Raw genomic sequence first — 70,588 nt, 5'->3', positions numbered from 1 at the left:
ACATTTCTTCCCTCCGGATAAAAAGCAAGTTACCAAAATCAGGGATGTTAGAACCACAAAACAATAATGAACAGTTAAAATCCAGGCCCCTCTTCTGCCATAGCTATTTTCCCTGTAATCCTGAGGATTTAAAATTGTTAGCAGGCCTGACTTACTGCATTTTTAACAAAGGAGAAAAGGTGGCTGACCAAAATTATACACCGTAAATACAGTGCTAAGTAATAACTTTCTCATCCACCAGCATTAAGATAATTAGTGCCCATATTGGGTCTAAGGGAAGCAGGTGCATATGTTATGCTTATGCTTGGTGAAGGCTATAATAGAGTGAATAAACTCTATTAATTTAACAGTTCAAAGCCCAACCCTGCAAACTTAAGCTGGCAGAGTGATTATTACAGGGCATGGTTCCAATGATTTCAAGAAGTAAGATCTAGTATACTGAAGAAGAGCAGCAAAAGTAACTTCAGGTTAAAATCCTACTTTCTACTGCCATTCACCACTGTCCCATCTGCTGAGTGGTACACAGGGTTTAAGATTTCATGATGCATTTGTTCATTGACTAGCAGAGCAATTAGTGACAGAAACCCTTGAGTATTCCCTCCCACCCTGCTTCATTCACAGCATGTTTCCCAGGTAAGTTCACCAAGTAAAGATGGAAAATAAACAGGAAACTCGCACTGCCCATTCAGCTTGCAGAGATCTCACTAAGACTTTGCTATGGTCAACCTGAGTCCTGGGTCCTAGACATGGGCACTTGTCAGAAAACAAGTCCTTCTTCCACAACATGTGGACAACAGCAGAACTAATGGACCATAGCCTCAGCTGGTGCCAATCAATCAGCATAGCTCTGCTGAAATCAGTGGAGCTCTGGTGATTTATACTGGCCAAAAACCAGGCCTTAAGTAGTTCTGCTTGATGGTGGAAGAAGCCTCTGAGGAAGGCTGACTTCAGCTCCTATACTCACAGTCCCTATTTTGATCCAGGGTCAGAGGGACAGAAAGTCAGTTAATCAGCTTCATGCCGAGGCAGACATATCTGCACAGAGATGAGTGAAAACCTCTGGTTCTGTGGTGCAGACGCAGACAAACACGCACAGAGCTGTCGTCAGCTTCCCCTACACGCGGCCACGGAAGTTGGTCATCCTGCCCACTGTGTATAAAGCACTCCTGCGGTAACCATGGAAACGGCAGCTGCATAACAACAGCTGAGTGGGAGAGTGCCTTCTTTATCAGCTGTGCTGAAGGAAAGAGACTTTGCAAACGATCCCACCTGGCGTGGGCGCGTTATTGCTGTGTATCGTACAGACTGGCTCTCTCACCTTTATATATCCCCATCTCAGACAGAGTTATCCCTTTCTTACCTACAGAGGGGAAGCCTGGCCAGAAGGATTTCCCTAGAACCCTCTGGGCTGCTGATAAACTCTAAAGATCTTACCTTCGGTGCAATACTTGTGTATCATACTGAATACTTGCATATCATGCCAGTCTAATAGCATGGCACTGACTCTCCCAAAGGGTCTTCTGAGTCCTCACTCTTCTGTGCCATTTGGACTAATTTATGTGTACGATTGCACACGCAAGCACTCCCCTACATCATGTGCAGGCTTAGATGCCAATTCATATGTTTAGTAACAGTACTTACACAGGCTAACTGAGGTCCCAGTTGCACACTTAGGCTAGGTATAGACATTCAAAAAGTGCAATATAGAATTGATCTAAAGGCACAGATAGAAGGGAATTGTAACTCATGATGCTTCGCAGGAAGCGCCATGAGTTACAAGCCCTTGGATCCAACAGAAGTTTGCTGTTGGGTCCCAGAAGTGGGGGAATCCAGCTGCTGTTTAGAGTGGCTGCAAGCCTGCAGCCACTCTCTCCTAGCAATGCCTCTCCCAGCCCTGATGCTGTTTTCAGGACGGGAGAGGGAAAAGGGAGTGGAGGGAACTCACTCTAGGGGTTTCCCAGCTGGTGCTGGAGGGTGGAGTGGGTGGACTGGAGGCCCCCAACCTCAAGCAGGGCTCCCATCCACTTTCTGCACCCTCCAGTGCCAGCTAAAAAAACCCCAGACTGAACTCCCTCTGCTGTCTTTCCACCCCTAATATATAAATTTCTTTGCATCTTTGGCTATTTTTTATGCTTCAGAATCCTTTGATTTTCATTCTACTGCAGAAAGGGCCAAATTGCAGTCTTCACATGCAGAACTTGAATGGAGCAAACTTCCTTTGACACCGTTTACCCTGGGAATCTTGAAGACAGCCTCTGTGTCCGTGGGACAGTTGTGTGAGGTGGATATCCTACGCTGCATCTTCTCCATCATGGACATATATATAAGAAAATAATTAATTCAACCCTAAGTTTTATTAATTTTCTGTGGTTTCCAACTCCCATCCTTGCCCCAGCTCAAGCAGTGCCCACAGGAGGTCCCTGGTGAAAGATTCAGAGTTGAAGGGGAAGAGTGGGAGATAAAATCACAAAAGCTCTGGCCTCATGGTATGTGTGTGTGCAGGGGGGGGGGGGGGAGTGGGAATCCCCAGACTTGAGACCTCCTTTCCTCTCTGTCTCTCACATGCACAGAGCAACATACTATTTCAGGTAAGCCTAGTGGCTATAAATGCTGCTCTTCAGCTCTGATAAGAAGGAAGGAATCTCTCTCTACCTCTGATACAGGACTGTGCTCCTAGCCTTCCTGCTGAACTTGTGGGGTATAATTTCCCATCTTTTTTTTTCCAGGCTCCTTTAAACTAAAGTTCTCATTTTAAAACACAGCACTCCCCTTCTGAGTTCAGCATTGCGGTTCTGACCCTTGCAAGGCTCAGCCTTAAGTATAATATTACAGTTAATGCAGTTTTTCCTGTTAGCAGTTCTGCCAGCCTTCTTTGCTGTGCTAACTCCTGGGTCTGACTATGAACTGCTCCAGATGGACTCCAAAACCAGCTCTTCCCAGAAGCAGTTGTTATGGCATAAAGGAGCCGCATCCCACTTGTGGCTCATGGACAGTGTTAGAAAATAACAGCTGTTTCTCAGGAAGCAGTGAAATGCCTGTGCTGACATGCTGGGACTGCTTTCTACCCAAGAACACTATCTTCTGCTGGCCCATTCTTCAAACTAACCTGAATGAATGAGACAGATTCATTAAGCATGCATTTTGGCTTTTATTCCAAAGCAACCTCAGTTCAAGGAGTGAAGTGATACTTGGAATTTGCAAACTGTAATCTGAATTCAGATTACAGAGGAAGAACTTGAGCAAAGTCCTTTAAATACATACCTCCAAGGTTACTCCAGCTAGACAGTTTCACAATATAGTTACTATACAGCTGCTCCATGAGAAGCCACTGAGTGGACTGCTGTGCTTTAGTAACATAGTCTCATTAGTACCCAAAGAAAACACAGTAGTGCTGGGTCTAGAACAGAAGACAGTCTGGTCCATTGTCTAGATTTCACTTAACAGAGGTTTATCAAACACAGGTCACAGAGCCTCCATGCTACCACTGGGGACACAGTCCCGTTTCTGATAATCAGTGTTGTGCAATGCCCCATATTTCACCCAAAAGCAGGAGTCAAAACCTCCCCATAGGAGGGGTAGCTGAGAAAGTGGTGTCACACAGCCAACAGGACACGGCCAGGGAGTGTAAAGGCAGGGACAGATGGTAGCAGCCTAAAGGCCAAATCAACCAGAAATTGTTGCTCATTGAGCAGCTTGCTGGTTACACAGAAGATTGAATTGTCAGGCTGGGGTTTTTGTTCTGCAGCTAAATACAGAGGCCACAATTTTCTATTCATTGCTAAAGTGCAGGTAGTAACAGACTGTCAGCCCTGGGGCTTAAGGCCTGAGTTTATCCATCTAAGGAGGTTCAGCATGGGAAGCAGCAGTGCAAACTTCCTCGATCAATGCCCACAGCGGAGAGTAGCTCTAGGGCTGACAAAGGTCTTCAGATGAGGGATTGTTTTCAGTTTATTTGACCTTCTGAGCATAGGCCCCAACCAGGTCCTAGCAGGTCTAAACAAAGGTCCTAGCAGACCAAGATAGCTTAAGGGCACCATCATTAATCAAGCTCTGAGCATCTCTGATTTCCAGGATGTTGATACTGCTTTCCCAGCAACATCAGGTGGAGTTTGGCCAGCTGAGCAGAAGAGTGGGCAGAAGTGGCTGAGGATGGATGCTGTAAGGCAGTTTCCATGTCCCTGGATTCTAGAGAGTTTCTTGCAGGCCCTGGGCCACAACAAAACTTCCCAAGAGCCTCCTGCTTAATGTCAATACACTGCCAGGGTGCAAAACCTGTTTTCCCTGACGCTGCAGGAAAGGACACGCTACCACATCAGTCACACCCACGCCTGGCATGTTTTCCAGATGCTGACCTGGATTTGTCAATAATAAGACAAAGAAAGGGAGGAGAAACCCAAGCTGCAGAGGCTTGGTGAGGGTAAGACCTATTCTGGTCTCAAAGCACCAGTTCCACTTACGCTCTCCCCATTGGGACTGATGGGCCTTTTTAGCAGCAGCCATTCGGGAACATGGTCTGTGGGGCACCTGCTGGCGACCAGCAGAGCAGGCTGGTCACCCAGTGTGCATGTTTCCAGCTACTCAAACAGACATTCAGACTCCTTCTTGCCCAGAAGGGTTTGGGAGCCTGTAAAAGTTGGAGACAAATAACAGCAAGCTGATGGCTATTATGAAAGGAAGGCACAGGCTCTGGCCTCGGGGAAATTACAGTGGGAAGGAGGCTGGAAGCCAGAAGAGCAGGGACCAGAGAAGGAATACATATGCCCTTAAGATTACAGGAACCAGGGAAGAAGGAGAAGATGATCTGGTACAGGGGAGAAAGGAAAGAGAGAATGAGCCAAAAGGGAAACGTGCAGGGACAATGGAGAAGGGGTCAGACAGCAGAATGGCACATGCAGGGAATGGGGAAGGAGATGAAATGATGAACACGTGCAGAGAGTGAGGTTATGTGCCCCTCACCGCCAAATAAATACATGCTTTGCATTAACAAGTGTCCTGGAAAAACACCTCTCTCCTAGCCCTGCTTCTCTACATGAGCTATTACTATTACTGCCATTATCGCTGGGCTATTCTGGAATCGAGAACGGGCAGGGAGGGGAAGAGTTCTGGTTCACTGCAAGTGGGAAAGGAGATGGGGCTTTCATGACACCCTCTCTGTTAAGATGTGGCCCATGATACAAAGGGACTTGAGCTGGACACGGAAGCTGTGCTTACATCAGTATTTGCCTAGTGTTGGACCAGCATTTCCCCTTATGCTTTTAGCTGCTGAACTGGCCCATTACATAGATTCCCCAAGGGCTCACAGCTTACTAAATGTTTAGACATCACCTTCCACAAGGTTAGAGTCTGAAAGAAGCCAGAGGCTCCGTTGTGTGAGCAGCCTACTATATAGAGCCCCAGTATCACCACAGTAGGTCAGGGGAGCAGTGTCACTGCTGCAGAGGGAGGAATCCAAGGAAGATCAAGGAAACTGTAATTATCTGTAAATTTACTGGAAAGCCTCCAAAGGAAGAAGCCAGGTGATCCCAGGCAGATCATGGAAATTAGACTTAGATATAACTGACCAATTTATTTTCCAAACAGTCATGGTCTAATTCTAGCTATGGTTCAATCATTTCTCCCCCTTATATTCCCACAGTTGGGAAATCAGAACTGGCAAGCATAAAGGAGTCAAACACCAAGCAATAGCAGCACCAGAAGTGGTAGGGAGGTAAGCCATGAGACAGGAGTTTGCATCTACAAAAGGTAGAAACAGGAGTAACAAGGACTGGTTCCCTGTTCCAATGCTGTGTGAACTCAATCCATCCCTGCTTCTGATGTTTCCTTCTTTTGCTGATGCTGCAAGATGGCTTGGCAACATGGGAAAAAAGTGTCACACTGAGACCAACATCACAGTGGCTTTCCTGTGAATCAGTGATGCAGGATTTACAAGACCCAGGAGAATCAGGATGCAGGCACAGCACCACTCCAACCCTGCTGCATGAGGGTTTGGTAGCAAGTCTGCTCAGGTAAAGTTAGTTCTGTTCCCTGCTCCAGGTGATAGGAGGGGCAAAGGCCTGCACTGGAGCCACAAGAAAATGTGGGAGCATTGTATTCATCCGTGACACTCCTTGTAAGCCTTGATTAAAAGATATGCCCTCTACAGGGTGGAAAGAGTAAATAGTGGGGCTGGAGCCATGCTCCCAACACCGTGGGACATGTTGTCTGGCTGCTGTGCCCTCCAAACTGATTGTACCTAGGACAGCATTTCCCAACCCATGGGTCACGACCCAGTTTAGGAGAATATATGAAAGGGTTGTGAACAAACTTTAAAAATCAATCAACAAACTTTAAAAATGGGTTCTCCTTTAAAAGAGAAGAACATGGGAAACTGTGGCTTTTCCTTTGCAGGCTGGCAGACTTTCAGCCTGCAAGGGGCTGCTTGCAGCTCCCCCTGCCCCACATACACGCCTCCCTGTCCCACACACCCACCCCCTGGGGGTGGGGGTTGGCGGGTCGGGAGTGAGGGGCACTGGGTCGAAACTGGCCATCGATGTTTACAAATGGGTCCCGGTACAAAAAAGGTTGAGAACCACTGCATAGGGGACATTTGACTCCGTGTGCTCCCAGAACTGTGGTGGTGCAAGGCAGCTTCTGGAGCTTTGCCTCATAGGAAGCACAGCACAGAGCCCAGCCCAAGAGTAATATAATGTAGTTGTGTATGGCTATTCCTTCCCTGGGGGATCCATAGCTTTGAAGGGCTGTAAAAAGCCCCTCTCCCTTCACTGCACATGCACAAAACTGCAACCTAAATAAAACAAATGGATACATCCCCCCTCCCCTCCCCATGTCTTTACATCAAATGGCATTAGAGATATTCTGAGCCAGTGTCAGACAGGGAACTTCCTCCTCTCCTCACTATACACCCTCCTGATTCCCCACCACCCAAATCGCTTGCCATGTGCCAGTGACTCAATACCTCCTTCCCTTCCCTCTGCCCTCTGTTTCCTTGTTTGCCTTGTTTTGTGCTTTGAAAGTCTGGTCTCCTCAGTCTTGCCCCTCCCAATAAGATGTACCTGACCTACATTTGCTATGTGGCCACTCTCCAAGGAGAGAGAGAGAAATACCCAGGGGGGAAAAATCATAAAGCAAAACAGCAGCTCATAAAGCAGCCCCACCTGAACTCAAGTTCATGGTCACCAGGAGCACTTCTGCTGCTGGAGACGCCTCTGCTGCCTTGTGCTTCTGAGAAATAAATGTCCCAACAGCCTTCCACATCCAGCAAGGCTTGTGTGGGCTGGGAACTGACCTAGAAAAATAAAGTGATTATGTGAAAATATGGCCATTAATAAATGCCTTCCACCTATTTTTCTTCAAGAGATTGCTCCATCCAAACACCTGTGAGGGCTTAGGAACCACTCTGTTTTCTTTCCATACATTTTCCCATTTGCTATTGAATACTAATAGCCAGAGAGGCTGAGTAGGCCACACAGATTCCTTTAAGCTTGTTTACCAAGGCAGAGATTTCACATGTCTTTGCTCCCTTTCCCTCGACAGGGAATGACAAATGCTTTGCTGAGTGGGCTGTGCTTTAGCAGCATTGTGTGTCTGAACTGCAGTACAACAGGGGCATCCCAGTCATGACTAGTGCTTATTGCATGAAGTAGGATCAGCCTCTGCATAGAACTAATTTTTCTCTAGGGCTAACTACAGACAGTCAAATAGCCCGAGGCTGTATCGATTCAATCTGCGCAGGTTAGTTTAAATGGCATAGAGTGAACCAATAAGCAAGTGAACAGACATTCACTTTTGATTCCAGAAATGCAGCCACATGCCTGCAGTGGCCCAGGCTAGAAACTGGAGGGTGTGGGGGTGGGGGGTGCTAGAGTATGCCTCCCTGCTCAGCTGGAGCAGACAGCCTGATTCTGAAGGAGATCTGGGACAGAAATTCAATAAACTGATTTATCCTAAATCAGTTAAGTCTGATACTACATCCATCCAGCTTTATTTTAAACTGGTTTTGGCCATTTTGATAGCAGTTTATGTGCACTGAACTTCTGTTGTGTTACACATTTGAACCATTTTCCAATCACTTGTACTGGTGCATGTGTAATTTCTCCCAGTAACATAAGCAGGCCAGAGGACTCTATTGCCCTTCTGCTTAGCCTCTGATTTGTTAAGTCTTTTGTTAAGCCTTTAAAAAACACGGAGTCTCTTTTGGCCTTTCCAGTCTTGTCAGAGTCTCCAGGTCACCTCTTATTCCAAGGATTCAGTTTACCAAGTTCTTCTGAGTCACACAGCTCTGAGCTCCTACTTCCTCTAGGGAGTATTTCCCCCAGTGAACTTTCTGAACAGGACTCCAAATTCCTTCCCTCGGTAGGGAAGCTCCACAACCCTCTTACTGGGGATATAATGCAATTTCGACAAGCTCCCTCTGCAATCCTCTCCAGGCTCATTACCCTCTGTCCTTACCCCAGAAACAGGTATAAGAAATTGCCTTATTACCTGAACTCTTCCAGCCTGTTAGGGAAATCACCTCATTTTCTCAGCTGAGTGTGACCCAAGCCACCCAATCCCCAGCAGACAAGGAGCAGATAGATGTAGTGGATTGCTGCAAGCAAGCCTGAGCCCAAGTCCTCTTAAAGGAACCAACAGCCTGTGACAGCATGATGCAAACCGAGAACAAAAAACAGTCTCTGCTATGGTGAGAGGCATTTCTTGAAGACCCTGCACAATGGAGGGTGTCTATTACAGTGGTTCCTAGCCAGAGATATCAGGCTGCTTATGTTGAACAGTCATTGGATAAAATGCATGAATAGTCTCTTGGAGCAGGACTTCCTACTTCTAGACAAGGGGTTCTCATCACTAGGCTGCCAGGATCATGTTCTCCCTTGTGCTCTTGCTCTTTGGCCCAGTGAATCCTTAATTCTATGGCACAGTTTCTTGCCCTCCCAACTGTGAAGTTCACCCTTGTCTTTCATAAAAGGGCCCCTGTCATCATCAGTCAATCAATGCAAAGTAACACACACCAGTCTTTATCTGGCAGGGCTAAGTAGTTGTTGAATCTCTGTCCTTCTGTGTTCAACTGAAACCCTATCATTCTGAATTCAGTTGTGTATGTGCCAATGTGGACATAGCAGTCTGACAACTGGTAAAGGCCTGACTTTCTATAAGATGAGTGTTGCTGCCAGCTCTGCTACATCTCTATCTTAGCCATCAGAACTCTCTTATGGTTTATCAGATAAGAACCCCACTACTCCCTGTGCCCTTGCTCTGTGCCCCCATTTACTTTAAGCTTACTAATGCCCCATCCTGAGATCTGTACATCCCCAGTTGGGAAACCAATCCTAGCTCATTGGCTGAAAGCTCTGCAGCAGGGAAAGAGGAAGCATTGGTTAGGCATAACAAACGGGCAAGTCACCTTAAAGCATCTATACCTTGGTCTACTCAATGGTTCAAACCACTTTACTTCCTCAGTGTAAAGTAGCTCAACAGGAGGCCCTACAGCACAGGCCTTTCCAGTACAAATATGCACTTAATTTTTCTCTACTTTAGCAGTGCTTATAAACCCCAAGCCTAATTCTCCCCTCTCTTGAACTCCTTTGTTGTCATTTACTGCCATACAAAGTGGGAATCAATTGCTACTAAACCAGGCTTCTGCTACTAAATGCAGAATACATAAGGAAAGGACAGATTTAATTTTATTAGTACATGTTGAGAGTCCTGAACCAAAAGATGACAAAACCATAAGGGAAATACAGAGTGCCTGGGCGAGGGACTAACATAAGAGGGATGGGGGTGAGGAGGGGAATGCAACTAGGTTACAGAAAATGCAGTTAGCCAACTAAGCCCAGAGGTGGGAGGAGGGAGTGGGGGAAGGGGAGGGAGGGGGGTTGCGATGCTGAGAGAGAAAGAAGATAGATGCACACAAACCCGTACAATGGTCCACAATGGTGGAGGGGGTACGTTGAAGAAGTTACTCAGTCTATAGAGTCTTATTGTGGGGATCCTCTTTGGGTGGAGTGGAGTGGTTTATCATTGAAGATTCCTCTCGGATTCCATCAGGTGCAGAGGGGGATTCAGGTGATCCCCTCTGGGTCTGGTCCAGTGACAGTCAGTCTGGTGGGGTTGGTGTACCAGCAATGTCCCGTGATGTGCTCAACATAGATGCCACAGGACCAATGGATTGTGTCAGACACCATGAGGCAGCGCATCAGCTTGGCATAGTGGCGGAAGACACAGCAGGCCTGCAGGATGCTCTCGATGCTGGGGGTCCCAGGCTCTGAACGTTCCCATGATGAGTGCGTCAACCGTCACGTCATAGCCACAGCCCCTCAGGATGTTGGCCAGTGGGGTGTACTTTTCCTGTTTACTTAGTGTATGTTAAGGGTCATCAAGAAAAATGACAAAGCCATAAGGGAAATGCAAAGCACCCGAGTGAAGAACTAATATAGGAGGGATGTGGGTGAGGAAGGGAACGCCATTAGGTTACGTAAGTACAATGTTCGCCAACTAAGCCCAGGGGTGGGAGAAGTGGAGGGAGGGGGGGTTGCGATACACACTAGGGGTGTATGAAACAGGCCTATTTGATTCGGATTCGGCCCAAATTGGGGACAGTAATTCAATTTGTTGGATTTCGATCTATTTCCTAGTTCGATTCAGCCAAATCTGAATCTGAAGATTCGATGCTGATTTGGAGAATCAGTGATTCAGCCATAAACACAGCTTTAAATGTTTTTTCTACATACCTCCAGGTATGAGGCGTGGCTCATGAATGCTGCGATGCTGGGGTGGATGGAGAGTCCCACAGGAGTGCAGGCAGGCCCCCCCACATGCTTGGTGTGGACTCCCTCCTGCACCCCCCCCAGATCAGCAATCAGCCATGGGGGGACCCTGGGTACCCCCCCAGACCCAGGAAGCAGCAGTCGTCAAGCTGGGGGGTAAGGGGATCCCCCTGCACACTCCGCAGTGGACCTGGAAGTAGACCAGAACTGCTTCTGGTCCACTTCCAGATCCACCGCCGAGCACACTGGGGACCCCCACCGCGCTTCCGTGGGATGCTTCATCTGCCCCAGCATCTCAGTGTTCACGAGCTGCCTAGTACCTTGAGGTAGGGAAAAAATACTTAAATCTGTGTCTAGGTCCAAATCATCGAATCTCTCTGAATCTCTCTGAATGGATTTGGAGGGTTCTGATTTGATTTAGAGAAATTAAAGGGTCTCCTGATTTGATTTGGAGATTTGGCCACCAAATCAGGCTGAATCTTCACCAGATCGAATCAGAAACCAAAACTTTGCATAGCCCTAGTACACACAAACCCATACCATGGTCTGTGACGGTGGAGGGGCTGGGCTGAATGAAGGAGTTGCTCAGTCCATAAAGTCTGATTGCAGGGGGTCCTCTTTGGGTGGAGCAGAGTGGTGCATCATTGAAGATTCCTCTTGGAGTCCATCAGGTGGTCCCTCCTGGGTCCAGTCCAGTGGCGGTCAGTCTGGTGGGGTCGATGTACTGGTGCTGGCCCATGATGTGCTCAATGTAGGTGTCGTGGGACCAGAGGATGGTGTTTGACACCATGAGGTGGTGCATCAGCTGCACGTAGCAGTGGGACACACAGCAGGCATGCAGGATGTTCTCATTGCTAGGGTCCCAGGCTCCAAGAGTTTCTACCATGAGTGCGTCCACCATCACGTCGTAGCCATGGCTCCTCAAGATGTTGGCCAGTGGGGTGTACATCTCCCGCTTGTGAGCCCAGGCATTGGTGAAGGCTTGTCACTGGTTCTCAAAGGGGATGGTGATGTCCATGAACACAACTCTCTTGGCCTCTTCGTGGGTGATGACGATGTTGGGGTGCATCTGGTTCTCGCAGCCCGGGACAGTGTGGTTGATGGAGATCTCCCCTACTGTGCCCAGGATGGCCTTCACCAGGCAGTTCTGGACAGTGTTGTGATGGAGCTGCTAGGCTCTGATGTGTGGCTGGCAGCTGCACAGCATGTGGAGGAGGGTCTCTGTCTCATAGCCACATCATTGGCACCTCTTGTCCCGGTGGCCATAGCACTTGAGCTTAGCCATAAGGCCAAGAAGTGATACTAAATACACAAGGAAAGAAAGCACTGGGAATCAAGCCCTCTAGGCCAGGTAGAGACATTTCACTTTTCCCAGAATAAGTTATTGGAAACTGGTCTATATTCATAACAGAACAGAAGTTTGGCACACACAGACTAGTTTAAAATTGGTAGAACCTGGTCTAAGATTTGCGCCTCCACTCCCACCAAAGGGCAAATGCGTGTTCTGTTCACTACCAGTCTGAACTATGCCACCTGCAGAAAACTGAGTAATTTAGATGGATTCTGCTCCAGGCTTTTCGAATGCCTGTACTTAGCCCTGGTGTCTGAAAACAGTGATGCTGTTCCATGCCAGGCGCATATAAAACTCTGTAATGTAACCCATCTGGGTGGCTTCTTGGCATTAAGGACTAATCCCTGAATCTGTGGATCTAACACTAGGAATGGACATTGCATTTGTCCCTGTGTTTGTCTTGGAATAGAGATGTCCTAGGATAACCAGGTACATTCATCACCCTTTTAAGTAGTGTTTAGTGAGTGGCTGAATGCATTGTCACTCCTCTGCCATTGATTCAATGGTGCAACCCCAGGATAACCATCCAGATGTACTTCACGATGTTCTGGAATAAACTGTTAGTCTTATCTTGTGACCTTTTCTAGGATTTATCCCAGGACAATGGGCATGGATGTCTGAATGATCACACTTTGTCCCAGGATAAAATGGTTTCTCTCAGGACAAATGTAACTTCTGTGTGTAGCCAAAAGTCAGGACACTACTCCCTGAGCTAAAAGGCTGGTCTCTGTTAGCAAAAAGACTGTTGCTGACTTGTAATACCTCTTTGTGGTCCAGCCTTGAGAAAGGGAACAAGGAGTCTCATTGTGCAAGCATGGATTCCTTATGTTTAAAAGTCATCTTTCAAAATTGGTCAACACCAGGAAGTGATCTCAGTCTGGGAACAACCCCTCCATCCCTGCAACCATTTTCTAGTGAAGTTGGGTCTTGTCCCCAGCTGCCAGTATAGACTGGTTTGCAGGAACTGCGTTTTAAAGTATTTCCTAACATTTGCTCCTTCCCTCTTCCCAGGGCAGGCAGGCGTGGTCTCAAAATAACTTGTTTTCAATCCAGGGAAAACTACCACCTAAGAAAGAACATTAATAAACTGCCTGCAGTCTCTACCCAGATGAGGGAGTTACCTGAATATGACGCCTTGTTCCACAAATCCCAAACAGGCACCAGAGCTGAATCCCCCCCTTTGTTTTGGCTCTGCCAGACAGACAACCCCTATCTCTCATATGACAAGATAGCTCCTCCAGGAAGACAGTGCCCCTAGTACCACTGACTCAGGGGGAAGTGCAGCACATATAGAGTCATCAAAACCATTTCTTGCAGTAGTTAGGTATCTGCCAACTACAGTTCAGGCCCATCCCTGCTTAATCTGTTGGAGCTGGCAGCGACTACTGTGGCAGCAGAACAGTAGACAAGAGCAGGCAGCCTGCAGCAGTACAGTACCTCTTAGCACCTCCTCCTCCTGTGGAGGGGGACAAGGTTAATGGGGGTCCACTTCAGAGGAGGCCACGATGTCCCTGGAGCCCCCTCAGCCCTTGCCAACCTGGCTTTCTTTGGGCAATCGCCCCTTCACTCGCCTGCCATGCCTGGATCTTATTATCTTTTAGAAAAAGGTAGGCTTCCTAGGCCTGATTTCAGACTCCTGAGCTCAGGTGTCTCCACTCTCAGCCTCAAGAGCTAATTAGGTAGCTCTGACAACTCCAGGAGTAAGTAGCATTTTTGTGCAGAGTGCCACAGTCATCTGCAATCTTGACTTTTAAGATGTTGGTTTGCCAGGGGTGGATGGGGTTGGGTGGGGGGGAAGGCCTTCAAGGAGTCTAATCTTTGTTGGGACAGCACAGCCCCAGCCTCTTCTCCGCGGTCTGCCCCAAGGTGCATGTACACCCATTGCCAGCAACAAGCCAGGCTGAGGCTCCATAGACCTCGGTACAGCCTCACAGCTGCCTGCCATAGCCAGCCCAGGCTCTGAGCAGGCTCCTGCTACTCACTACAGAGCCCAGGTTGCTCACAGCAGGTGGCAGGGAAGCTGCAAGCAGCTACACCAGGGTCTGTGAAGCCCCATCCTGGCTCGCTGCTGGCTGTGGGTGCACATACACACCTCCAGGCAGACGGCAGGGAAGGGGCCAGGGCTGCACTGCTACAACAAGGACTGGGCCACTTATGGCTCCCCCACCATCTGTCCTGAGGTGTATATGCCAAGCAAAATGCCTTCACGTGCCATACTTTGGCACAGGTGCTGGGGGTTGCCTACCCCTTCCTTATACCATACCCATGCCTCACAGATGTTAACAATTAATAGCAATTGGTAGGGACTTGGCCCCAGCCCAACAGCAGGCTACCCCAAACCTCTGTACCCTTGTTGAGGATCTCAGCCTTGCTTGCCTCAGCCTTTTGTCTCTTGCTGGTTCCCTTAGCCTAGGCCAACTGTGCCCAACCTGGCTTCTGGGTTCCAGCTTGTGATTGCCTAATTCCAGCCTTATGTTTGTCCTGTCCTGGGCAATACACTTGCTGAGTCTGCTTTGGCTCCTGGTCCTCCCAGCCCTTGTCTCTGTCCTTTTCATGAACATGGCTCCACTCTTCTTGGGCACTGGGCCCCCTGGCCCTAGCCCAGTTCTTGCCCAAGCTAGGCTTCAGACCTTTTATCTGGGCTTTAAACTTCCCCTGGGCCTAAGCCTATGTGGCATGCCCTGAATCAAGGCCCCTAGCTGGGCTTTAAACACTGGCATGTCTCTGGCACCTCACTGTGAACTAAACCACCATGCGCCCTTTAGACACCCTGACGTGGCCTCTGCTCACCCCCATCAGCCACTTCCAAACAAGTGGCTGTGAACTGTAACAAAGGGAATGAGCACACTGGCTGTAACCAGCATTCTCTCTAAGCTGAGCGGTGATCACGGCTGTGCAGGCATGCCTGGCAGTGTGGCATGAGCGTGCCTGCACGGCCACGCACACCACGCATCTTCGAGGGAATGCTGGCTGTAACAAACTTAACCTGCTTTAGGTGTAGTAAATGATATCAAAATCTCACTGCCTGTGGCAAATCTTCTCTTACCCAGCGCTGCGTTTCTTTGTAAGGCACCAGTATTCAGCTGGCAGTCCTTAGGGCAGCTCTAGAGTCAGTTTGGCATCCCCCTGCAGTCTCCCTAGCCTGGAGGTCTTCATTAGGGTTGCCAACTCTGACTGAAGCTATTCTGGGAGATTTTTTTCCCCAACATGATATAATATAATATTCTATTAAGATCTCCTGGATTACTTTCAATAGTCACAAGGAGATCAGTGCTGATTCTGGTAGACTCCTGGCCAATCTGGGAGGGCTGGCAACTCTAGCCTTCATCCAGCAGCTTGCAGGGCTGGATTGCCTGGCCAGCTCAGGCCCTGGGCTTATATGCTTCAAGCTCAGCCGCCTCCTAGTCAGGTGGCTCCCAAGCTCCCAGGGGCTCCTCCTCAGGGCCTAATGACTGATTGCTATGGTGACTTAAGCTTTGCCCTATTGGCTTATTGTGGGCTGCCAGGGCTAGGGTAAGCAGAGGTAGCTGCTGATCTCCAGCTGCCTATTCCATTGCAGCCAGCTTGTCCTAGGCAGAGATCTCTTGGGAAACAGCAGGGGCAACTCTTTATCGAGATGGGCCTCTCCCTCGTCTGAGCAGCAGGGCTTTGCCACTGCCTGGCCTCTCTAGCGCAGTTTTTCTTTTTAAAGTAACAGGAGCCTCCAGCTCTTTGTTATAGAAGGTATTGCATTGAATTCTAATAACTGATTGGCAAGTCTGCCTAATCTCAAAACAGATTTATGCTGTGGGAGGGAGAGAGATGAACAAGGGTAACTCTAGTACTGTGTTGGTAGGAAATGAGAGAGGAAAAGAGCACTAAGGCTCATGGATCCTTAAATGTGCTGGAATCAGGTAGGGAATTAGGAAAAGGGAATTAGAGAGAAAGGGAGCACCTCTTCTCACCCACCTGTGTGCTGCCTGACAGCATGTCTCACATGAATGGACTAGGTCATATCAGAGCAAACCTAGGCTGGAAACTCCTTGGGGATAAGCCAATGGGTGAGAAACACTCTGCGCGCCTCATTATTCATCGAGAAGTGACTGGAGAGCTGTGAATGCTCCAGGGACACATTTATTGCATCAGGGCAGTGGCACGGCACTAAGCAGAAGAGCACCTTGTAGAAGTTTTACTGCAAGTCTTGACCCTCTTGTATGGCTCAATAGAGCACTACTACAACTTATGAAGAGCTTGGCAGGTGCTACCAGATCCCTGGCAATATACAGGGGGAAGAAATCACTGGGAATTGATCTTTTTGGGTGCATCCCCGCTCTGCCACTCACACATTATGTGACCTCAGACGAGTTGCTCTCTATGTCTCTCTTTAACCATCTGTAAAATAAGGATGATACCTCTGCAGTGTGAATCTCAAGATGCTCTGACAGGAGGCATTTTAGAAAAGCAAAGCATTATTATACTCTACATAACACCTTTCCTCCCACTGCCTGCAGAATCGCTCTCTGGTAACACTATGCATATGTGTGAGACTGAGGAAAATTAGCCAGTTTATGTGAGCGAGCCAAGACAGCCATGGAGTTTTTACCCTCCAGTCACTGCCTGCTCGGGAATCTAAGACAGACAGCTCTGTGCATGTCGGTAACTCCTGGGGATGGTGAGTCATTCTTCAGCAGTAATGAAGCCTTGTCAAAAATAAATCAGCTGTTTTACTGTAATTCATAAAGCCTTGACTATTAATCCCATTATCTGAGGTTGTTCCCATACAAGGGGTCACAAGACCTGATCCAAAACCTTTTCAAGTCCATGATAATTCTCCTGTTGACTTCCATGAGCTCTTGATCAGGTCCATATCTTTATCTTCTTACTTCCCAGGGAGAACAAATACCCATCGTTTCACGAATGCTGCTTTCTAAGAAGAATATTATCTCTGTGTAGCTAAGGATAGAGCCAGATTTTTGTTAAACATGTTGACCCCTCCTTTCTCTGCTTTTGCTGTATGTACCCAATGTGTCTGAACAGCCTCCTGGACAGATCTGTGACAGGATTTGGATGAAAGCTTGGAGTGATCTGACAAGGCCCTAATGAGAACTTACATTTTAAATGTTGGAAGATGGCACATTTTTGTGGGTTTCCCTAGTTATTTACATGCATACCAGACTGTGTCTCAGAAAATGGTTTAAAAATGCCTGCCCCCCTGGTTTGAATAGTCCATTGTCCTTGACAAACAGATCACTTATTTTTGGTGAAATCAGGTGGGTAACTTCTGAAGTTAAGTTTTTAATCCCTAGAGTACATAAAAACTGCAACTCGTATGATGGACTTTTGGGTGCCTGCAGCCTACTAGAGACCATAGATGTCAAAGACATGTGAACTAGCTGAATCCATGGCATGGGTTTTAAAATGTAAAAGCTTAACAAGGCCTGGTACTCTCTCCACAAGCAACTGGGTCCATTGCTGTGACCCAAGGAATGGGAAGTTGGAGATTGAGTTATATATTAATCCCCAGATACAACCACCTTCACTCCCATTTGGAAAGGACCTGTGTGCATTATTAACAAAGCTAGTTCAATGGTATACCAAATAGAAATTCACAATGCAAAAAGAAAAATTTAGAAGCAATTCCACTCCTCCCCACAACTGAAGGAATGGAAGGGATATTTAAAATTTTTAATTATACTGTCTTATTAATCAGGTCCGTAGACCCTGTATTTTCTATTTATTTTTCAGGTGCTGTTAAAATGTGGTTTCTGTGTTTTGTAAACCTTGTGCTATTGTTGGGCTATATACCCATTGTACAAGGAGATGTCCAAAAGAGACAATGCAGAGAAGAAAGTTTTGAACAAGGTTTGCTCTTTTACTATCAGGAGTGTCAGTGCTGTGCTGTACTCCGCTATTGCAGAAAAACACCAAAAGGAGTTCCATGCGATGCAATCAATTCCAAGACAACATATCTCAAAATTGCTGGCTGGATATACTCCTTCCTCTGCTAGAAGGAGGGAGTAGCTCCCTGTTGGTATAAAAAGATTCAGGGAGCTGACATACAAGGCACTGATTACTTAATTAATTACAGTGACACTGAGTACCTAGTAATGATGGTGCAGCATAATAAAGACTGCAGCCACTCCAAGTCAATGCTTACTGGTTATTTTCCAGGCATTGACTTAGGAGCGTATGATAGAGCTCTGAAGGGGGTGGCCAATTACTTGACCACTGAAATGGTCCCAACAATAGATACAGTAAAAACATTGTCCTGGATATCAGATCTCATAAAAGATTAATCTTTTTCAAGAGACACATCTGATTCCACAGTAGCTTTAAGATTCTAACTTGACCCCTCTTTATTTCCAGTACTAAAGTATCCTGATTAATGGCAGCTAAATTGGTCCATAGTTACCAGCTGAATTCCAGCTGGTCAAGTTAATGTGGTCCTTACAATAAATACAAATTCCTCTTAGTCTGACTTCATGTGGGGAAGTGATACCCCACAGGCTTGGCATACCACAACCCACAGTGTGAGCAATGCCACCTTTATACTAACTTTTACAGTAATTAGCCCTGATAGTGGTATCTGGAAACTCTGGGATCTGAAAGGGGCGACAAAAATGCAATTGCCTGAAATACAGGGGATGACACACAAAATAGTAGTGGGCCTTGTAAACTGCACATAAAAACAAATGTGCAGTTAAAGGTGGGGATCCACCCCACAGTTCGTGTAATCAACATTTCAATTAACTTGTCCTCAGACATCATTCAGCAAGAAAAGCCTCAGTACTTAACTTGCATGACCCCTACAAAAGGGTTGGGAAAAATGGGTAGAAGGAAAAGCCCTCATTAACACGGGCAAAGAAAAAAAGAGATAACTGGACACAGTTCTCAGAGTTGCAGGAACCTGTTGCAGGGCACTAAGGCGTGCCTACTCCTTTAAGGGCAGAAGCAGCCTAGCAAAGGGGCCCTACAGGCTAGGCAGAGCTCCACAGCTTCAGGTTGCCTGAGTAACAGGCTAATGATGTAATCAGCCAGCACCTGCAGGTGGTCAGCTGACAGGAAGGAGGCAGGGCCCTGGAGCATATAAACTCTGGGAGGGGCTCATGGGTTTGCTTTCACTACCTGTGATAGGACCAATGTGGGAGTGCTTAACTCCATTAACTCTGAAAAATGGCTAATAAACTCAATAGTCTGGGATATTGCTAACATTAGAAAAATTAAGTCCCTTTGCAAATTGCTTGGATCTACCAGACCACCTATGAGAAAATACTGTGGTATTTGTGTAGATGGATCATGCTTTTACGCCCAAGGCAATAACTTTTGGGGTAATAAATCCCTAAACAGACCAAAAGATAGAGGGCAAACATGAACCACATTTGGCTCAAGCTGCAGAAATGGTGGCTATAGCAGTTGCAGAAAATGGGTATTCCTTTACATGGTCTGCACGAAATTAGTCAGCTACAGCTACAAATGGCAGATCTTAGACAAAGCTTAAATGACACCCTAACTGCTGACAGTGCTGCTCTGGCAAAGGCCACATTGTGGCTAGATATAAACACTTTAACCACTCTTACATATGTGCAGGCACAGATATATCAATATGTTATTGTGTGAACAATCAAACCTTAAGAGGAAATCTCCCTACAATTATTCCAAGATACATTACCAGTCCCTGGGTAAAATTAATTACATCAATACTTAACATCACTGCAAATACACTCAGTCTTGCCATTATGGAATATCAGCCACAGCAAGTTCTATAAGCAGTCCACTGGTGCCCCTAGGTGTTACCATCAACCAAACTGTCCTCATGTCTATTATATCCTCTCAATGGACAATCAAAGCACAAAACCACTGAAAAGAAAGCAATGTCCAGTCCTGTGAAAAAAGTGACCACATGCCTATATATGCCCTGGTTATATTTTGTATTATAAAGATGTATGCTTGAGCAATGATCAAGCACAACGTCAATATTCCATATATAGAGACTATTCTAGCCAAAGTACTGTTATTGATATTGAGGAAGGGTGTGTATGTATTTGAACTATGTGTAAGGTGTTAATAATAAATGCACAAAATGTCTCTTTAAATTACGGTTCTAATTGTTTTTGTAGCATTGTAGAAATTATAGAGTGTGATTTTAATTTTAGTAGACATACACTAAAACAACAGTCTTTTACATGGGATTTTCATATTTTCAGTAAAACTGATTTAAATGATGTCCAATTGGGATGTCTTCAGATGAGCTGCAAGTTAATTTGTCATCTGGACCTGTATAAATTGGTCCTGGAAGTTCAAGCTTCAGCAAAACACTATTGTTACAGTACAACACGTGGGTAAAACCATAATTCATTTATTAGATACAGCAAAAGATGCTACACAGCATCGCTAGGGGGAAGCTTTACGATGGTCTCCAACCGATTGGCATTTCTAAATGTGGCCTTACACCTCACTGTGGTGGTTTTAAGTATTGCTGTATTGTTAGCATTGATACAATGTATCATCACATGTAGGACCTGGAAGCTACTTCTAAGAAGGGTATCCTGTGCTCATAAGGAGGAGCTCAGAGCCCTCTTAACTCACATACAGATAAGTAACACACAAGCATGTCCAGTGAGAAGATCTGATATTGGAGATGGTGGCCCCATCTACCATGATGGTAATGCTGGAATGTCTCAGTGATGCTACATAAATGCTTTCTGAGCATCAAGCAGGAGATCGATGACTGAAAGCTTGGCTGGACCTACATGTGACATTAAAATGACCAAATTTAAGTAAAAGTGCATCTTGCACAAGAATGCAAGATCATGACTGGGACCATCCAAAATCAAGCAATCCCAATTGCTTTAATCTCCTGTGCTATTTGCAAATGTACCCAATGTTTTATTATGCTAACCCATTCATAAATAACTGCATATCCCTATGTAACTGTATACTCCTTGTTGACACATCCCCCTTTGATTAAGTTATATTTCTCAGAGCAGACATTCAGTGTCTGTCTGGAGTTTTTAAAATATCTCCATAGACCAGGGGTCAGCAACCCCCGGCATGCATGCCGAGCATGGCACGCAAGGTCATTTTGTTTGGCACACCACCACAGCCCGGGCTCTAAGCAGCTGCTGTCAGCCACAGAGCACAGGCTGCTCCCAGCAGGCAGCTGGGAGGCTGCAAGCCCCGCTGCAAGCAGACTGGGCTCCGTGGGCCGGCTGCAGCTAGGAGGCTGCAAACAATTGCTCTGGGCTCTGGCATGTTGGCACTCCAGCACCTTCTAAGGTAGACATTGTGGGTTTTTTGGCATTCTGGCCAAAAAACGTTGCCTACTCCTGCCAAAAAACGTTGCATACCCCTGTACCACATCGGTGCAGACTATTGTGGATTCTGCCCCACTGTGAAAACAACTACCCAAAACAGTGTCCTGTGATCAATGCCCCAAGGTATCCTGTTCAGTCAATCAAGACCCATCCCATTTGATTGAAATGTAACCTCTGGACTGATCAAAAATTTGCAAAAGAAAGTTTCACACCTGGATGATCCAAAACAGGATCCGAGGAGTTAACAATTGTAATATGATGGTCTCTTTCTTCCTGCTTTGTTCAGACTTTAATCAACCAACTATCAAGGAGGAATGCTTTGAAGCTATACAATTGAACAGTATAGGAATGAAGCAGAGTTGCCAGCAAAATGTGCACTCCACAAGAGAGAGAGAAATCATTGCAGCATTGTACCTGCTCCTAGCTGATCACTCCCTGGTGAAGGATCCACGCTCAGTGAAGGCTGACAATACCTGGGTTGGTGAGAGACACTCTTGCAGCTGACATATACCAGGATTTTGTGATAGCTCATTTACTGGATGTTGGGAAGGAGTTTTTTGTCATTTAGTTTTACGGCTCATTTGTGGTATAGTTATTAAAGCCTTTCTGTCATTAACTGAATGGGGTTAATCCTTAACCACACTAGATTTGAATCCCATTTTGACTGCAACACTGAAGGGTTAAACAACCTGTCCCAGGAAGCCTATGGCAAAACAGTGAATGGAGTCCCCATCTCCAGTCCTACGGCTGTATCATGCTCTCTGCTACTGGGAGGCCTTAAGTAGTATCAGACCAGTAACTTTCTAATGTACTGCATTATCAGAGAGCACTAAGAGGCTCTGTTTTCTGATCAACTGATAGAGTTAAGCGACACCCATTACAAAACAACATAGATTGAAACTGCTTTGCTTAACTGGGTGTATCTATCTGTCTTAAGATACTTGTATGGGCCCCATTACTGAATGAAAACAGAGTTTTAATCTAACTTACTGTTTGCTGGGGGGGGAAAAATGCCCAATGTTGCTCATCGCCCCTATTTTACTGATGGAGAAATGAGGCATGGAGCAAGGAAATGACTTTTCAAGGACCAGCAATGGAGCTCAGAACAGAACCTAGTTTCTCATCGTTTTATCCCCCAGTCACTACTGGATACAAACATAAACACTCAGACACTTTGAATTTGCACCCTGACTCTGTAGTGTTTCTGCTCTGCCAGAGTGGGGCAAAGGAGCCTTCCTGTGAATCAGGTCCTTGGAGTCAGCAGTCTTTTTCTGAAACATGTGGTAAGAAAGTCAACCCCTTTGGGCAGATCACTGTTCCTGTTTTTGACTTACTTTCCCTGAGCATATATTAACAGCTTTGTGAGGAATCTAGAATCATGTTTGGAACCTTCTTGGAGAGACCCACAACAGGTCTGGATCTTATTATTAGGAAATTTAGTATAGTCACTGTAGGATGTCAATAGAGCCATTATCACATCTTGAGGGTTGGGTTAACCTTCTGTTTGGACTTTGCTCAGTTTAAATCATTTGACGTGCTTTAGCAATCGACTTCAGTGTTAGATTCTTGTTAGACAAATAACTCTCTCCAGGTACAAACTCAGCTGCCATTGTTCTATGTCTCTGCCTGCATGACCTGTTTTTTACATAACAGGTATGTAAGAGGGATTAGAACTTAATCATGTTTTAATACACAAACACGCTCTGTTTATCTTCCACAAAGGTAAAGAACAGACACAAAAGCAGATTTCTTCTTGCTATCCAGCCAACAAACATCAACTCTGCCCCAAGGGGACTCCTCTTTAGAAGCAGATGAAGATCAGGTGCCCCTGTTAATTCATCCATAGGCGTTTCTACAGAGGTTGTTAACACGGGGCCAGATAGTGCTGTTTTCTGAAACATCCCACATGTCCATAGGGAACCAATGCACTTCCTGTGGTATCACAAATGCTGACAGCCTTTGTTTCCTGCTGGATCCTACAAGGAAGAGTTGCCCTATCCTATAACCCCTTCTGCAGGGCAGATGTGTTCGCCTCTTCCACAAAAAACAAGCAAACAATGAAACTCAGACTTGCACAATCACCATGGGGACTGGCTGTTGCAATGGCACCTTGTTTGTCAAATACCGACATCATTTTCTGGTGGACTTCACTCAGAAACGACAGACTTCAGAACACAGTTCTGCTTTCTGCTTTCAAAGACCTCATAAATGAGGCAAAATATAGAACATGCCTAAGTGGAGTAATGTGAATTAGCTTCATGTGTTGATGGGGAAAGAATGTTTCCTGCCTAACAGAAGAGGAGATCCAGACTTCCTCTACTGGGAGCAATTAGTGATAATTTCTTTCATCAGCAAGAGTTGATTCTGGCCTTTTTCACATCATTTTGACTCTAGCACTGTTAATCCTGCTGGTTCTTGTTTGAACAGAGCTCAGAATCAGGTCTGCTAGTACCTCTTAACCACTCGACTCGTTATTAAACAAGAGGGACTAAGGTCAACAGTCAAGCTTGCATACACATTGTTTTTCTAGGTAAACTCCCTCGAGTCAGAATTAATTTGCCTGTGTACCACTTGGTTAATGCGGGTTGAAGAAGCTGTGCTGAGATGTCTAAGATCTCAGGGGAGTTGGGTGTACAATTCCCGTGCATTAAAATGGCAACCCCATTAAAATGGCATAAAATGGCAACCCCAGATCCCATCCATCTTTTCTGCCTGCTTCTTTAAGGGACCAGAATCCAGGGTATAATCTTACCACTGTCTCCCCATCTTCTTCCATGCCCTTTCCTGCTCTCCCAAAAGGTTCATGAACCAAATGACCTTCTCCTCTTTAGGCAAGCCTTTCCTGAAAATATTCATTCTGCAAAAGTCTCTCCATGATGATTGCCCCAGGAGATCTATGCTGCTCTGGGATTCACACTCCATCTGATGCCTTTTCTGCATCTATATGTCATTGCCAGTGCCTCATACAGATTGATAGGGCTCTGGAGGACCTGTCTTCCTCTATATCTATGAGTGACACAGAACACCCAATGGCACTCAATAAATAATGACATCATATCAGCGCTGTCCTGCTGCTGCTGTGCTTGATAGGCTTTTCCTTCCCTACATGGCATTTACTCATTCCACGTGGATTTCACTACTCCTTAGCTGGTTTGCTTATCAGTATTTGCTCTCAGTACCAGGCTTATCTCCCTCAGTCACAGGTCAGATTTTTCTCATTGAAATCATGTTCCATGCCATAATTAAGTGGGAATAAAAGGAGGTATGGCTGGCTGGTGAGTATGCTTTCAAAGACGCCACAGACACAAACAGTATCTTTTTAAAAACACTTTTCCTCCTAGTATTAGGAGACAATGAAATGACTCCAGCTTACATGTTGTTATCACATGTCTTATAATGTTTGGCATTTCTCTTAGACTCCTAGCTCCTGGAATCATGTGAAAACACAAGGAGCTCAAATTGCAGTTTATTTAAAAAGAACCCTTCCCCCACCACAATTTCTAGCCACCATGATTGCAGAGGCTCGGCTAAGCATGTGATCCCTAAATACATGAAAGCAAGTAAGAAGAATGCCAGACAGGTTAATGTAAAGATGTCATCATTTTTAGGCCAGTCTCATGTTTGGGGCTAGCAACATAGTAATGGAGCCGAGAGAGGACATTTTACTATATATATACAAACAGCAGTTAAGATTGCTTCCTGTTAATGGAGTAATAAGCATAGTAAGCAACTTGACCTTTAGTCCTGTCCTTTTAGTCCAGGTCATTGTAATTTATCATCTCATAAACAGAACACACTCACAAGTCATCAATTAGATATCTGGGTAACAAATTATCGTTGTATACAAGACAGAAGATTCTGGTGTATTTCAATGTATTGCCTCTCTTGTGTGTAAAATAGCAACAACTATAGCCTAAGAGTAAGTTGATTGCTTATCAAAAGAGCTGCAGACAATACTATTTGAAGTTCTGTTAGTCCTCCAGGAATATACTGATCAGTCCTTTATTACAAGATCAATTCTTTGAAGTTTGCCACTTTCACATAACAGATTTTCTTTACATCACTGTTTGTGTATCCATGTTGCACATCTGCCACATAGCATCTCAGCATGATTAGCGATCATGTGTTGTTTCTAGGGGGTGGACGGAGTGGGGGAAGAGAAAACAGGAGGCTTGGCTATGGGACTGTGATTTCTTAGTTCCACACCTACCCATCATTTTTGCAGTCATATGGCTAGCAGGCTCAGTTTTGCCACTGCTTACCTGGCACTCCTCTCTCTTCCCCTCCAGCCATTTTCCCTAAGAGCCTTTTAACTTCTGGTGGCCAGCTAATTCTCTCTCAGATGGCCCAGTTCTCCTAGGAAGCCTGTAATCACTCCCAACTACCTGCAGACCTTGCAAGCCTGCAGAACACTACAGCTGAATGTGTGCAGTCTGTTGCAAGCCTCTGCCAGTCAGCCATCCTGCTATACTGCCATAATTTTTGGCCACCATACCAGTTGGCCAGTGTGAGTGGAGACAAGCGGAGGTAGATGTTCAAGATGTAGATGAAAAGCACAGGATTAGCCAGAATTGTGTTTACTCTTGCCAGGCTGACCTTTCACAATGGATGTCCAGTGTGATGATATGTGCAATCACTGGCAACCAGGGAAGAGGAGATGATTTTCAATGGTCCAAGATGAAAGACCCACCGTAGCATTAAGCTGAGTATCAATAGATACATATGCACATTATCTCACTATAGAGGTGCACAGGATTTACTACCCATAGAATACGCTAAGACCAACTTTGCTGTTTGAAGAGTTTTAGAATTGCAACTCCAGCTAGCGCCAGTTAATTTTGGATTCAAACTGATGATCATGCTACCGTTATGATACTGGGAGGTGGGACCTGCCTGTGTGAAATCCACACTCTCTGTGATCTTGTTCCATTTTAGCTGCCTAGTGAAGTCCAGTTATTCTAAGAGACCACAGGTAGGGGAAGGTGATCCCCACTTGCAAAGTGTGCTATTCAACAGAAGAAGTAATGATACTTAGCTGGACACTGGAAACCATTTACTGACCTTCCATTCTGAATAGCAGCTCTGTTAAGAACTGGGGATGGACTGTGGCCAGTAGGTTCACCAGTTTACTTATTTCAGCTTAATGTGAAAGCTGTTGCCATGATTACAGTGATGTTCTGGCTTTCCAGGACATTGCTGAAGTGTATTCATAATGCCTTGAAGCCATCTGGGTATATTCTTATAAACTAAAGGCACCCAAAAATATGGCTTTGCCGTATATAAGATTTCAATTAAAGAATATTACTGAACCATTCCCATAATGCTTGATGGCTTTACAATTGGCATTAAGTTGGTGACTTAGTAAAAATATTCTCTTTATAAGCTGGCTCATCTTCAGCTAGGGCCCTCACCTCTCCAGCTTTACTATTATTGAATCACCGATCTGTGTTTCTCAGAGATGCTAAGAGTCATCATAGCCAGTGGGACTATGCATTAAATGAAGAAGTTGGTGGACATTTTGTTACTTGAGTGTTAGTGCAAATACATTACCTGGTAATAGGAACAAAGCTCAGAGAACCGTAATAAGATGCATTTATAAAAGTGAATCTGATCCTCTGAAGCATGTAGAAACAGCATGCCGTTATTCAGTTGTCCACAAGGTGTCCGTCCTCTCAAGTGCAATAGCTGAAAATACAGTAAGGAGTGTGATGATGGAAAAGCAGTTTTATTTGTCATATTTGGTTACTTGGTGTCTTTGATGATTAAGTACACTTTTCTGCCCTATCATGTTTCTCATAGGACTCCATGATTTTTTTTCTAGAGAAACTATTTGATGAAAAAAAAAATTTTTTTTTTTAATGAAATTATTTTTTTGGCTAAATTAAAAATTTTCAGGACATTTTTGGCCAAAGATTGCTTTTTTGGCCCAAAAGTATTTAAAAATATATTTTTTTCCTATGAAAAGTTAAAATGTTCCATTGGAAAAACACTCCCATTTCCTGACTAACTTTCTTTCCAATTCAGCATCTGCTTGTGGGATCAAGAGAAAACTGCAAAAAACCTACTGGGAATTCATCTTAAATCTGCAAAAACCTGTAGTTTGCTATCTATCGCATTCCAGAGTGAACCCAAGCTAAACTGAATTGCAGATGTGCTTAAAATCAGCCTACATGGGAAGCACTGTTGGATTCATCCATACTGCTGCAGTACAAGATATATTTGCACACCAAACACTTTTGGTCCCAGCTGCATTCTTCAGAACCAGTATAACTTTCCAAGTTAATTAAGAATAAGACTCCAGAGGGCTTCATATATTTTTTCTAGCAGCCGGTCTGTGATTGAGAGAAGATATACAATAAGGTTACTAGATTGGGTGGGATATTGTGGCCGAGGCAGTTTCTATTGCCATTGAAATGCAAAGGAGTGATGAGGCCTGCACCGTGTCCAGTAAAAGAATGTACATTCCCCTAAATTTAGGGCATAAGGGATTTTACTTAATTTCTTACCAGACAATTGCAAGTACTGAATGGTAAAAGAAGGAAATGGAATATTGAGAGAGATGAGCATAGCTTTATAATATTAAAATAAATTGCTTAAAAAGCAGAATTCCCACTAGTAATCTGGACACTGCAATTCTGGAAAGGAATGAAACAAAAATCTAAGAAAATCATCACAGAAATTTGTTGTACACAGACACCATCTACTGAATGTCAATAGAAGCTGCACAGAAATAGAGAGTGCTGATATCTGAGGCTAGAGGTAGACGTCCTGGAATGCACTGGATCTGCTGCGCTGCAATGTGTCATGGCACGGCTGACCTGCTTCACCAAGTGAAACACACATCGCCCCTTGTCACACCCCTGCTGATGTGGGACGAAGGCTGATATGATCTCCTCGCTTTCCCTGTGCCCCAGGTTTGACTGACTGAGAAAAGCAGGATTTTTCCTGCCCAGACAGTCCTCGCTTTCCCTGTGCCTGCAGGTCCAGCTGAGTGGGGAAAGTGCCACAGAAGTACTACACGTGCACTGCAATAAAGCAGCAGAATCTATTACTGTCTTTTGCTGCACCACTGATTTTCCTTTCACGTGGCACAACAAGGGGTAGCAATGTCAGCATTTGTGCCACCATAAAAAAATGTGCACATTTGGATACACATTTGCATCATCATTACTCAAAACAGCAATTTCATAATTAGCAAACAATGACTTTATGATCAGTGATAAAACACCTTTCCCCTGAACCTTGCAAATCACATTATGACATTAATTAATTTTCACAACAATCCCTGATGAGGTTCATGAATAAGAATGATAAGAGTTGAGATTAAAACCTGAGTTTCTTGCTTACAACTTTCCTGCTCTACCTGTTTAGGTTATGCTGTTTTCCCAATTAGTAAATGTAGCTGAACTTAATATGCTAAAGGTGTTTTGACTCCAACCCTAAGACAGCTAGCAAATACAATGTTAATTAGGTTAAATCAACAGGTAACAAATGACAAGGTACAGTAGTCAAGAGGATCCCTTGCAATGTGACTTTTCAATATACTAGTCTGGGTGCATCTATATATGCAATTAATGCACAGCAATAAGCTTTGATGCATATCACACCACAGTTTATTGCTTCTGGGCGCCACATTTGAATATGCATCTGGGACTGCAGCATACTGAGCTGGGCTGGAGCACCCCCAGCCTGCCAGCCTGGGGCTGCTCCAACCGAGCTCAACATGCTGTGGAGGGGCTGGCTGGGGCACGAGGGTGCTTCAATGCAGGGATAGCCAGCAGGCAGTCCTCATACTGAATTACCCCTTTGCTCCAGCTAGCCAGGGCAGTCTCTACACCAACATTCCCTCTAGGCTGTGTGGTGTGCGTGGCCGTGCAGGCACATATGGCAGTGTGGCATAAGCACGCCTGTGTGGCTGTGAATGCTGCACAGCTTAGAGGGAACGCTGGTCTACATGTGTGCTGCTGCAGAGTAAAAAAAAACTACTCTGCACGATAGTACTTGTGTTTACAAGTACTATTCTATGGAGGGTAGGGTGACCGCCTTTTCTAAAGGGGAAGGTGGGACACATGCCCTCCTCCCCTCTCATACCCTCCCCCCTGCCACCACTGCTGTGGCTGGCACAGTCAGACTGGAGTGGAGTGGAGTGGAGTGGAGTGGAGTAGAATGGGGGCTGGATGCAGGCTGCCAGTATGGGCTTGGGGCTCCCTGCTCTGCTGCCTTTCCCTTGGGAGCCCTGTGCTGCCTGCATGCCCCCTGTCTAACTCTATACCACTACCACCATCCCCACAGCTGCCGGGCAAACAGGGGGCACCTCACCACGGTGACATGGTCAGTGTGGGGCGCCTGGAGGCAAGGCACCAAGGCAGTGAGTCCCAAACCTGCAGCAGACAATCTGCATCCTCACTTGCCCCACACACAAATCTGTGGGGGCACATGCTCCCTATGCCCCCTGGACAAGCCACCCATGGCTCTGTCCTGCTCCCCACTCCAGCTCCATGTACCACCCTGGCTGGGCAGTGTACCCAGGTCCTGCTCTACTCCCTCCCTCACTGTGTGGGCCTTGATCTCCACCCCCCACCCTGACCTTTTCTACTCCCCCTCTCCCCCATAGACTTACCTGCAGGGAACTGCTCTCCAGGATACCTGGCTGTGTTCCTGACCACATGCATGTGTGCAGGCGTGCTTGTGCACCTGGCGCCCCCTGCATCCCTCTCCCAGCAGCCCCTTGTAGGCTGGAAGGCTGTCAGCCTGCAAGGGGAAACCCTCTGTTTGCTGATCCCTGCACAAGGCTGTGAACCAAGGCACAAGGCTGAAATGCTATCCTGGAGTTGTGCAGCCGAGGACTAGGACTTGCGGTTCCCATTGCATGACTGTCCTGCCCAATTAGGGATGGGTGGTCACCCTAGCAAGGGGGCTAGTTAGTTTATTCTGTCTCATTAGCACTGCACATGTAGACAGAGACATTTACTGCAGAGAGAATTAGGCAACTCCATTGTAAACATCTCATGTAGACACACTCACAAAGGAAGACCACTAGAAAGTGCCCAAACAGCGTCTCTGCAAAACTGCTCCTTTGCACTTCCTATACTAGCTATTCTTAGGAAATCTCCAATAGCAGAGTGGCTAAAAACATATGAGCCATCTGTGATGGCTGGCATCTTGTCTCAGCTGGGAAGTGAACTAGGGAACTCAAGAATTAATATCATGAATTTCTGCACCTGAACTGAAAGTGTAGAAACTGCCAGTGCTACTAGTATTTCAGTGGAATGTCCACCTCACCTTTGAATCAAGGAATGATGTGGTGAATGGTACTAGTGTTAGACTGGATGCCTTACACATCTGGGCGCTCTTTGTCAAACTAGATTCTTGTATTTACTGTAAATTCAGCATTGCTTTAATATAAGCACAAATGGCTTTGGTAGCACTTAAGATACTAAAGGACGTGATACAACTTTTGTAGGCTACAGCCTTTCCAAGAAGTCTAAGGAAGTTGAAAGTCAATGTAAATTGGGTGCTTAGCTCTTTTTCCCCTCTGCAAATGCCAGCTATAGCCACTTCTCATTTTAGAGAAAACTAGTCTAAACCACTTTTCCTTTTCATAACAGTATTTGTTGTTTGCATTAGAGTGGCCCAAAAAAGTCCCTACCGAGATCAGCGTCCCATTGTGTTAGGTACTGTACACATGCGTGGAAAGAAATAAAAAAACTTCCACTTGAAATAGCCAAAATGGAAAAAAAGGAAGTTTCATGATCTTCACTGTGAAAATCAGGAAGCAAAATGCACAGACAATAAAGAAAGCCTGATGCCTCACTCAGACCTCCCAAGCTGTCATTCTAACCCCAAGATCATCTTTTCTTTTTGTAACTACACCTCTTCACATTTCTTTAACAACTTCAGTGTAATGAAGTTCTTTCCCTCCAGGCTTGCAACTTCACCATCATAACAGAGGTGAGCCATAAGCTCTAAGGCTCATGGAAATTTATTCTTCAGATTCCAGACCCAGTTCTAGGTGGTTATTTTTATTTCTGCAAAGATGGAATGAAGCAAAAGGATATGAAGTAGCTGGCATTCTAGGGGGAAGAGTCAGATACAACAAAAAGGGACACCTACAATCTGCCAGCTCACTGTAACACAATGTATGAAGGTCCATTTACAAACTGAATAGAGCTGGCACCCAATTAGCATACTACCCAGGGCAGCCTGGTTCAAGGGATCCACAAATTAGGTGTCAGAGTTCACATACACAAAAAAATTAAAAAAATATTGAAATGAATTTAAGAAAATAGATTATGAGTCCTGGTCTGGCTTCTGGCATCTCAGCCCCCCCCCCATCCACCCTACATATGGAGCAGCCAGTGCAGTGCAAGCTGCCAAAGTTATGCAAAGAAAAAGTTGTGCTTTGGCCCTTTGGTGTTACAGGCACTCTCACTCTTACATCTACCCATCACAAGAGCGGCCCCAGCCTTCAAAAGGAAGCCTGTTCCCCTCATCCCTCCATCAGCAATGCCTCCACATCTATTCTGGCCTCAGCCCACCATACAACCAGCACCCAAACCAGCACCACCTTACCTCCAGGTGTAGCAACCCCCCCCCCCCAGTTTTTCTTTCTTCTTCTTTTTTATTTTAATGCATTCCCTCCCCTTCCCTAACCATTTCTAACTTTCTTTCTGACCTCTCTATCCCTTATAAGTAGTTATTATTAGTATTAGGTAAGCCAAGTTCTTTTATGATAAGCCCCTTTTTAAAAATATTGTAAATAGAGTTTTGCTAGGTTTGTATTGATTTTTACTGTTGTATATTGTATTATTATCATTTTCATATTGATTTTTATTGTTTCATATGGATAGTGTATGGTTTAGGCATGTGTTTGTAAGTGAACCAAGATAATGTCAAGTTTCCATTATGTATGTCAAGCCTCCAACTTGTGACTCATGTCTACCCCTCCCATGTAAATTGGTTCCCGGATGAATGGGAGTGATTGGGAATGATTGAAATACAATGGTAGCAGGCCTCTACTGAACGGCCTGTAACGACCAGGCCATCACCTCACATTGATTCATCCAGGAACCACTGACCTCACCCAGGAACAGAGACAAGAACCCAGCATTTGAAAGACAAAAGACCCTGCAGAACCAGCAACTCTACCATTGTACCCCACCATTAAAAACACATGAAACTGTATATCCCAGCCTGAAGCACGCATGCTGAGTACACCAGGGGCTAACCCTTGCCTGGACATGCCTCCTGTCACTAGGGTCACACAAGGTCTGTCCCCAAAGAAAGGGGCAGTGAAGACAGACCCAGTGGGAATGCCATTTCTATCTGAACCAGACCAGCTCCACGTCATGGTGCCTGTCCACCCCAGAGGCCCTGCTGGTGACCCCCTCTGGACAACACCGAGCTGAAGGAGACCCCGACTGGCCATCGAGGACCAACTTTCAGCCTGGGATAGGTAGATATCACCTGCACATTTCCTCCTCCAATTTGGACTCTCTCTCTCCTCTCGGACTTCAGCCCCTGCACCAAGCCTCTTCAACCTCTGCTGCCACTGTGTGTGGGTGTGTGCGTGCGTGTGTGCAAAGGAACCAATAAGATATTGTGTCACCATCTCCCCTGTTCAATAAAACCACTGTCATCTGTAACCCCGAGTTGGGTTGTATTTCACTGAGCCCTGGTCCCTTCCCCTTCTTAAATTCTGGTCTCTGTCTCTCTCTCTCAGCTTCACCCCACCCTTTTCCTGCCACCTCTCAGCTTCTCTCTGTCCCTTCTCTGTTCCCCTGCTGCAGCCTCTTGGCCCCATTGCTTTCTGCTGTCTCTCAGTCCTGTTCCTGCTGTCCACCGCCTCCTTCCTGTGTCTCTCCGCAGCTCTTCCTGCCACTTTTAGCCTCTCAGCCCCCCCTCATTTCTGCCTCCTGCTGCCTCTCTCCATCTCTCTGCCTTCTGTTCCCAACCTTTCCTGCCCCTGCTTCTTCCCTCGGTGCTCTCCAGCTTTCCCCCACACCCTATCTAGCTGCCACTTCTCCCCCCACAGTCCTCTGGCCTGCCACCAACTTCCCCGCAGCTCCTTTGGGCTGACCTGCGGGTTTCCCAGCAGCAGAAGCCCTTCTCCAGTTCCCAGCACCAGCAGCTCCTCCCCCTGTAGCTTCCTGAGCTCCCCAGCAGTCCCTCTCCAGCACCCCTGGTTCCCGGAGCCAGCCCCCAGTTTCCTCCGCACCCTCTCTAGCTCCCCTGCACCCTCTGTCCCAGTTTCCCTCTCCCTGCTTACCTTTTGGCTCCCCTGTAGCTCTGGCTTGGGTCCCAGCCTCTGTGCCGGCTTCTCTCCTGCATCACTCCCCTGTTCTGCAGGGTTTGGGCCTTGTCCTTTAATCAATTAAGGTCAATTAACCTAAAGTAACCCCCAAGTCTCAGTTCTTCAACCCAGCTCTCCCTAGTCTACCAGTTCTAATCCCGGTCCCGGCAACTTTCACTCCCCACACTTCCACTTTCTTACCTTAACCTTTCCCCAGGTATCCCAAGTACAACAAGCACATACATACACATCACAACACCCAACTTAGGAACTCACCTGTGTGTGCATGTAGGTGAATGGTATGCATGTGAACTGATATACATATATGTCATTGTGTGCATGATATACGAATTAGTGATCCATGTGTGTGTATTGGGTGTGCAGGTATTGATAATTGATTCTGGTCTAATTTTTGGTCTGTATAGTGTGTGTAGGTGTTTGAACTGGTGACAGGTGTGCATATGCCTAGGCTGGTAATTGACTGTATGTATGGACCTAATTGATTTCTGTGTTTGTGTATGTGCAATTGTACACTGTGCCCTCCTGTCTAGCAGTGCAATTTTGAGATCCTGGGAGTTGGTCTGACCCCACAAGGCAACACAGGTACAGCTGCAACAGGGCCTTCCCCCCTCACCCGCATTCTCCATCATTCTGTTCTCTTCTCCCCATCAGGTGCTGGGCTGCAAGAGGCATGCTGCCTACTTCCTGCCCTGCCCTGATTGACTGCTTGTCACTCAAAAGGTGGGCAGCTGAAGATAATTGTGGGTGTTTCTTCAGGTGGGTCAAAGTCTCTGCTGGGTCTGGAGCAGGGGCAGGCAATTATTTTGGGCACAGGGGCGCTTACTGAGTTTCGGCAAGCCATTGAGGGCAGCGTGACAGGCAGCCCAGGGGAGATTAATGTTAATTTTCTAATTTTTTTTAGGGGCCCCATGGGCTAGATAGAATGGCCTGGCAGGCTGCATCTGGCCCCCGGGCCGCATTTTGCTCACCCCTGGTCTGGAGCTTTTCCTGTCATTGGAAAACCCCATCAGCTGCCAGGTGTTGGCAACACGGAGGTGTTACCAGTCCCTGGTAGTGATATGGCCTTTCCTGGGCCCTTGTTTACCAGGTTCAATAGCACAGCTCTAAAGCTTTGGAGGAGGCAGTGGAGTAAAAGAAGAATCACAAAGTTCTTACTCATCTGGGCTAGGGACAGACATTACACATAAACCAGTTTAAGTGATCAGAAACTGGTTTAAACCTGTAACAGAATAGACATTCTGTGCACATAAACTAGTTTGAAAATGGCTAAAACTGGTTTGAGATAAGCCTGGTTGAATGTAGTATCAGACTTAGCTTATTTGACTCAAAACGGTTTATGCAGTGTCTATCCCAGATCCCTTCCTGGTTTAAGTTAAACCACAGTCCCCCAGCATCCCAGATGCTTTGCAACCCAGGGCAGGGCTGTGCTCCAGCCCAGCAGGGATGGCCCCACCCCTTGCTCCCTGGCTGGAGCTCTGGCAGAGATTGCAGGTACAGCAGGGTCTGCCTGGCTTCCTTCTCTCCCCTACACTCCCTGCTCAAGCAGGGATTCCTCCTTCCCCTCTGCCTTACACAGACCTCTCAGCATTAGCTAGCATACCACATGCTGGCTGTGGTCTGTGCTATGGGAGACAGGATAAAGGCAGACAGGACCGTGTCAGCTTAGGGCTTTTTGGAGCTAATCAACAGGTAGCTGGTAATGTTCCTCCATTCCTTCCTTGGAAAAAGTTGTTTAAGAAGAGCTTGAACTATTGAGAGAAGCTTTTGTTTTGTTTGATGGGCTGATAAATGCTAACTACTCCCTGCTGTGTAACAAAATGTTCTGTTATCAGCTCCCTTCTGGCTCCTTTGCTGGTTTGGGGGTTGGGCGGGCGGAACCCCTCCCTAATCAGAGCATCCTGCTAGGGCTTGGCCACACCTCTCCTCAGCTCAGCACTGTAAAAGGTAAGGGATGGCTACTTTAGCGTCCCTGACTTCTAGCCTGAGCCACTGCAGGCATGTGCCTGTATTTCTTCAGTCCAGAGGGGATGTCTGTCTGTTACAAACTGGTTTAGCTTAGCCAGGCTAGACTAACCTGCTAAGATTGAATCAATTCAGGCTTAGGCTTTTTGAATGTCTGTCCCTAGCCCTGTTGCCTAGAAAAGACCAGGATACAAAAAAGGAACTTAAGGGCAGGATCCTTTCTTTGCTCCTCCAATGAGGAGGCATAGGCAGCCAACTACCTTTCTGTGCTGAGGGCAAGGGCTGGGGCAGTGCTCTAAGCTCTGTCTCCAAGAATGGAAGGGATCCTCTGGGGTAAAAGGAGAGTTTAGGCCTGGTCTCTCTATTTCAGGAGGGCAGCACTGGCTGAAGTTGGATTACAAGCAGGACAAGAGAGCCTGTGCAGAAAAGACCACCCCTTTGGACACTTCAGAGTTGTCTCCTGTTACCTCCGTGCAGAATTATGCTGTGTATTTCACTGCATATTTTGAAACTCACTCTGGCTTCTAGCTATCACCTATTTAAAAAGCCATGGCCTGAGAGCCTTCCAATTTGCTAAGCTGAATCTCTCAGATTCAGTGCAATTGACTTTGGGAGCCCAGACATTGAATCTGAGAAGTTTTGTAGGGCAGAAGGGACCTCAGCTTTCCTTTTAAGATAAGGAACTTTAGTCCTCTGATTGCAAAGAAAGCTGGTAGTATAAAAAGGCACACAGTTGTTCAGTTCATGCTTCTGCTAACTACTCTAGTATGATTATACTGACAGAGGTACAGACTGCCTCTTCAGGCAGTCATTTTAAAATGGTAATTCTTAAACCTAATTTTGAGTGCTTGTATGTTAACCACACTCACAGCACAGCCATGTTAATGTACATCCTGTTTTGGACACTGTTTCATGGATGCATTAGTTCTCCCATCAAGCAAAGGCAAATTAAGCTCTGGTAAATTGTACCCTGTTTATTACCTGCCCTGCTAGTCACAGAAACAGAACAAGAACTTTCAGTCTTGCTAGAAACAGGAACATTAAAATACTTGAAACAAAATGGAGAGATAGGATGGGGAGGGTAGAGGAGGGGACCAACATGCCACACCCCCAAACTGTAGCTTCTGCTTTGCCCTCCTGGAGGTCTTTACAGCCTAGTTAAGAGCTCCCCATTGGTGTCTATTTAGTTCTTTGTAGCACACTAGCATCTTTTGTCCAGGTTTGTCATGATGTTTCATACACAAATAGGAGTAAGTCTTGCAGCAGCCATGTGAGGTATTATTGCTACTTTACACGGTGGTTAGCTGGAGTTTAGAGGAAGTTTAAGCAATTTGCCCAAAGCCTATGGATGAAAGGAACAAAGCACAATAGATCCCAGGAGATCCCCATTTATCATTATTTCATATTCATACTTAAATAGTACATAGACGCCAGTTGGGCCTCATTGTCCTAAGCATAATACAAACACTATACCCAGGTGCAGACTGCTGGCTTGCTTTCCATGCCAAAGAAGATTAACACCACACACAGAGCCTGAGACATGTTATTTTCTTTAAGGCTTGTTTTATTATTCAGGCAGAAAACTCACAAAGCAAAGATATTCTAAAATCAGGCTCAAGAAGTCCATTGACCTTTTTCTTGGAATCACTTCTTTCTTCTTCAGGCCCATAGAAATCTGCTTCCTACTCCCAATTCTCTTGCTCAGATTAGTCACTTGCCAGTTTTTACACCTACTTTATTAATCTCAAGTGGGGCTGAAGTTATCTTTAAAGGGTCACTTGACTAATCATCCAATGATTTGTTTAGTTGTTTCTGTAGATATCGCTGGAAGGTGTGGGTAGAATGTCCATCTGGAAATGGACTCTCTTTCCTGTGTAATTTGGGGACGTATTTACAAGCCCATTGGTCCTATACTTTGCATTGCTTGTCATCTACAGAGATATTTTCACCTGCTGAAAATATGCACTGTAATTTTCATGGAAGACAAGCATTCAAAAATTGTTTGTTTTTTTGAGAAACGTGGATTTCCACTAGGTTTGTTAACAGTGGGCATGTCTACGCGTGCAATTAATGCAAAGCAATTAATTCCAGCGTTTATTGCTCTGGAGCTTATAGCTTCCAGGCACCATGTTTGAATATGCACCTAGGACCACAGCACGTTGAGCCGGGGCAGAGCAGCCTCAGCTGGCAGGGGGTCCTGGGGCTCAGTTTGCCAGCCCGGGGCTGCTCCAGCCTGGCTCAACATGCTGCAGAGGGGCTAGCTGGGGCTCAAGGGTGCTCCAGTGTGGTGCTAGCTGGCAAGCAGCCCACACATTGAAGCACCCCTGTGCCCCAGTCAGCCATGTCAGCACCTACTTTGCAGCACTACATGTGCTTACAAGTATTTACAAGTACTATCCTGCTGCAGAGTTTATTAGTTTACTCCAGGCTAATAGCCCTGCATGTGTAAATGCCAAGACATTTACTGCTGAGCTACCTAGTCTACTCCACAGTAAACATCTTATGCAGATGCGCTTAGAGAGATTATTTTTTGGTTTATAGTTGTAGCTCCAGACTCTCAACCCCCATCTCTGGCTGTTTTGTAGCTCTCTGGCAGCACAAAGGAACCAAAAATTGGCCGAACACTTCAGTGGTTCCCTGGCTGTAGGAATGATCATTACAACTAGCAGAACATACAGCATCTTGTGGTTGCTCTAAGTAATGCTGGGATCTGTGTCAACACCCAGGAGCCCTGAAGATCAATCAGGGGAGTTCAAGAGTCCCAGAGCTTCTGCCACCTCCAACAGAGTTCTAGGCATTGTAAAACATCTGGCCATTACTATTTAAAGCATTTCTGACTGATCCATCAGAAAGTAGCAGGCTGAACCCCAAATCCTACACACTTATTTGGAGATCCAGAATTTGCTAAGGAATTTTGAAAAGGACTTATTAAACTTCTCATTAGCAAAATTAAAGATCAAAGGGTCAAGACAGCAGTTTGCCATGGTGAAAACCCATGAGGCATAATAAGCATGTTCTACCTGGTGCAGGAGCTCACAGGACATGTCATAAAACTTCACAATCACACCCATGGTCCTGCAGATGTGCAGGGGGACAAAGCAGATGACAAATATAGTCAGAGATACTGTTATCATCTGCAGGGATTTAGTCTTTATAACCTTGCCCCGGAGGCTTGCACTGCTCATTTTAGCAATGGTACCTCCCAGCAGGCCATAGCAGGTTAAGGAGATGCCAAATGGGAGGAGGAAGGCAACCACAACTACGATCATGTTGTAACAGAAGTAAAGATAGGACAATTCTGTCTGGTGGATATTCAGGCACCTCACTGAGCCTTGAAGGACTGAAGTCTTGAGGACGAAGAAAAAGGGGAGCCCTTGAATGATGAGGATGAACCAGAAGAAAAAGCAGAGCTTCTTGAGGAAAGGCTTTGTCTTCCAAAGGGATCTGGTGTTCAAGCGCACAACAGCAAAGTACCTGTGGATGCTGATGAGCATCAGGAAATAGATACTGCCATATAAATGGCTGCTAAGGGCGAAGACTTTGAGCTGGCAGAGAAACTGCCCAAATGGCCAGTGGCTGCCCAGGATGAAATAAGTCACCATCAGTGGTGCCAAGGGAATGATGAGACTATCCACCAAAGCCAGGTTGAATTGGAGGATCATGCCAGAGTTCCACTGCCTAATTTGGAACCAGAATATCCAGAGACTGAGGCCGTTCAAAACTAAGCCACCCAAAAAGAGGATGCTCAGAAGGATGGGGATGACAATGTTGACCTGCTGTGGCTGGCACTTGGTGATGTTGCCTCTCCAGCCTTGGGTAGAATTCTCCATATTTTAGATGACCTGTGGCTTAATAAAGGGCAAAGAAAAAAATTAATGAAAGCCATCCGGGTCCAATCCTTTCACCTTTGGTAAAATAATGTAAGCTGAATTTTAGTAATGGAACAGTACCATTAAGCAAGGCAGAAGCAAGCCTACAAACAGGCTCGCAAGTCTGGCAGCTCCTTTGCAATATGGCATCCTATTGACTAAAGACATTTTACCAAACTAACTACTAATGTTTATGTTTAGCTAACTGAGGAATGAGACAGAGTAGGCCTAACAAGCCAAATTCAGCCCTTTCACGGACATGTGCAACCTCCTGGGAATCAGATTTAATCTTTCTTTCAGAAAGCCTGGATTTGACCCAGAGCATAACAAAGGGAAGGGAGGGGGATACACACAGAGCACCATGACATTTACTGTGCAGAGATCTGAACAACTGAAGTCCCATCAGCTTCCTACAGACATTTAAGCATCTGTTGCACTAGGAATAAGGGCTTGCCTTGGTATCTTTGTCCCAAACTCCCCCTTCTTTCCACTGGTGAGAAGTGCTTTCTATGGGTTGATTGCTGCCCTTTAAGAGACGCTTACATTTCAGCCCAGTTGACAATACTGGGTGTACCTACTATCCAGAGCATATATGCACATGAAAGCACTTCCCTAGCCATTTTAGTTTCTTAATTATTCACTTTGACACCCAGATGAGGTATTTTGGTGCTTAAACTGAAAATTAGGCCCTTACGATTGGTCACTGCTTGAGCTGTTCCTAGTAATACCCCAACATCCTTTTGTGGTTTTTAATCTGCCACCAGAAATTCTACCCTGATGGTTAAAGGAAGCCCATTTTGGACTGCCTGAAACCTGCATCTGTAAGGAATTGTGCCTGATTCTTTCTAACCTGTGTCTGAAACACAGGTTATAATAAGATTACAGGACACCACTCCCCTGGGCATGTAGACCAAGCCCAAAAGGAGGTGAGAAACCTTATCTAGTCTGCTGGGTGCCGATTGGTGATATATGTATGGGAGGAAATGGGCCTGAAAGCGGTCAGTGAGGTGTCGTGTACAGTCACAACTGTTGTATTCTTAGACATACACACAGTCCTTCTCTCATAGTTTATGCCACAAGTGGAAACCTGAAACTAAATTAATCTTTTCTGTTAACTTCTGGCCCACTGAATGTCTTCACATTGTGGATCAAAAAGGAACCCAGCATAAAGGTCTTAGAAAGGGTCATTGTCTGCTTGTTAGTGCAGCGGACTGGGAGTCCTGGCACCTGAGATCAAAACCCAGGTTCTCCACTGACCCTGGGACACCTGGGGTAAGTCCCTTCATTACCCATGTGTGAAATGGGGAATTCTATTAATTATGGTTTGCAAAGCCCTGTGGAGGCTCAGCTAGAGAGAGACTGTTCTTTAACTATAAACTGAGGTGTTGCATTTCTAAGTTTATACTAACAGTCCATTTAGATGGTGTAGATTATTTTTGCTACTTTCTGTTGAAAAACCTTCCAAATTAGATAAATCCCAAATTGAATTCCAGTACAATATCCACACCAAGCACCCCATCTAGCTTTCCACCCATTAAGACAAAGCAGCAGAAACTAGGGACATCCTATTTAAGAAAGCAAAGATGCTGGAATCCTTCAAAATCATGGGCACTGGTAGATTATCACTTTTCCCTCCAGAGCAGGAGCTTGTTGGCTTAATGAGCACATCAGAATTCAGGCTGTATAAAAAAAGTTTTGGGCTTCACTTACCGTTCACAGGTAAGACCAGGACTGGCCTCTGTATATCAAGAACTGTGATCAACTCACAACCTTTTCTCCTTGGATTCTACCCTGCACTCTGTGGAAGTTTTGCCTAAATAAAAACTGCAAACTCTTTACGGAGGCGGCACCAGAATCAGAGGAAGGATTCAATTTTTTTTTTTTAACTTTGAGTCTATGAATTGTTCAGTAAATTGAAAGCAGCTTTCATCTAAGAAAACAGGACAGGAAAAAAGCTAATTGATTTATATTGAACTTGAAATTGAATTATGTAAACCATAAATAACAGATTTGTAACTATGTAATTGCCAGATTCTGCTCTGGATTTGCAGAGACCAGAATCTGGACCCAAGTCTACAAACAGCAATTATTTTGATACATGCCTACAGCTAAAATCCTCCCTTCCTTGGCAGTCATACAACCCCAGTCACTTCACTGGTATTGCACAGGTCTACCTAGGTGCAGAGTTTAAATGCTTTGCTCTATAGGTATTCACTGTTAAAAAAAATAGAACACTAATAAAATACTGAAGGAGCCATCTGAAAGACTTACCAGCTTCTCAGGGCAAGGAGACACATAGCATTACTTCATCTGCTGAACCAATGGTCTTCAGAAAGGAGCCAGGTGGACACAACTTCAATCAAGATCAGAGGGAAGCAGAACTGATTGGAAGAGAGAGGCTTTTAGTGACCATCTAGGAGGAAGAGACAGTTCAGTAATGACACTGCAGCATCTTAAGATATTGCTGTATTCATGGAAAGAGTTTGCCTTCTTGCTTTGCTAACATTCTTCCAGGCTTGTGTTCTCGCTGGCCATCTCCACCTGCAGCATGAGCCCCAAAGTGCCTACAGGACTGGCAGAGACAAATGAGTTAATAGAATCACATCCTTCCTCTGAACCACCAAGCAGCTGAGGTGGAACCTGTAACACTCGGAAAGATGTCAGCCAAAAAAAGAGCAGGACCTTAGCTCTAAAATGGTGCTTGGAAGTGGATCCTCCCACCAAAAGCCTGCCATAATTCAGGGGACTGCAAGAAAAAGCCAGCCTACAATGTTATGGGGAAGTTTTAAAGAAAAAGTAGAGTGTTTTGCAGCCAAACGGTCATATCAACCTTAACTGCAGAGGTTGCTACCATGTAGCTTTGTCTAATTTTGGGAAAGCTCCTCACAGTGACTTCCTTTTGTAAAGCAACTTGAAATCTGAAGAAGCTAGGCAGAGCAGGGAAATGATCTTTATAATGCTAGTGGTTTAAAATAAAGAATTCAAGTGAAACTAACCACTAGCGTAAGGTGAACTAACCTCGATGTCGGTGCGCTTGAGGCTGTTTGCTGCTGTGTCCACAGCAAGTGGCTTGAAGCATATTTCTCAGGTCTGCATTTCCATCCTGATTTAGAAGGACTAGAACTCTGTGCTTCAGTGCATCTCTTCAGCAGCACAAGCTACGAGCAGCACTGCTACTGCTCAGTGCATAAGCTTCAGACAGTCACCGAAGTGCCTGAAATATTTACTATGTGTCCAACCACCCAAGTCCTGCCACTGCTGAGATACTGTAAGATGTTGCTCAAACTAAGCCCCAGTAGGAGTTTTCAGTCAGATTCTCCCTCGCTCGCTTGCCTCTAGAGCAGGGGCAGGCAATTATTTTGGGTGGAGGGCCACTTACCCAGTTTTGGCAAGTTGTCGAGGACCGCGTGGGTAGCCCCGTCCCTTGACAGGTGCCCTGCCCCCTGGTAACCATCTTCGGACCAATGTCCTGATGTCTTGGGACCAATGTGCCAGGGCCAGCACTGGTGGAGCCCAGAGCAGGGTGCAGGCTGGCAGGGGGCTGTGGAGCCGGGCTGGGCTACACCAGCAGGGAGAGCCCCTGCTGGCTAGGACCCTGTACCCCTGCCACCCTGCTCTGGGCCCTGCTGGCGCTGGCCCTGGGACACTGGTGTGGGCCCCGTGCACACAGTCACTCCCAGTACCCCCCAGCCCCGCGGTACAGGCGGGGGGCAGCGTGCAGCCCTGACCCCCTGCTCCCCAGCAGGGGATGAGCTGGTGCTGAGCGCTGGGAAAAGTGGCCCCTCCCCTACCCCATGGCTGACGCTCCCTGCTGCAGCTGCTCGCAGCCTGCACGGGGCTGTCCTGAGCAGGCACAGGCAACCCCACATGGGCTGCAAGTGGCTGCAGCGCGGGGCGCTGGCCACGGGGCGAGCAAGGGGCCACTTTTCTCCTGCGCTCAACACCAGCTTGTAACCCGCCCCCGCTGCCAGCCGGGGCCCTGCACTGGCTCCAGGCTTGCCCATCAGGGCTGTGGCACAGTGGCAGCAGCGGCGGCCTCCCCCCCTGCTTCCCGTGCCAGGCAGCGTTTGCCACCGCCGCCTCTGGGCTGCTCAGCGTGCAAGCTCCAGGCAGGCAGCAGCAGTAAACACTGTCCAGTGCAGCAAGTTGGGGGGCCATAGTTGCTGTCGCCACGCACGGCCCCGATGGGCGAGCCCAGAGCCGGTGCAGGGCCCAGGCTGGCATCGGCGGCAGGTTACAAGCTGGTGCTAAGCGCAGAGGAAAAGTGGCCCCTTGCCCGCCCTGTGGCCAACGCCACGGCTGGTGAACCAGGATAGGTTTATATCCCTACTCTACAGGCAGAGGTGTAGGAGATCCTGGGATACTGGAGGACTTCAACTTGGGTAGCACATATGTGGGGAATGGCAGCACCACAATGGAATAGCAGCTGGGTTGTGCAGATCCGAGATAATCCTGTTCTGGAGTGGTGTAACCGGGGCCATCCCTAAGGCAGGGCGAATCAGGGCGACTGCCCCAGGCCCCATGCTTTGGAGGGCCCTGCAGAGCCGGGTGGAGCGGCTGCAGCTACTCTTCATGTCTGGCTGCTCAGCACTTCCTCCTTCCCCCACTGCCGAATCCTCTGTTGGCTTCTTTGCATCTGGGGGTGGGGCCCCACACAGGCTGATTTGCCCTGGGCCCTGCACCCTGCTCAGGTCATCTCTGGGTGTAACTTTGAGCTGCATAAGGAGAGTTTAAAACCACTTTAAAGTGTTAATGTGCAGACAATCCAGGGGCTAAGAGCTCCAGGAATTGCCCAAAATTACTGTGTAATAAGGCCCTAAGCTTCCGCAAATATGCATGAGGAACCTTGGTACTTAGCTTGTGGTTGTGCAGTTCACTAGGTATCATGACTTTAAAAGCTAGGTGTTGCAGTGTGAGTATTGTGATGCCGTTTAGTACTAAAGGCCTTATGTAGATTGGGCATTATCTTTAAGATGCATCACAGCCTGAGCCCAAGAAGTCCTCATGTTCAAGTATGAAGAAATGGTTGAAAACCATGCTTCTCTGGTGCAATGTAATGTGTTAGAATGAAAGTAAATCTTGTCTTTGTGGGAGCCAGGAACTTCTCAGGGGTTGTTCAGAGGATGCAGAATGAATCCTGCCAGGAACTGAGAACTATTGCCAACCTCACCATCTTCCAAAAACAAGTCACATTTATTGGACCTTGCCTCCTCTCACATAACTACATAGTTACACGTATATGTACAGTAAACAACACAAAAGCCTAAAACACAACCAACCAAACCAGACTTCACTATTCACACTCCACATCTCCTCTGAAAAGAGGATGGAGGAACACCAACAGATGCAACAGATAAGATGTCATGTTACTTAGTATCTGAGCTCCTCTCAGTGCAGTGGCAGTGAGTGGGGGATAAACACCTATGCAGAAGAACATAGGACACTGGACTGCCATGCTGAATTGTGGTTTTTGCATTAGGTACCCACAATGTGTTGGCACTCAGAACTTTTAGCAAGAAGAGATCAGAATCTATTCAAACACTCCTTAGGCAGTAGGAAGATTCACTCTTTATACTTTTGGGGATGATGAATAGTGATTTAGGGATCTTTTTATATAACTATGTATTTTTCTAGGGCCAGATTCTCATACCCTAAATCAATGTAATTGAATTGTACTAAATTAGGTCTTTCAGTGTGGCTAAAGTGGGACACAGACTTTGTGTTGGCTCTTAGCTAGGTGACCATATGTCCTGGTTTGGCCAAGACAGTCCTGGATTTCATATGCCATCCTGGCAGGTTGGTGAAAATTGAAACAAAAGTCCAGGAATCAGCTGCTGCAGGCAGAGGCAGATGGGCAGGGGTGTGGGGTGCAGTCTGGCAGGGAGGCGAAGTGGCATGGTGCACCAGGCAGGTGGGCAGGCAGGCACCGCTGCTGCTGGCTGCATGTTTCCAGCCTGGCTCCTCCTAGGCAGTAGCTGGAGATGGGAGGCGGGTTAGCCTGGGCACTGCTCCAGTTCACCTACTTTGCTCTTGCACAGCAGCAGCAGTAGTGGTGCCTGCCCTCCCACCTGCCTGGTGAACCATGCTGCTCTGCCTCCCTGCCAAATTTTGTCCCACATCCCTGCCTACCTGCCTCTGCCTCTAGCAGCGCTGTTGACTGGGGTAGGGGACAGTGTCCTGGATTTCCTTAGAAATAATATGGTCACTCTACTCTTAGCACACAGAAACCAAAAAAACTGCATAGATGTGCAAGGGAAGGGTGAAAAGAAAGACAATCTTTTGTATAAAACAGTTTATTTGAAGACAAACAGGAAAAGTATACACAGTATATAAACTGAATTGTGTGGTCAACAGAACAAGACATTCACATTCACTAAGGTTTCCTAGCAAAACAGTTCTCCAAACAGTGTAACCACATTGCTTTTAGTTGTTTCCAGAACTACTTTGTCTCAACTGATTTGAGGTTCTTGGCCTTTGCAGCCAAGCTCAGTCCCGCCATGCACTGCACAAACAATTAAGTAAAACTTATTTTACATACATTTTCACTAATTAAATTCCCATCAAGAGTAGATGAAAGAAGGAAGAGCAGCAAATCAAGGACAGCAGGAAAAAAAAACCAATCTGACTGCATGTTTCCCCCTCAGAAGTGGTTAAATAGTAAAACTAGCGTCTTTTCACAGAAGGACAGTGTATTTGGTTTTCTGTTACTCAAGAGGTTGTTATTTATCAGCCATGAGTATTTGGTCAGCCACTGGGAATTTGTGAAAAAGGCCACAATTCTAAGAATACCTAACATTTCAAACATTTCAGCAGTAAAGGTTATTCACTGAGAATTTATATTAGAGAGTGAGTTATTTGCTACTTGCGGTTTGGGTTCTCTACTTTTAGTAATATCAAGCACCATATGACTTGGGTAACATCATGAAAGTGAACCATTTACAAATAATCAACTGACTGAACACTGTGAACACATATTAGTGAATACTTCTGCATAATGAATCTATGGGCATCTATCATGTTTAGAGGTGAGTTGCAAATAGGAAAAGGGGCTAAGTTGATGCCAAATATTATTTTAAACAACTAAGGCAGCTAGCTGTTTTATTTTGAATAGAGCTGAATAGCTCATTAAGACAATCCCTCCAAGAGATTCTTCATTTGACTCTATGTAGCTACAGGATGTGAAAACAGATGCTTTGCCTCTACAATATGATATCACTGCTTAAAATGCAGACTCCAGTAAAAGAGCAACACTCTCACCACCCTCTGTGTGTTCAGTCAAAAGCTGCTTCCAATAGGTTTCACTCTTTAAATCCATCTGAACTAATCTAGTTATGTGAACAGTCACCTCCTGGAAATCTACAATCAAAAAATACAAGGATGGACTTGTTCTTCTCTTTGCAGTATGGCAACTAGAAATCTCACCCCACCTCTGGCTGGTCTCTGCCGCCAGCTGTGATGCATTTGTTCCCCAATCTCTCATCACTGGTGAGCAGCACTTGGATCCTAGGAAGAAGGTATGCTTTTCTCTTCAGCTATTCCGGGCTCAGAAGTCTCTGTACAAAGCCGGGTCAGTCTCAGGAACAGAATGGTTGATCACGGTGCCTAGATGTTGTTCTCATGCTGGCTACTGCGAGATAACAAGGCAGCATTCGGAGTGCAGACCTCATGGGACAGCACGCTTCTGCATCAGTAGGTATCCCATGCCAAGCTTCCCAAAGGACTAGTGAGGCAGACTCATGCCTTCCTGATGATTCGGCCTGGCTTCCTCCAGTCCCTGTACCGCTCTCTCCGCACAGAGTGCACCAAAGGCCTGGAGAAGCCAGAATGGTTTGTTCTGGAAGAATTGTTGCTAAAAAAACAATCAAAACAACAACATAAAAGGAGTCAAGTCTCTTGCCTTTAGTGAACTCTTGTGTGAACTGGCAACTTTAGTGGCAGAATGGGATCACCCAAGCCTTAGTGAGGCAGGCATTCACAACTACGAAAAAGGGCAATGCTTGATTAATTTGGATGGGTTCTTGTGCTTACATGACTTAGAAAATTTCCCTCTAGCTGCATTTGCACTAGCATATATTTTTTCTGGAAATAAAAACAAATGCAGAAGCCTAATGCTTGCTTGAATTTTTGCCTTCTTTAAAAGGCTGCTAGAGACTGCTTGATGGGTATATTCACCAGCATTAAAAACCTTCACTAGCCAGGGACAAATAGTGAGAGGAGATGCTTTAGTGGATTCTAAATAGAACATCACTCTGACCATCCTTGTTGGCCTGCTCTTTCTTTGTTTTATTAATGCCCAGCTTAGGTCTACGTAATACCTTTCTATGCTCTGATCAGAGTTGTTCTCCTTATTGTGCCAAAACAGTCATCAATAAGGGCAGAGGTGCAGCTTCCTGCTGTAAATCATGGTGCTTCACAGGAAGCAGCATGAGTTACAACAATCCCTGCCCCCCCCCTCCCCTCCCCTCCCCCCAAATAGATGTTTGCTGTTGGGTCCAGGGGTTTGGGGGATGAAGCTCCAGTTTGGAGTGGCTGTATGTCTGTAGTCTCTCTCCCCAAGCCCCTGTCATACCCCACCTCTGGTGCTGTCTTCAGGATGGGAGGAGGGGAAGGGACGAGAGGGAGTTCTGTCTGGGGTTTGCTCAGTCTGTGCTGAAAGGTGGGGCAGGTGGATTGGAGCCCCTTTGGGGTGGGATGGGCTCCAATCCACCCTATCCCCACCCCCAGCACAGACTGGGCAAACCCCCAGGGATGAGGCTGGACTGCATCAGCCCAGCCCTGCTCCCGGGATGCACTGACAGAAGTTAATGAAGGCGCTTTGCTTTGGAGAACTTCTGATGTGTGATCAGATACTTTTAAAGAGTTCTGCAGCCATGCACTTCTGTCAGGGCATGACTATAGAGTGCTTCAGGGGGCTGATGGCACGAGAAAACATCACTTCTGTCAATGCCCTAAAAGTCAGGGATGTGGTACGTTCACACTTGTTAGTCTAGCACAGGGAAGGCAACGTTTTTTTGGCCGGAGTGCTGAAAAAAACCACAATGTCTACCTTGTAAGGTGCCAGTGCTGGCATGTCACAAAAACAAAACTGGGGCAGAGGGGGTACATGGCAGGATGCACTACATATTTAATACAATTAATAATCATTAATGTTGCTTTTTTATGGTAAATAGAGAGCTGGTGTCAGGCAGGGAGTGGGGGCTGCCCCAGGGCTCCGCTGCTTGGGCCACAGCGGGGGGCCCAGCAGCACCGGAGGTGGGGCCCAGCCAGCCCGTGCAGCTCTGCAGAGATGGGACGCAGCCACCCTGCCCACAAAAGGATGCTACCTTGCTGCGGCAGGACATCAGGCTCAGGGAGCTCCCTGCTTGGTCTCTGTGCCAGCCGGGTACAGTGCGAATGGGAGCTGCAGCTGCAGGCTGTTCCCCAGGCTCTGGGAACAGCCACTGCAGCCAGTGCTCAGGTCCGAGCCAGCCGGGAGCCTGCAGTGCAGCAGCTCTGTGCAGTGCCTGCCCCAGCCCCGGCCCCTTGAGGGGAGCTGCCTGTGGGCAAGGCCGGGACCTGGGCAGGCTGAGGCAGCCACGGTGGCTGTTCCCAGGCTCCAGGGGGCTCCCGCAGCCAGGCCCCTGCACCAGGGATGGCTCTGCCCTGCCTGTGCTGTGCCCAGCATGCAGGGAGGCCGATCTCAGAGAGGGAAGCCTCCTGAGCCCGGTGTCCTGCCCAGGCCAGGCAGCATCCCGTGTGCAGGGTGGCTGCAGCCCATCCCTGAGGAGCTGTGCGGGCCAGGCCATGCCCCACCACGGGTGCCACTGGGCACCCCCACCTGCCTGCCCACCACAGCTCGAGCCCAGAGAGCCCCAGGGCTGCCCCCACTTCCCGCCCAGCCCCCACCTTCCTAAGGGTCTGACCGGGCTGGCTTGCCCTTGGCGCTTCCCCCCCACGCCACCCAGACCCTGTCCCAACCACCCAGCCCCAGCTCTCAGCACCTCAGTGGTGCCCCAGTGGGGACAGGCATCTGCCTGCCTGGGCAGCTCCCTCCAGGGGCCAGCCGGGCTGGAGGGCGCAGCCTGGGAGCAAGGGATGAGGACAGTAGGACACAGACAGCCTCCCTGCCTGCGCTCCCCTGGCTCCTCCCCGTGCCTGCTGCGGTGCTGGGACTTGTGGCTGCGCGGCCCGGAGCAGCAACTTAAAAAACCAAATGATTTATTTGCGTGCTTCCCGGTGTGCCGGGAAAAATGTTTCCATGTGCCACTAATGACAAGTGTGCTGGGGGTTGCTGATGCTTGGTCTAGAAGGAGGAGATGGCGAGGGTGGAAGGAGCAGTGGAGAACAGAAAGGAAGTGGGAATAAGGCCTAGAAACTCTAGAGCTTGCTGATGACTGCAGAAAGGCAAAGAGCAGGATGCATGGGAGGGGGAGTTGTAGAAGGGTTGGGAACACGACAGGGCCTCTCTCACAAATCTTGTTACTGCTTAGTATCTGAGCAAACCATGTGGAGCTCTGAAAATCCGGCCATGGCCCAAGGCAGTCAGGAGACAGCCTTGTCTCTGTCCTAATTAGCTTCTTTAACTGCTTTTCAAATTAATTACTTTAAAATGAACAGGCCTCAGCAGGGGGCCAGTCAGGGCTAGCGACAGGAGACAAAGCTGTTTGCCTACCTGTACATTGCTAGTTTAATTCCAGCTCATGTTGGTAATTGCCCTATTTGCCAAGATTTCCTTGTGCACTAGCAGGGATCTGGTTTGCTGTTGCCTGGAGGTTTATGTTTAGGGCCCAATTTAAATCACAATTTTACATTTTTCATGAAATTCATGGAATTAAGTGATTTTCATGAAAAATATGATTTGCACTGAAATGCCACAATATGACCTCTTGCTGGGGAGCTCCCAAGCAAGTGACCATAACATGGCATTTTTGCAACAAGATGGGTGCTGCGACTGTTGGATGGCGGGGTGGGAGGCAGCAGTTTAAGAAGACAGGAGCAGCGTGGCCAGCTGACTGGGGTAGCATCAGCAGTGGTAGGGTGAAGAATAGTTCCCCCCTCCCTCCACCACCAGGGTCCCCCCCCGAGCCCTGCCAGCCTCCATGAAGTAGACTAGAGGCAGTGGCTGCCTCCCCAGCTCCATCTTTGTGTGCTGGCTCAGTCTGCCCTACCCATCCCTGCCCCGTGCTACGTTCAGTGCTGGGGGAAGCCGTTGCCTGCCCGGCCCCTCTGCAGCCCACAGGCAGAGAGGGGCCACAGCCCCGGAGATGGCAGTGGCTCGAGGTGGCAGCAGCCAGCAGGAAGGGGCCCGGTGCTGCCTGCCCAGCCCAGCCCAGCCCAGCCCAGCCCCAGCTCCAGCTGAGACCAGGAAAGCAAAGGTATGGCTGGGGTCAAGCCCTCCCTCACACCTCCCCATTCCTGGGGGGCAGCCATTGGGGTGGTAGGTGGGGAAGGGGCTCCATGCCCTCCCCACCCCACACTGGGTGGGGAGGGGAGGGGAAAGCCCCTGACATGGGAGATGGAGGGGGATCCCATCCTCCCTCCCCTCAGCACCTGCCCCAGCTCAGTGGAAGAGTAGTGGGGAGTGAGGCTCTGTTGGCCCCTCTTCTTCCTCCTCCCCGGTGCTGGAGGGAGAGGGTTTCTTGGAATCAGCTGACTGCAGTGCGGGGGGACGGGGGTGGGTCCTGGCCCAGGGGCATGGCTGGCATGCAATACAGATTCGTGCAGCCGAGCTGGGCTGCTGCTGGGGGGGTGGGGAGGCTTTCATGTAATCATGCGGGGGGGGGGCACCACAATCTGGTCATGAAAATGGCAGCACCTGCTATGATATGGCCATGATATTAGAGCTGGGCCCATGATTTAAACCAGGCTCTGGTTACATTACTTGGGAGGGCTTGAGTATTTTTTCTTGCAATATGTCTGTCTATAAATATAACTGTCAGAAAACCTCATGTTGCACCAGTTACTTATGTTTTCACCAGCATAAGACCATGATGCCAGGAAATAAGGAACTCAAGGGCCTGGAAAGCCCAAGAGCTCTGCTGGGAGCTGAGTACTTTGGAAATCTGGTTAGAGGTGCCACAATGAGACTGCTGGTTACTGGGCACTTTTTCAAATCAGGTTTTATTTAACCTGTCCAGCTAGGATCTAAGCAATTCTGAAAATCTAGCCCCAGCTGTAGGCTGTGAGCACTTGGAAATCTGGCACTGCGGGTGGATATACGTGTGGAAGTGTCATGACTATAACTATTTTATTATAACTATGCCAGTATAGCTAAGCTGCCTTAGTTACAAGGATAAAACTCACTGCATAGACCAGGGGTAGGCAACCCTGGCATGGGTGCCTGAGTGTGGCACATGAAGGTATTTTGCTTGGCACATGCACCTCAGGGTGGACAGCGGGGAAGGGGCTGGGGCTGCACTGCTACAACAAGAATTGGACCCCTCCTAACTTCCCCACTGTCTGCCCCTGGGCACACCAACATCCTGCAAGCCGAGGTAGTGGGTGTTTTTGGCACACTGCCCAAAAACGTTGCTGACCGCTGCCCTGGAATAGACACTCTTATCCCAGCATCAGTGGCATTTTTGATGGAGCTTAACCAGCTTCCCCAGTAGCATAGACTAAACTGGAAAAAGGCATGGTTATACTGGAATAAGAGTGTCCACCCAGGATATTACCCCTGTATAACTACAACAGTTTAATAAATTCATCCCTTACCTGGCTCCCATTGATCTTTTTTCCTATGGGAGATGGGTCCCTAACTCACTTAGGTTGCTTTGAATATTTCATCCTAAGCTCTCTCTCACAGGCAGCTAAACTGTGGCCTACTTTTCATTGCAAATGTTTAGGCTGTTTCTGGTGAATGAGTTGTAGCATGAGTCATTCCAGTGTTCTTCCTCCACGTCTTATCATAAAGTTGTTTTACGAGGGTTGGTAGATCTCGGTCCTATAGTACAAGTTATTTCACAAACTTCCATTGTTCTGATCCTGTTTCTACTTGAAATCAGGTAGATTTTTAGCTTTGCTGCCGAGGAGACTATAACCAGATCAGTACTTTAAGTTCTAATACAAGTCGTTGCTGTCATGTCAGTGGATCAGACGGTTCATATATGTTGTTTCTAGCTCTAAACCCTAGCACAAAGCATTTCATCAGTATTTTTAACTCTTAATCTCAGTGGAGGTAGGACTGTGCTTTTGCTAGCAAGAAATCAGTCTAGCAAATTGGGGACTGAGCTGGGAGTCAGGAGACCTGGGGTCTATTCCTGTGACACTGATAATTTACTTGATCTCTTCCTACCCTCTGCCTGTGGTCTATGGAGACTCTAAGCATTGGCGGGATAGGACTTTCTCCTACTACTTACCCAATCAGGATCGGAGCCCTGTTGCACAAGGTGCAGTCATGTCTAAAACTCAGACTTATTGTGCCAGACAACAATGCCCTCAAACACGCCACACTGCTCAGTGAGGACCACCTCTGGAAATGGAAGCAGGATAGCCATGTTGCACAGTACTACAGGCAGCTGGTAAGCACTGCTGGGAGTCAATCCTCAGCACCACTGTCTGGCATAGTAAGTCTGTGGTGCAGACATAGACTGCGTACAGCATCAAGAAATGCTACTCTCCTGATCTGGACTGGGACATCTGCTACTAATATATAACTAATAATTTCCATAACTGTTAATATCACTGGAAGTGACAGTTACTATAAGGCCTGAAGACAACTGTGTCATTGGTATTTTTTGCTTCAAAAGCAAAAGACCACCATTTTACTACTGCCTTAGTCCCATTTGAATCTGGAACTATTTCAATTGTAGAACAGCACCCTCTTTTAATCATTCTCTCACTTTATTCTATTAGCAGCTTTAGCTGCACACGTGCCTGATGAATGGAAGCCAAGGCACCCTGAGACTCTCAAAATATTAAGACGATGATTATCAAAAACATTATGATGATGCTATATTATTGGAATGGAAGGGTAACATTTATAGAGACACACACTTAATATCTGGTATTAAGGTCATTTGGGGGGTTTCATCTGCATTCTTATCTACATACACAATTTGTGTTACAGAAACAAAACAAGATTAGTATGATGGGTATAGCCCAAAGTGTGGGAGGAGATACAACCTGATAGTGACATCATCTCTAGTGATTTAATAGCAAATAGATTACATGGAGACTATTGAAGTTTATGGTTCACTGACAAATATTGTGCATGAAACACAGTTATTGTGCACAGAAATACAGTTATTTCTAAGCAAGCAAATTCTTTTCCTTTCATGTATGCCACTGGCAGTCTAACTCACTGTGTTATAGCATATTTCCACCTTAAACCAAGTCAGAAGCATACACATCTATGAATATAAATCAAATCCTTAAAGTGTTCATACAGTGCATGCTCAAAAGATTAACATACTTAATCCTACCGATGTGCTAATACAGCAGAGAGAGACAGAGAGTCTATGTAGAGCAATCCTCCCTTATCAAAACATACATGAATATCTTGGGCTATTCCCCCCCACTCTTTTTTAAATATTAAGCATCTACTCACCTCGAGGACCAAACTGGACCTGCTTGCTTCTTAGGTTTGGTTACCTGCTTCTGATACTCCATCCAGCCACTGACTAGCTCGTGGAGGATCATTACATACAGAAGGAAAATTAAAATCCTCGGGTCCATTCGGGGCACTTCTGGATCTGCCTCATTGGGAACTGGAGACATTGAGCTGGGGCAAAGGAAGGTCAGCTGGAGGGGTGCAGTTTCTAATGGCCTCTCTCTCTTTCCTTGTAGCAGAGAGGGGTGGAGGGCTGGGAAAGGTTGCTGCTGAAGAGAAGCCTCGCTGGCTGGAATTGTGCAGAGTGAATTAATGCTGTAAAATCTCCCTCGGGGACAGAGAGGACTGGCGCCTATTACACAAAGCAGCATAAACAGAGCTGCAGATGTTATGGACGTTTCCCTTTACGGGGCCGATTATATCCTCTGCTACTTGATTCTTTTCTTCTCTCTCCCTCTCTCTCTTGCTTATGTTTTCCCTGCGTTACTCTGCAGCCATGAGCTTCCTACACTTTCCTCACACAAGCAACTCAGCTTCAGAGCAATCCATTTTGATTGGCTACGGTAGGTGAGAGTTGGCTGTTGTGTCCCTTAAGCTTAGGAACTGTAGCACGGTGAATGTCAAAAATCAAAGGATATGCTAGGGGTTCCTTGTCAGATGGTTCCCAATATTTCTTTTAAGGTTACAGTCTACAGCTAACCAATGCCAAACCAATTCTCTCTGTACAGATTTGTTTACTGAAAAATCCTTCCCCACCCCCGATTTCTCTTTCTTCCCCTGCTTCCTTTGTTACTATTAACTCAATTGTTGTTGAAGTCTGGGAAGCTTTTGAAGCTAATACAACGTACATGAAAATCCTGATGCTGACAGTTCTCCAACCCACCCTTTGCAATATGGGAGGTGTCGGAAACTCTTGAGCCAGTGACCTGTAAACTGAGAACCTAAAGACCATCTCAGTCATTCCAGCTCCTTCTAATGGTGCTGGGACAGGATTATGTAGCTGTGATCATTTTCACCAGGCGAGGATCAGGAAAAAAGGATGTTATGATCTTTTCTTTTTTGACTACTGTGGAAAGCTAGGAATTGCAGAACTCTCTAGCTAACCTAGTACAGTGTCTCCATCACACCTAGTACAAAAGGCATCAGGAAGAAGTGCAAAAGCCTCAAAGTAAAAAATTTGCAACCAACTGACTGTAGAGACCTTTCTTCATAACTCGGGCAATTCAGGGTAAAGCGTTCTGAAGCTTGAGGTCAGAAAAGCTCCAGAGTCTTTTGTCTATCTATTGCACAGAATGACGGGTGATATTTTTATTACTCATTTTATTCCTGATACAGGTAATACAAGTAATATTCTGCTGTTCTTCTGCATTTTAGATTTGTCCAGCTCAATTGTCTGTTGTTTTTTTAATTTCTCCTAAACTCTTTGAATCTCTGTTCACGTAGACTTTGTTGCTACAATACCTGAGTATCACATCACAGTGAACTCCAAAGATTAGATATTTGTTATATATACAATATTTGCTCTATTGGATGTGCATGTACAATAGCCATTTTTAAAAACAGTTTTCTTTTAAACACAGCTCATCTATTAAGTATGTTAAAACACAAAGGGATGTACATTAAATGGATGTCCACAATCTCTGTATTAAAACACATGCAACAATAGTAAACTATCCAAAATGGCCTTGTAGAGTAAAACCTTTTGCAACTTGAATTCATCTATTAAATAGTCCTCTTCCATCTATGAGACAAGAAGTGATGAATAACTTTCTCTTTTAATTGCACAATTTGGGAAGACAGCCTATTATTCATGAAAACAAATGAAGAAAATAAACAAAAACGGAGGGTATGTGACAACTAATAAAATGTTATCTAGAGGGAGGGAAATACTTGAAGTTCAACATGAAAGAATGGGGAACCATGTTTCTATAGCAACAAAGACCGTTGCCAGGCTGCAGGAGATAGGTTCAGATGCACTGCTTAAGTCATATTACACTGAAGGCAATACTGTACTAACATTTTATAAGATTACGTTTTGCAATTTTTATTTAATAAGGGACATATTACAACTCCTTTGTTCACAATAGTGACCTCATATGGCACTACTCATGTGAGTACCAGTTTACTGGTCTGAGTACAAGGGGCCATAATTTGGCTGTAAGAGTTTAATTCGTTCAGGTGCTGCATCTTAGGAATACAAAACAAAGGCTAGAAAAAATTAATTGTTGTTATGAAAATCACAACTGGTTTCATAATAATTCTTTCATCTCACACTGGGGAGTACAGTCAGGAGTAAACCAGCCTGACTGTACTCCATTACAACCATGAGCATTCAGGCAATTAGAGGCAATGTCTCAAAACATTCATGAAATTCTCATGAAATTTAGAACAAGAATTCTTTGGTCCCAACGCCACAGAAATCTCATGATTTATTACTTGCTATATCTTAATCACGTGTTAACAATTTAATCCAATCCAGGAGCAGCAATAATACCATCTGAAGTAGGGGAGCAATCAGCCATTACTTATAGTTAAAGTGAACAATCCCTAGGTTGGAAATTGTTCTTCCAAATGGTTTGGTGAATAGTTCTGAACATGTTCATTCATAAAAATAAGGTTTGGTTTGTGAATGATTAAAACTAGAAGGAAAGAGTTAATCTCACAGTAAATACTACTTGCAGTGAATAATTCAGTCAGCGCTATTGAAACTAGTGATTGTTCCCATCCCAAAAAATACCTTTGGGAACAGAAACACGCATCTCATTTTGATTTGCTTCACATTTGCCAAAGGCATGACAAATGCTTTGTGCTTCCTTAAGGAACCCTGCAAATGATTCTAGTTTGAATAGAAGGGGCTAAGCAGACCACAGGGGTAAGCAGGTACAACATGTCTGAAGTCTTTGGAGTTCACTGGAGTTCCTTGTTCTCTGCTTGGATCCAGTAATTAAGACCAGAAAAAGGAGTTATTTTACAATTATTTCTCATGTCAAAATGTTTTTGCATGTGTTTCTGAGAGCCAGAGGAAGCAGCAGTTACCCCCATTACGTGGTATGTCCAATACAAAGCAGATGAGTATGAGATGACTTTGGAGACTGCAGGGAAAATTGCCCTGGATATTTTATTATTCCATTATGGCAAATTCAGGTTCTTAGACTTTTCCCCTGGTCAGACCACATGCCCCACTTTTGACTGTGTTATTTGATTAGAGAGGGCATTAAAACAAGCTCCCTCCTTGTGGAGCTATGTAAGATCTGCTCCCCCTTCCCTCTCTGGGGCCAAGAGAAGCCTCTCAGAGTTCCTTATATCCCAGCAGCCACAGAACCAAGAAGCAGCCCTCCCTATTGCTCTCCTATAGCTCAGGAAAGGACTCTCCTTCCCCTAGACAGCTGTTCCTATGATAGATAAGAATAGACTTCCTTTTCTTCCAGTTATCAAGATAAGGACACCTCATCTTCCTTACCAAAAATGAGAGAGGATCCACTTCCATGCCCATCATAAAGGGATGTTTCAGAGCTAAGTCCCTGCCCTTAGCATCTGGGGGGTTGCCCAGGGTCCTAGTACCTACACCAAAGAGGGCAGGAACAGGAATCCAGCTGCTCCCTTGCCAAGACAGAGCCAGGATATGGGGAACTATCCAGGATATGGGGAACTATCCTTGGTGCTGAAGGAAAATCCTCAAACCACAGCTGCTCTGGCCTTGTGGTAAAGGCTCTGGAGGTCTGCCTGCCCCTAGCCCAGGGCAGGGTGGGATGCTCAGCACCTGAACCACTTCCCTCCTCAGAGTCCCTGGGCAGTGGCATGGAATGTCCATTGTCTGCATGTTCTGGAACGCCCCCCACGGCAGCCAGACACCAAATATTCCAGTGCCGGCAACAGTGGTGCAACCCCTAGATGACTCCTTACCACTTCTCCCCTGGACCCCATAGTCTGCTGTTCCTCACAACAGGTGATTTCTTGGGTGAGTGCACCTGCCATGATCCCCACCAGGGATCTCCTTTTGGTTTGGGTGAGGGTGTGCTCAGGATATCACCCTGAATCAAGTTTATCTTCCTGCCCCGTTCTCTACAGGGGCTCTCTGATACAGCGAGCCCACTGTGTCTGCACTGTAAAATGGCAGGATTAAATCCCTGAGGATCATTTCTCAGCTGAGATGCAATGTAGCTTTATAAGACATTGGTAATGAGAGGGTTTAAATGTGTTTATCTTGCTATGTTTAGTTGGAACAAGGTGGCAGAAATCAGTAGTCCTTTCCTCCAACATTATTTTTTGGCTATACCTGGATTTCTGATTTTGTAAAGCTAGTCATTTACTCTACCTACAGTACTTTGATATTCCCACCAGCATAATATTAGAGTGCTTCACATTCTCTAATGCAGCAATCCTCACAATACCCAGTGACATAGGAAACTGTTATTAGACCCATTATTATCCCAAGTGAGAAACCAAGGAACAGAGAGATATTAAATGACAAGGAAGTCTATGGCAGAGTAGAGAATTTAACCCAGTTCCCCATGTCCTAAGCTACAGCAACAAGCACTGACTGATCCTTCCTTTCATGAAAGGAAAACAAATAAAAAAAATCCTTTTTTATTCAACACCACACTGACTCTCTGGCATCATTTTCTCCTTATTTCTTGATCAGACGTTAATTCTGGTCCCAGTGGCACCAGATCATTCACGTTTTCTTTTCTGCCTTTCCCTGACCTCCCACTCCTATTTCAAAAACAAGAGTTTCCTGCACTGCAAACAAGCACAACTCCAATAAGCAATTGACAAGCAGGTCCAAAAATACACGCGTGGGTGTTACAGACCAGGTAGAAGTGCATTGCTGACGTTCTTTAGGGATGAGTCAAAATTTCCTCATGGTAAATCAGCCAGGCTATTTGCCTACTGTCACTGGCTATAAGAAAATCATCTGCTCATTCAACTAGTGCTTTTCCTTGCCATCACCTTGCGCAAACCCTGACAAGGGGCACACTAAGCTTTTGGTAGAAATCAAGCAAAGTGAAGGTATCACTGTAGCACATGGCCATACTAGCTTCTCTCTAGTTCTCATGGGCAATAGGGCTGTGTGAAATGGGCCCTATTCAATTTCGATTCAGATTCGGCCTGAATTGGGGACAGTGATTTGATCTGTTGATTCGGGTCGCTGTCCCTGATTCGATTTGGCTGAATCCAAATATGAAGATTCAATGCTGATTTGTTGAAGCAGTGATTCAGACATAGGCACAGCTTGAAAAGTTTTTTCAAGCTACCTTGAGGTAGCAGCGTGGCTCGTGACTGCTGTGGTGCTGGGGTGGATGAAGCATCCCACAGGAGCACGGGGGGTGCTCTCCAGGTGCTCGGCAGTGAACCTGGAAGTGGACCGAAGGTACTTCCAGTCTACTTCTGGGTCTGCTGGGGAGCGCTCTGGGGGCCCACTCCCACGCCCTCCTGGCTCAGCAATCAGCTGCAGGGGGACCCTGGGTGCCCCCCTCAGACCCAGGAGGCACCAGTCACCTAGCCAGGGGAGCCTGCCCCCCCTGCACGCTCCTTGGCAGACCAGAAGTGCTTCTGGTCCACTTCTGGGTGTGCTGCTGAGTGTGCTGGGGAGCCCCCTGCACTTCTGTGAGACGCTGCATCTGCCCCAGCACTGCAGCGTTCATAGCCCCTGATACCTAGAGGTATGTAGAAAAAACATTTAAAGCTGCGTCTATGTCCAAATCGCCAAATCTGTCCAAATCTCTCTGAATCGATTTGTTGAGATTAAAGGGTCCTCTGATTAGATTCAGATTCAGAGATTTGGCCACCGAATTGGGCTGAATCTCTGCCGAATCGAATCAGGGACCGAAGCTTCGCACAGCCCTAATGGGCAACATTATGAGGGAGGCTGGGCTGTATAAGTCAACTGGTATGCACGCTATGCCCTTAGGTTACCAGTTCATGCTGAAGCCTGTGCCTCTACATCTTTGCTGCTGTTATTACACAAACTAAGACTAAAGCTAGCACAGATATCCATACCCACTTTAGTGGTACCCATTCATATAAGTGTGTGGACAAACCCTTTAAGACAGAAACACCTGAGACAGGTAGTAGTTAGCAAGAACACTTTGCATGATAAACCCTGGATTGGGTAGACTCCTGCATGCTTGGCTATTTAAGAGCATATCTAGCCACACCAACACAATCTTTATACAATAATTTAACATATGCACATGTGTGCGCACACACGTACGTACACACACACACACACACACACACACACACACACAGAGACTTCACCATTAATATTAGACCTTTGATTTTTACTTATCATTTGCAGTCTAGCAAGTTTAACTATGGCCTGACATCGACTATAAAGTTAACCTGTCCCTTTTGTTTTCACAAGACCAGTTCTCTAATTTTACAATAAAGGACAGAGCAAAAATGCATCAACATCAAAGGGCAGAAGCCACTCAGTTGAAGGAAACTGTCTTCAAACCTGGTGTGAAAGGGAGACAGGATTCAGGACAGAACATCAGACAGGTCACAGTTCAGAACAACTCTGAAAAACAGAAGGAAAAGAAACCTGGAGCCTGCCAGCTCACAAAGCGACTTTCTACAGTGGTGGTGAGACAGAAGCAAATCCTGAGGAGAAGCCTTTCTGTCCAGGATTTAAGTGCTCATAATAGGTATTGCAACATGGTTTATGACACCCACTGTATGCATTTGTAATGATTATGTCTAAGGGCAGTTAGCATGCAGAAATCCTTCTGAAACAAAGACCTTAGGGTGTATACTTGCTTTGCTAAGCTGGGGTGGGGCCAGTGTCAGACACCTGTGTTTTATATAATACTTCTTGCTGGTTTCAGCTATTTGATCATAACTTTCCTGCTGGAATGCTGCTAATACATCTGATTTTTGAAGGTGGCAATACCCAATAACTCCTCTTCATGCTACTGCTGGCAGCTTCATTCACACTCCCCCGTGCTCAGGGAGTTCCCTGCTCTGTCAGCGCACGGCACTTCTAAAACCCAAGTGTTTGCGAGGTTTAGCAGAACTGTGCACTCAGGGGGATGAGCAGCTGGGAAACCCCAGGGTGCAGAGAAGTTTAAATGGAATCATAGCAAAGAGATTCAGGAGGTCTCTGTTGCCTGCCATCATCTCTTGGCCGTGACTCTTTTCTTCCCATGTGAAGGATTTGGTGGGGTTCCTGCTATCCCTTAGTATTTTTATTCAGTTGAGCAACCAAGTTAGGTAGCAGTAGCTTCTTGAGTGTTCAGTCAAATCCCAGGTCATTAATCTTCGAGGTCCCTAGGAGCCATCCAGTCTTTGTTGTATTCTTCCAGTCAAAAAATAGTGCAGGTGACTTTTTCAGTTGGAAAATAGCCCTTGAAAGAACAATACTGTGGAGCCATATCATTGTCCCATCAGTTACATGGGCTGTTAATCAGGGGACTGATTGTTGATCAGAAAGGAATAGTTGGAAAGGCTCATAAACCCCAAACTGCAATACACAGATTTCCATTACAAAGGCAAACATAAGAGTTTTAAACACCTAATCAATAGCGAACTGGGTGAGGTGTTCAAATTGCCCTCCTCTACTCTTTCAGAGAGAACCTCTCTGAAACATTGAAAATACTGTGTTACATTCGCTTCCAGTGTAAATTCAGTGACACTGCTGAAATTAGGCCAGGGATCAGTTTCTCTTATTGTCCTTTAAAGAACTGGGAACATGTTCAACTTTGCGCACACAGGGTGTTCACACAAAAACAAATGAGTTGGCCAAGAATCTGCTGTAAAACCATGGTGGAGTCTCAGCCCAAGATTCCTGCAGAATCCAGAAGGTGCTGTCATCTCCTGAGACAAGCATTCACACAACAAAATGCTGCTAATGTAAGTACCTCCATTTATATTTATATGACCAGTGGCTGAAGAAAGGTGATGGATTTGACATCTTTACCATACAAAGTCCTCTAATATCCCCCTGAACATCATAGCATTAGCAAGACAGTGCTCCAAACACCCATGCTTTCTTTCACACCAATATTTTTCAGCTCATTTCTGGGGGAGCTACTCCTAGGAAGCAAGGAGACGATCATCACTCAGCCTCTAAAGCCCATTTAGTCTTTGATCTCCTTGCCTTCTGTGATAGCAGCTTTGGAACGGTGTGTTTGCCTGTCCACTAGGGATGAGAATGAGAACACTAAATCATTTCATATAGGCCAAATGGTAACAACCTTTGGCTATAACCTACGTGCTCAAAATCTGAATTGGGAGCTTAAAGATGCAAGTTTCTATATTCTGTTACCTTTATCTTTATTGTAATAGCAAAGCATGGCATTATCTGCAAGAGAAATGAAACTGATCCTGCTATTAACAAATACTCCACCCAGCGTCCCTGATTTGCATTCTTGCTGTGCGCATCAGGGGATTCATTTCATTCCTTCCTTTCTAAACACAGAGGAAGTCAAGCAGTTCTGGAGCAAGAGAGGGAGGCAGATCTGCATTTGGCACCACTGCCAACAGAGGGCAGCACTCACAGCTATTACAAGCTCTAAGACACAGGTATTTCAGCAGGCTTGGGGTGAATGAGAGGAAACATGCATTTTTGCTAAAGACCTTAACTGATTGCCCCAGGTTATAAGCAGGGATCCGGGTTTTCCGTTTCCCATGGAAAAACGGAGAAAACCACGGATTCCCTGTTTTTATTGGAGAAAATATGGATTTCCCTTTTTAGCAGAGAAATCCACAGATTCTCCGCTTTTGCAAAGAGCTCTTGCAGGCTGGAACAAGCCTGCCAGAGCTGATTGCAGAAAGGGCAGGAAACCCCCAGCCCTACTGGGAGGGGGAGGGAGAGGGGGAAGGGCAGGGCCTGAGCCTCTGAGTCAGCCAAGGCTGGGCTCAGGCTCAGACTCGCCCTTTGCCCCTGGATCCTAGTCGCCACTGGCACGGCCCTGCAGGTAAGCAGCAGCAGCCACCGTGTGCGAGCCCTCCCCCGCCCCCCCAGCCACCATCCCTCGCTGCCATCGCAGAGCCGGCCGCATGCCAGCCTCCCCCACCCCCAGGCAGCTGGCTGGGCAGCATGTGTGCCCCGCATCACTTACCCCTAAAAGCCTCCTACAGAGGGGTGCTCCTGCCCTCACCCCCTGGCCCTGCTCCTAGGAGTGGCCACAGGGGCACACTCCCCCCCCCCTTCTTAATATACCCCCCTAGCACCTTCCCTTCCCCCCGCTCTGCCCCCCTTTCCCCCCACACACACTTACCTGCTGGGGTGGGTGTCTGTGTGCACCTCTGGGCCTGCGTGTCTGTGGGTCTGGGGGGGCTGTTGTGAGGGGCATCAGAAGGGGCGTTGAGGCTGTGGGGGGGAGTGCGGGGTACCAGCAGCACCGTGGGGGGCCTTTAATTTTTATCATGGATTTTGGGGTTTTTAATCAGAGAATTTGCAGTTTTTAATCAGAGAAAACCAGGATCCTGGGTTATAAGGGAAGTGTTTGGGGCACATAATTCTCAGAATAGCTTTTCTTCTAAGGCAGGGGTGGGCAAAATGCGGCCCACCAGGCCATTTCATCTGGCCCACGGAGCCCATAAAAAATTAGAAAATAAATATTAATCTGCCCCTGGCTGCCTATCATGCAACCCTTGATGGCTTGCCAAAACTCAGTAAGTGGCCCTCCGCCTGAAATAATTGCTCACCCCTGTTCTAAGGTTTGCAACTGCTGCAGTAATGTAGTCAAAGAGTATCGATGTATAAATAGCACGCTTACTCATCAGAGCTCCTCAGTCTGAGTCACTGCTACTTTAAAAAAAAATAATGAGTAATAAGTTTTCACTGGTGTGAACTCTAATGAGTCAGCACAGCTTGGAAGCAGCAAACTGATTATTGTCTGGCCTGAATATCATTAAGAACTGTCCATTGAGGTCCAGCTGGAGAACTGTTATTCCTGATAATGATGTGAGCCAGAAAGAGCTCATCTTTTGGGTTGCTGGCTAGAGAAACAATCTCCTTCTACCTTTATGCACACACATGGTCACATCTATAGGATCTGATTAGCAAGTAAAGAGTGGTATAGGTGAAGTGATTTGCTATTCCATGCTAGTCTGTTGTTTTCAGCATACCAGCGATAAGAAAATTAGACTTGATCTAATCCTTATGCTTTTAATTTCTTCTGAGTAAAAGGCTGGCCCCTGAAAATCTGGAGAAAAAGCAGTACCAACAGATCTCAGAGTACCAGTTTATGATTCCAGGTAAGAAGTCCATGTCTAATAGGCAAATGTCCTAATAGAAAAGGAAGTTGGTCATCGTACATTTGATATTTTTATTTTCATTTTCTGCTAAGACAAGCTCCTCTTACAAGCACAGGAAACCAAAGTTCCCTTTAAAACAACATCTCCGTTGCTTAAGTAACCAAGTGACTTTACCACAATCGTACCACTGTTTACCATATTAAGTATAGGAAATATGACTGTAATGCTGTGAAGAGCAAAGCTGGAACTCAAAGGCATTGTTTTGAGCACTGTAGTAAGATGTTCGATCGTGTTCCACTCCGCAGACTGAACTGCACTAAAATGAAGCTTTGTATTCTAGTTTAATACTTTCCTCTGCTGGACATTTTAAAGTTGTTTATTAGTTAAGAAGAAAAATAAATACCCTCTTTCCTTTAGTCATCTCCTTGGTGTTTCTCCTCCAAGATTCCTAAGAAAGGGATCAATTGTGGGTGCGGTGGTTTCATAATGTGGATCTCAATCAGCTTCCCTGCTGTTTCCACTGAGCAGGCAGCAGAAGGTAATAGATTGTGCCAGGAGAAATTCAGAAACTTCAGGCTCTTTCAGGAGAATCCACTCTGTTCTTCAGCATCAGGACCTTCATTAGAGGAAGTTTGTACAACATCCATGATTAAATTCCACTGGCTTCAGTAGAGTTACAGCAGGGGACCTTCTCATTTTTTAAAAGGTCTCTGGTATGAATGAATGTACTTGTTTCTACTGACAGAGTGGAGCAGCTGCATTACAGTCCTGTCTACAGCACAGAAAAATGGTGATAGACACATTTTTAGACACGGTTCTCCTTACAGAAAAGGCGAATGTTTCAGCATTGGCTTCTCCAGCCTATAGAGCTCAGGCAGCCTAAATGTGATCCAGCCAGCAGTACAATGGCAGCCAGACCAAGGCCAGCTACAGCTAAGAGAGGTCCAAGTGAAGCTCTGGATACTGCTTATTGCCAACCATGGTTTCATATCAGAATGCAGGCACCTCTGTGGCTGTGGAAGTAGTATTGTCAGTGCAGCAGCACCATTGTGAGAAGGTCCACGTTTAAAAGCAACATGTCTGGCTAAGTAGCTTTTGTGGGCTATAAAGAAATACAAACCGGCCAGGTTTGCAGGGCTTTCTCTTGGAGCCTGATGCACAGCACAGCATTTTCCTGCTACTCCTGTTATTATGCAGTTCATACGATACAGGGTTTTCCCTTCATTCTAGCTCATAAGGCAGTCAGTCTCAGGTGTGGTGGTGGGGAGTAAACCAAAAATAAGAACTCTACACCTGTGGATGAGATCTTCATAGACTCCAAGGGCAGCCTGTGGAAAGTATTTACTGCCCTGTTTAAAATGGCTTTGTGTCAAGATCTCTGACAGAGACGCTTGTATTCACCATTGTCCTCCTCTTCAGGGAAGGCCTTTTACCATTGCACGAGAGAAGGCATGAAGCAGCATCTGCGTTCCATCTACCTAGGCCAGCCGTCATCTCTGAAGCTGCCTAAATCAGCTCGCCAAACAAGCTGGCCTACTCTTTGCCACAGGGAAAAGCAAAAGGTTCTCAGGTACAAGGTGCTCAGGCTGTCACACAACCCTAGGTCCCATCTCCACGGCCCGTCTCTCTCGGTTTTGGAACTGTATTGTAAACAAGCCATGGGACAGATTTAGAGCAGCCAGGCTACATCTTGGCTAGGAAAGCTGGGACCCAGAATTACCCACTGGTGTCAGGTAAAATAAAGACAGGATTCAGGTGGTTTCAATTCTGGGGTTTTTTTTAGACTAAAAGATTGTTTATACTCTAGGGATCCTACGGAGAGCAGGGGATAACTTTGACTAAGCCCTCACAATACTAAAGTTATGCTGTTACTACCTCTGGTGGTAATTTTCAGGTCCCAATTTTTTGCATGCTCAAACCCCAAGAGAAGATAAGTCTGACTTGTATTCGGAACAACTTTTGCGGACTCCTATTTAAAGTCAAGGTAGAGCCAAAGCGCAAGTGTATAGCATGTCACTTATGCTGAAACATCTGAGTTATTCAATGTGGTATTAGAGGAGGAAGTTAACTCCCAGCACTATGTCTTTCATTAAATCCAGCTCAGTGAAGTCAAGGGAACTCTATTCCCTTCAGTAAAAGTTGGATGAGGGCCTTATTTACAATGAAGAGCACTTTCCAAATCTCCTGGTACATGGTGCCCACTGGAAATGGATCTGACTTGACTGAAAAAGTAAACCTCATAGCAACTCTGCCTTCTAACTGTCCTTGAGGCAAGAGATGCAGGTGGCAGTTCAGTGCTCCCATTATACACAACTCCTCCATGCTGTCAGACACTGCCCTTATAAGTATGTATTTTGCTTCCAACCATCTGCATTACACTTCATTGTATCTGGCCACATGCTCTGCACTTTTCAGATGGATCTGTTGTCCACCATAGCAAGGAAAAACGCAGTGTTCTGCCAGCAAGCAAATGTTTTCTAATTATCCGATTTGCAGAGATGCATGTTAATGCCTTCCAATTGCTGGTTCTTCTCCTCCTTTCATCCCCTGCATCATAAGCTAATGGAGTAATTAATTCATAATAGCCCCAGATGGAATTCTGAGCAACTATTTAAGGCATACTGAGAATGGATTAGAAATTGTCTCTTGGCAATGACCTCCTTTTCCTCCAGAACTGAGTTAGTTTTTTACCCAGTCCCAATTGCAGGTGTTGACTGTCTTTCAGCATCAAACCTATTTATTTTAAAATATCTTACCATGGAAATGGATGGTGGTACAGAAAGGAAAGTTTTTCATTGTGCCATTAAGGACTTGGAAGCAATATGAGGGGTGGAATGCTACTCTAAGGTGAGGATTCCCAAAAGGAATCAGCACCCAAAACTGGGCCGTGATTATCATAGTGGATGCTAAGCTGTTTGGAAAATGTGATTCCAATTCAGGTGCCTCATTAGAAACTGTTCTTTGAAAGCCTGCCCTTTATTATGAGTGGCATGCCAAACTCAGCAAAAATTGGTTCGTCACGTGGGTTTAATGCCAACGTACTTTATAACAACTTTGTTTATGCATGAAGATGCAACGAGGACTGAGTGCTAAAGGAGACCAATAATGAGAGTGATGGAGTGGATATATAATGTTCCATTCACTTGCCAGCTGGCTCCTCACTATCCAAATTGATATACCTCCTTAATGTAGTATTCTACAGCTTCTTTCACATGTTCCTCTATAGGACATGCTGACAGCTTCGGTGTCAATGCAGGAAATATGATCTAATCAGCTCAGTAGCTGGGGTCCTAGTAATGGAACCCAACCCTTTCTACAGAGGTGCCTGCTGTTTCTCATCTTGCAGGCCCTGTGGTGTTGAAGTCATCTCCATTCAAAGCTACAGTGTCTCAGATGCTGGCAGTGCTCACATCATGAATAAAAAAGTGGAGCATGATCTCAAGCAGAAGTTTGTGCTAATTCCAGAATTTTATCCTTACAAGAATATTGGGACTGGGCCCTTTAAACATAACCAGGAAGTGACAGATATACTGATCTGATTCTAAAATATCTGCATTTTTTCTGGAGGCACTGTATGTACTAAAAGGATGTCCCAGTCAGGATCCAGACTGAAGACCATGACTCAGACAACATTTCCACTGATTTCATGCCTGTGTCCCAGATGAGTAGGCTGTAGATGTATTTATCAATGTATTAGTTTGACTGGGTGATACCAATTCAGTGCCTTGGCAGCCAAGTGATTTCTTTCTGAACATCAGGCTGCTGTTTTGTTAACTGTTGTCCACTGTTTTTGTGTCCCCTCACAAGCAGGAAAAATTCATTCATACGTGCTCCTTACCCAAGTCCCAGCAAGGTTCTGGGAGACAGCTCCAGACTGTGCACACTCCAGACACCATGTGGTCTCATGGACCTGGCACATAAGGTAGGAAAGTTAGTGCCTGTTACCAATAGAGTTTGCACACGTCGAGAGAACCCTCCCCAGAGGAGAGCAGCAAACCAAAGCCATGTGCAACAGAAGCAGCCAAGCACTGCACAGCTCATCCCCTCAGCCAAGCAGCTGCAGGCCATCACTGCAACCAAAGGCAAGAAAAACACAGAAAGACCTGCACAAGAACTGGGAATCCATGCCAATCTAGTCCAGCAGCGTTCTGGCAGAAAGGCATTAAAGTCTGTTCAAGGGAAGGTTACCAGGGCTACTGGAGGGACACTGGCAAAGGCGGAGCCCATAAGAATTGTAAATGAGAAACCAGGAACTGGGAATAGCCCAGCTGTGATTAAAGTCACAGAACTCCACATCAGCCAGTGCTCAGTGGAAAGAAAGAATATGGCTGGCAACTTACAGGAACTCCAAGAAAGCCAGGATTGTCAAGAACCTGTGACAGCCCATGTCAATAAGAACAATGTCATTATCATTCCCATGCTCAATACTCAAAGCATGCCTGATGCAAGCTCAGATACAGAATTACTACCTAACACCTGTCTAAGCAAGTCTCCTCTTGATGGCTCTTTAGCAGAGGAAAGAAGGCAGACATCTCATTCCACAACAGTTAGTCTTACGGATCCTTCTTTCCCATCACTACAGGAACAATCTGCCGGAGATCCCAAGCACTGCAGCTCCCTGGAGAAAGGTGATGAGTGCTGCATTTCACCTGCAGAAGCCCTGCAAGAGTCCTTAGACTCAGAGAATGAAAAGAATGTGTCCTCTAGAGAAGATGACCTTTCTGTCCCCTTCCAAGAGGAGCACACAGGAATGGACATCCTCTTTTTATTGTCTGATGCTGAAGAGGAACAGTAGAAGAGGAATAGAGAAGAATTCTATTGGGAAGCAGTGAGAGGAGCTTCAGCTGGGCTCCATGAGCTGCTTGCAGGGACTGAACCTAGAAAGATTTTTTTAAACAAACAAAAAAAATAAAAAGAAGCATTTAAACTAAAAACATTTGAGAAAGGAAATGAAGTCTATTGTTGGTTATTAATGTTTCTTACTGGGCCTTGCTCTATTCCCTGCCACCTCACCATTTAAACATAGAATATGAACTCCTCCTAGGGTGGGAAAGAGAATCACTTTTCTTGAATCTGAAATGATATGCAGTCACTGTCCCCAGCTTTTAGAGTGGTACATGTGAAAAAAATAAAAGGACCTGCTTCTCAGTTACTGCACTGATAGGGGATGAGAGGGGAACGAGAACTGGATACCTGAAATGTCTCCTGTATTGTGATGGGGCCTGCTCAACCTTTGGCATGATTTAGGGCCTCAGAGGTACTCTCATTTAAGGTGTGCTTCCCAGAGCTCCCTATGCCCTTAGAATCAAGGAAGAAGAATAGTTGTAGGGGACCCCAGCTGTGCCACTGTGTCACGAGTCCATGAATAGGGGTGGTGGAAGGCTGACCTACAGGCTGTGCTTCTCTACAAGGACCAGTGGGGTGGGGAGAGAGGCACCTGCCTGGGGCACCAAGTTAAGAGGGGAGCCAGAATCACCCCTCCATTCCTGCCGAGTCTATGCCCCAGCAGCATTGCCATGATAGGATTCCAAAATAGTTCCTTGCTACTGCTGCTTTAGGACCAAGAGAGCTGGGGCTCTCAGGAGCATCCCCCTATCCTTCATCACTCGCAGAGCCTACACCCTCTGCCATGCCCCCCCTCAGAATCACATGCTCCCCACTGCTTTCCAGTAGGGTTTGCCCCAGTGCCAACTTGCCTTGCTACGTCACTGCCTAGGGCTAGAGACTAACTGAAAATTTAGTCCAAAGTACTTTAACAACTAACACTAGTTCCAAAGCTGAGGATCCACTCATACAAAGCCAGTATGCACAAGCCAGTATACACAAAATGGACTGAGTAGCTGCCTCCCAAAAAACCTGTTATTTGCACATAATAGGTGTTTGTACTGAACAAAATTGACACACACTTTGTTAGGAGCACATGGCTTTGTGGTAGCAAAGCAAGTGGGGCAATGTTTTCTCTCCTGTGAGCTAGTTAATCCCAGTGTTTAAAGCCAAGCAGGGTGTTGGATTGTTTGAGCTGTGGTTGTCATTATTGTTTCTGACAGGTGATACTTTTTGTCTCATGTTCACAGACCCAGAGGGTTTCTGGAGGGACATCAGCTGCTCAGCAGCATTACACAGTCACCTTCTGTGGACAAATCTCACTGCCTCTGAACAAAACCAGGCAAAACTAGTGGATCCTTCATCCGTTTTGTAGGGATCAGGGTTCTAAGATGAAGCAAGTCTGCTAAGCAAGGGGTAAAAGCTGTGATGAATGAATGTCCCAGCCCCAGAAAAGCTTCTAGATGCTCACCAGGCTGTG

The 70,588-nt window shown here is 46.2% G+C and overlaps 2 protein-coding genes and 1 long non-coding RNA gene across 4 annotated transcripts; 1 reads left to right on the top strand and 2 right to left on the bottom strand.

Annotated features, from left to right (window-relative positions):
• Positions 1-11,745: 11,745 nt before the first annotated feature.
• Positions 11,746-39,509, bottom strand: LOC132244544 (P2Y purinoceptor 2-like). The gene is made up of 2 exons (XM_059716008.1): positions 38,700-39,509; positions 11,746-11,907 (listed from the first exon to the last, which is right to left on the bottom strand). The coding sequence occupies exons 1-2, from the start codon at positions 39,507-39,509 to the stop codon at positions 11,746-11,748; spliced, it is 972 nt and encodes a 323-aa protein (XP_059571991.1).
• Positions 39,510-45,825: 6,316 nt separating this feature from the next.
• LOC132244469 (uncharacterized) lies at positions 45,826-54,998 on the bottom strand. The gene is made up of 2 exons (XR_009455898.1): positions 54,076-54,998; positions 45,826-47,397 (listed from the first exon to the last, which is right to left on the bottom strand). It is a non-coding gene; the product is annotated as an uncharacterized LOC132244469 (long non-coding RNA).
• Positions 54,999-57,942: 2,944 nt separating this feature from the next.
• LOC109280251 (uncharacterized) lies at positions 57,943-69,220 on the top strand. Of its 2 annotated transcripts, none has more exons than XM_059715537.1 (7): positions 57,943-58,036; positions 60,451-60,728; positions 61,794-61,932; positions 62,501-62,604; positions 64,217-64,284; positions 65,704-65,854; positions 68,095-69,220. In XM_059715537.1, the coding sequence occupies exons 2-7, from the start codon at positions 60,484-60,486 to the stop codon at positions 69,077-69,079; spliced, it is 1,692 nt and encodes a 563-aa protein (XP_059571520.1). In that variant the 5' UTR covers positions 57,943-58,036; positions 60,451-60,483; the 3' UTR covers positions 69,080-69,220. The 2 variants fall into 2 exon arrangements, with proteins under 2 accessions (XP_059571520.1, XP_059571519.1); XM_059715536.1 differs by having other exon boundaries at positions 60,446-60,728.
• Positions 69,221-70,588: the final 1,368 nt, after the last annotated feature.

The sequence above is a fragment of the Alligator mississippiensis genome, chromosome 12 (assembly GCF_030867095.1).
Source record: "Alligator mississippiensis isolate rAllMis1 chromosome 12, rAllMis1, whole genome shotgun sequence".
In the NCBI taxonomy this organism is placed as follows: Eukaryota; Metazoa; Chordata; order Crocodylia; family Alligatoridae; genus Alligator; species Alligator mississippiensis.
The sequence above is the reverse complement of the archived record's forward strand: the minus strand, read 5'-3'. Positions and strand labels throughout refer to the sequence as shown.

Coding starts and splice junctions, on each gene's coding strand:
- LOC132244544 (XM_059716008.1), bottom strand. CDS start 39,509: ATGGAGAATTCTACCCAAGGCTGGAGAGGCAACATCACCAAGTGCCAG. Junction 11,908..38,699: donor CCTGTGAGCTCCTGCACCAG/GTAGAACATGCT, acceptor AACACTGTCCAG/AACTGCCTGGTGAAGGCCAT.
- LOC109280251 (XM_059715536.1), top strand. CDS start 57,970: ATGACTCCTTACCACTTCTCCCCTGGACCCCATAGTCTGCTGTTCCTC. Junction 60,729..61,793: donor GATTTAAGTGCTCATAATAG/GTATTGCAACAT, acceptor TTGCGCACACAG/GGTGTTCACACAAAAACAAA. Junction 61,933..62,500: donor CACAACAAAATGCTGCTAAT/GTAAGTACCTCC, acceptor TTCTAAACACAG/AGGAAGTCAAGCAGTTCTGG.